Source organism: Nicotiana sylvestris, chromosome 11 (genome assembly GCF_000393655.2).
Source record: "Nicotiana sylvestris chromosome 11, ASM39365v2, whole genome shotgun sequence".
Classification (NCBI taxonomy): domain Eukaryota; kingdom Viridiplantae; phylum Streptophyta; class Magnoliopsida; order Solanales; family Solanaceae; genus Nicotiana; species Nicotiana sylvestris.
In genome coordinates this window covers 91,338,796-91,410,884 of record NC_091067.1, presented here as the reverse complement: position 1 = coordinate 91,410,884, position 72,089 = coordinate 91,338,796, and the positions used below count along the sequence as shown (strand labels likewise).

Below are 72,089 nucleotides of genomic sequence, written 5' to 3'. Positions count from 1 at the left end.
ATACCCCTTTATCTTATCAAAAGCCTCCTGACATTCATTAGTCCATTTGACCGCAGCATCGTTCTTCAACAACTTGAAAATTGGTTCACAAGTTGCCGTGAGCTGAGCAATGAACCTGCTGATATAGTTCAATTGTCCCAACAAACTCATCACCTCGGTTTTGTTTCTTGGAGGTGGCAACTCCTGAATAGCTTTGATCTTTGACGGGTCTAATTCAATACACCGCTGGCTGACTATAAATCCCAACAACTTCCCAGATGGCACCCCGAAAGCACATTTCGCAGGATTGAGCTTAAGATTGTACCTGCGAAGCCTTTGAAAGAATTTTCTCAAATCTCTGACATGGTCAGATTGCTGTCTAGACTTCACGATCACATCATCCACGTATACCTCGATTTCCTTATGTATCATATCATGGAAGATGGTTGTCATGGCCCTCATATAAGTTGCCCCAGCATTTTTCAAACCAAAGGGCATGACCCGATAACAATACATTCCCCGTGGCGTAATGAATGTCGTCTTTTCTGCATCTTCCTTGTCCATTAGAATCTGATGGTAACCCGCATAACAATCCACAAAAGAGCCAATATCATGTTTGGCACAATTGTCGATTAGTATATGGATGTTGGGCAATGGGAAATTATCTTTTGGACTTGCCTTGTTAAGGTCTCGATAATCGACGCACACCCTGGTCTTACCATCTTTCTTTGGCACAGGCACGACATTAGCTAACCAAGTGGGATATCGTGTAACCTGAATGACCCTTGCCTCAAACTGCTTGGTGATCTCTTCTTTGATCTTCACACTTATGTCCGTTTTGAACTTTCTCAACTTCTGCTTGACAGGGAGGAGTACTGGATTAGTGGGCAATTTATGAACCACCAAATCGGTGCTTAGACCCGGCATATCATCATATGACCATGCGAAAACATCTTTATACTCATGCAACACTTTAATTATCTCCTCCTTGAGTTATGGCTCCAGATGAACACTTATTTTAGTGTCACGTACATTATCTTGGTCCCCTAGATTAACTGCTTTTGTGTCATTTAGGTTAGGTTTGGGTTTTTCTTCAAAGTGACTTAATTCTTTACTAATTTCCTCATAAGCTTCATCATTGTTACAATCCACCCCATCATCACACTCGATCTCTTGTATTACTACTTCCGAGCTAGATTGGCTTTTAAAACTGGGCCGAAGATTCCTCATGCATGTCATGTCATTGATATCAGCATAAAAAGAACACGACTCCCTCCGGACTGGAAGAGGAGCAGCTTCCCAATTGTTGATGTTGACATGTGGTCCGATGTACTGTATGTCTGCTCCGTTTGACCCTTCCCCGGCCTCAACCATGTTTACTTCAGCAAATACTTTCTCAAACACCTTATCCAAATTCCCCTCCGCCTCAATCAACGAACCTGACATCTTTGCCAATGACTGTTTCTTAATACTCGGCCTGACGAAGGACCTGGACAATCGAGGAATTGGTTTAGGGAGCACCCAAGCTTTCTTCTTCAATTTACGGGCCTTTCTGACATCTGCCGTTGTTGGTTTGAACCCTAACCCGAAGGTGTCCAGATTTTTGGGCAAAGACACAGGTTGAGTAATGCCCTGCAGTTCAACCCCCAAACCCTTCCCGGTCACGAACCCGTTATTCAGCATTTCTGACACTACCATGACGGTCGCAGCTGACACCCTGGGATAGGGCATGCTTTTACCCTCATGCACCCTGCTCACCGGAACCGCGTCGAGGATCTGATACACCCATGGACCCTTATCATCTTCGGTCTCTATAAAGGGTACAATGGCATCATTCATGGCGCACGAAGGATCTTCCCCATGTAACATAATTTCTTGTCTGTCCCACTCGAATTTGATCATTTGGTGCAGTGTGGAGGGCACGGCTTTTGCTGCATGAATCCATGGTCGACCCAACAAAAGATTATAGGATACTGCAGCATCCAACACCTGAAATTCCATCGCGAACTCGACTGGTCCAATAGTCAATTCGAGTACAATATCCCCTACTGTGTTTGTTCCCCCTCCGTCGAACCCTCGAACACAAATGCTATTTTTGCGGATTCTATCCTCATCAATCTTTAACTTGTTCAATGTGGATAATGTGAAAATATTAGCGCTCGACCTGTTATCGATTAGTGCCCGAGTAACCATTGAACCTTCACATTTGACTGTCAAATACAGAGCCTTGTTGTGTTCTGTGCCTTCCATAGGCAATTCATCATCCGAAAATGCTACCCTGTTCACTTCAAAGATCTTGTTGGCAATTGTCTCTAAATGGTTCACTGAAATTTTGTCAGGCACATGAGCCTCATTCAATATCTTCATTAAAGCTCGGCAGTGCTCCTCAGAGTGAATTAATAACGACAACAACGAGATTTGGGGCGGTGTTTTTCTCAGTTGTTCGACAATGTAATAATCTTGTACTTTCATCCTTTTCAGAAACTCTTCTGCCTCTTCTTCCGTTACAGCTTTTTTAACTGGCACTGGATTTTCTTTTGCGCCCTTAGCCTTTCTCAACTCCTCGGGAGCGAAACAACGTCCCGACCGGGTTAGTCCTTGTGCTTCACAACTCTCTTCCTCAATTTCCTTTCCTTTGTATGTCACCACTACCTTGTCATATTTCTACGGTACGGCTTTGCTATCCACCATGGGTAACTGGACTACCGGTTCTACATAAGCTCCCTTCACAACTACCACGGGCGCTGATAATGACCCTGGTACCACTATCTTGACTGGCTCCTTCTTTTTCTTGGCCACAACGGTCCCTTCCCCTGAGCAGTACTCGCAGCTAACAGAATGGTCCAGGTTTCTGGGAAGGGGGTTTGGTGTTTTGGATTCAATTGGGGTCAACATCCCCAACTGTTTCAGTCTGTGGAAGAGGGCAGTGTAAGATTCTCCCAGCGGAGTAAATGTTTTTCTGTTTGGGGCTTTCTCACTTCTAAAGGCTTGGTTTGGGCGGAAGCTGGTTCCTGGTCTGTTTGGCCTGGGAGGTGGATAGGTGTTTTGTGGGAGTGGATGTGTGTTTTGGGGGTTCGGTGCACGCCATTGCGAGTGCACCGGGGGCTGAGTGTAGGTCTGGGCATGGTGAATAGAAAAGTGTGGTTCTGGTGGTGGATAATAGTGTTGCGGCGGGCCATATGGGGTATATTGGTAATTTGGGTGGTGAGATCTGGGTTGGTTGTAGTAGGGTGGAGGGTTATTGGGCCTAGACCAAGCACTAGCCTCAACTGCAGCAACTTCTTCTTTCTTCTTTTTCCCAAGCACACCACCAGTACCGCTTTGGATGGCCTGGGTGGTTGCTTTCAACGCCGAGTAGCTCAATATCTTGTTAGATTTCAATCCTTCTTCAATCATGGCTCCCATCTTTACCACTTCATTAAACGACTTTCCGACAGATGTCACTAGATGACCAAAATAGGTAGGTTCCAATGTTTGCAGGAAGTAGTCTACCATCTCACTCTCCCTCATGGGAGGATCAACCCTTGTAGCTTGTTCCCTCCAGCGAAAACCAAACTCTCTAAAACTTTCCCCAGGCTTCTTTTCTAATTTCAATAATGACAGACGATCAGGGACTATCTCGAGGTTATATTGAAAATGGCCAATGAATGCCTGGGCCAAGTCATCCCATGTATACCATCGGTCGGGGTCTTGCCTCGTGTACCATTCTAGCGCTGACCCGCTCAGGCTTTGCCCGAAATATGCTATCAACAACTCATCCTTTCCCCCGGCACCTCTAATTTTGCTACAGAAACCATGCAGATAGGCTACTGGGTCACCGTGCCCCTCATACAAGTCAAACTTCGGCATTTTAAACCCCGCAGGCAACTGTACATCAGGAAAAGGGCACAAATCTTTGTATGCGATGCTAACTTGGTTTCCTAAACCATGCATGTTCCTGAAGGATTGCTCCAGGCTTTTGACTTTGCGAATCACTTCCTCTTGTTCTGCATTCTTAACCGGTTTCTCAATTTCTCCTGGGATTTCAAAATGGGGAGAATAGGTATATGGCTCAGGCGCTTTGAAAGTGGGTTCGGGAGGGTAATATTGGGTGTCGTGAGCTTGGAATAGCGGCTCACTGGATGATCTATGTAGTGGAGCTGGGGGAGGTGCCACAAAGACGGGAACCATGGTTGGTGGAGGGTTCTGTTTAGAGGGTGGAGCTGGGGGAGCGTATGACGTAGTACCATAACCCTAGGCCTGATAAGGGAAAGATGAAGATGCATGGGGAGTGGTAGGCTCCTAAGCTTGAGCCAGGGGTGGGATGTAAGATGGGTTGGCAGGATATAGTGGTGTTGGGTGTCCCTGCGACCATGCCCGATGCATTTCAGCCATTTGTGCTTTTAATTTCCTCATCTCTTCTTTCATAGCACCCACATCTGTCACCTCAACCTCATTCGAAGGGTCTATGATGCTGATTTCCGAATCCTGCCCTGTCATTTTTACTTGATCTTTCGACCGGGTGTTGTATGGATGAGTTGCCAGAATTGCCAATCAACTATCCACCTGCCTGAAATCACACATTTAGACAATCACTTTGTTAGCGATTAGGTCTTAACAGATTTAACAACCACACATTGGCATGAATGCATTTATACAGTTATTCCTTTCTATTATGCGTTTGCTCGATTGCATGCGTCATCCCGGCATTTCATTCCTTGTTTCGTTTTTCTTCTCCTCGCCTTATCCCTCTCTTGTGTTTTTCTTTTCTCCCTCTGTTTTTTCGCTCTTTTCTTTCTTTCTCTTTTTCTTGGTTTTCTTTATATTTTCACTTTCATTCTTTTTGTTTTTCTTTTGGTTATGGTCGAATCCTATGGAGATTGCCTACGTATCGTGACCCCGCACGAATCATACCAAGCGTAGTTCGTGAAGATAAATGTAAAAATAAGGGTGGAAATAAAATGCTCAATTTCATTAATAAACAGACTCTTACAAACTTGACATCTTTTGTTTTGGAAAGAAACTAACAAACGCAAGCTGACAACAAACCAAAAACCCTAAACCTGCAAACATACTCAATTCAGAAAGGTAACAGACGTACAAAAGACTGACTCGAAATGGTAGACACTTACAGACACGGACTATGCATATTCTAGTGCTTCAAACTTAGGTATCCGCGGGGCATCGTTCGGCCTCGCCGCGGGTCTAGGATCCAAATCCCTTTCAAGCTACTCTAACTCATTCATGGTTCGCTTCACATAGATCATCACTGCTGAGATAAAAGTAGTACGGGTCATGTCTTCACAAACCCGGCATCTCCTGACAATAGCATGAGCAATGGCTCTAATCCTGTCTTTTGTTTGCTTCTTTTCTATGAGCAAGCGTCTTATCTGATCGCTGCACGTCTTTAAAGCTCGGGAGTCTTGCAAGTGCTGGTCTTGCAGCTGTTGCACTTCTGCCTCCATTTGGGCTAACAAGTTGTAACAATGTCCGCTCTCAGTTTCGAAGTCTCTAGCCTGCCTAACCGCTCTACCTTCAAGGGCAACTACTTTTCTCTTTAAATTGGCAACAATTTTCTCATGGTCCCTCTTCAACTGATTCAAGTATTGGCGACGCTCTTCGGTTCTTGTCGCCCATTGTGCTTTGAGTTCTGCCATGACATTTTCAGCTTTTCCTAGCTCATCCCGCCATTCTCTGACTTCGCTTTCCAATCTTTTTACCAATTGTTCATCGGATCGGCTCCTCGGTTGCTTATCGATGGTTATCTTCAACTGTCGGACTTGGGCTTTAAGAGCGTCATTTTCTCTGGCTAGTCTATTCTTTTCACCTTGATCCGCGGCCATCTATACACTGTTCTCGAATTTCAGACTCTCGACTTGTTGCTTTAATTTACCAATCTCAACTCGATAGTTTTGTTCCTTTGCTAACCAATCCCACTGCTCTTGGGATGACTTGGCGAAATCTTCGAGATGAGGTCTTTTAGCCGGTCTCCCATATGCCACGTCACCTCTGAACCATTCGTGATACCCTGGAGCAATTTCCCCTTTGACCCTATCAGACACACAAGTGTTTGCCATCAGATATTGACACTCACTCCAAATTTGACGAACCTCTTCCTCGGGGAATCGACCGTCAGGACTAATTTCGACCACTTGGGTACTCAAATCTTCATCTCTCGGTATTACTTGATATCTACCGAGTTGCCTCAGAACCCAATACGAAGCATAAGGTTGTATACTTTTGAGTCCCATTAACAAAAAAATGCGGTCGGGCTGCTGGCATATATATGACTTCCTCGACAGACAACCATCCAAGCACCCACTGTATCTGGCTAGCCTTGAGGTTCCGAAATAATAATGCCTAAGCCGTGACTCCTTCAGGTAGACTAGCCCATTTGATTCTCGTACAAAATTCCCCTATACAAGTTTTCTCAGCCGAACCATAACTCAATATCTGAGAGTGCGGGCACAAATGCTCAATCATCCACATCTGTAACAATAAGTTACATCCCTCAAAAAATTTGCCCCCAGCTTTGCACGCAGTGAGAGCTCTGAAGATATCAGCCACAATCATAGGTGCTAAAGTGCTTTTCCCCATGGTTTGCAAGGTACTGACGATGCCTGCTACTTTCAAATCAATATTATCATCTTTCCTTGGGAATATTACGTGACCCAAAAAAGCTATCATAAACGCCACTCGTCTATGGTCCTCCCATTTTTGTCTGTTATTTCTGCTGCACAGCTTAAAGCCTGGATTATTGAACCCGCCCACATGGCCATATCTATCATACATGAAGCGGAAACTGCAGAAACCCTTTGCAAAATCTGGATGATGAACTGTTCGGGGTATTTTCAAGGAATCCAGGAATCGGTGTATGGTAATGGCCCTAGGAGCAATCAAGTATTTAAATCTCAATGGAACTTGGTCACTTCCAATGTACCCCGCTATTTCTTCCAATGTTGGGGTGAGTTCAAAGTCTGAAAAATAAAACACATTATGTGTCGCATCCCAATGGGCAACCAATGCCATGATGATATCCCCCCGAGGCTGAATGTTTAATAAATCCGGAAGGTCTTTCAAATATTTTCTCACTTCGTCTTGCCCTTCGTTACCCAAATCATTCCACCACAATTGCAGCTCAAAAGGGATTTTGGTCATTATTTAAAAAGGCTCATTTATCATCGCGCTCATCCTGCACATTTATTAAAGCGTTTAAGCAAAAAAAAAAAGAAAACTTTTGTTTGACTCCAAAAAAAAACTATCTAGATTATCGACTCAAAATTACCCCTATATTTCACACGAAGAACTCAATTCTCAATTCTAAAAATTTTATTTTTTTTTTAGATAAAAGACCCGATATTGCGACACGGCCTTTCAATGCCTCGAGGGCGAAAATTTTAAGGCTGTGAGAGTAAAAAATCAAAATACAACCAAAGGTGGCCGTTTATGCAATGTCAGCCTTCTGGCGCCCCGTTTGGGAACATTTAGCTGTTTTTGACAAAAACGGCATCACCTGGTTTATTTGTGACAAAAATTAAAATTTCGATATTTTTTGGTTATTTTTGCAAAGGGGGAGGTTGGACCCAATGAGGGTTGCCTACGTATCTCACGCCCTGCGAGAATCAAACCATGCGTAGTTCGGGCAAATTAACCGAACTATTTTAAAACATGATTTCTATTTTTCCCTGGCAAGACAACCTATTTTCCTTTTCTATTTTTTGAAAACAAGACAAAAATGACGATTTTTCCATTTTCAACAAACAATAAAACAATCTATTTTTCCAAACTAAACTAAAAGACTTTTTTTCTATATTTTTTTTTTAGTAAAACAAAATAAAACACATTTTTTCAAAATTTCGGCAGAGTTTCGCCAGTAATTGGTCATTGATTTTTTATTTCTAAAATAATCAATTAACTCCCTAACTGATATATTTTTTCTCTCTTTTCTTTTTTTTTCGATTTTCCAACATTCCCGAGATTCAGAAACCGGTCAACATGCAGGTTCGAAACAAATATATGTACCGAGCAAGTAGAATGCATCAGGATGGTCTTTTCATTTTAGGTTGCTAGTCCTAGACGGACCCAACCCCTGTGTTGAGTCCCCTAAGTCAAATGCAATGTGATGCAAATAAGCGTTCCTACTAGGGATCCGGCATGAAGTCATGTTTATTCTATGTTCCAAACCTGGGTCGGTGTTCTAGACTGTGTACCCGAGCGGACAACTCGAATCGGGGAGGGGGAAACTTACCGGGAACCAAAAGGCCATCCGGCTTCGTAACTTATCCGACCTCTTTCTTATTTCAGGGTATGACACTAACAGAATAAGGAGTCTCAACCAGTGAGCACATCCCCGGAGGAGAAGAGAAAAGGGTGTCGGCACAGTTTATATATAGTTCAGATAATATCAAAGCGGTAACATTCGGCACATTCAGCATAAATCATGTAGGAAAATCAGATACAATTAAATACAACAATTTATCTAAGCTCGAATTCTGAACCCTGAACCAGAGATTCTGGGTTCGGTCCCCAGCAGAGTCGCCAGAGCTGTCACACCTCCTTTTTAACCTATACCCCGCAAAGGGCGTAAAGGAGTTTTTCCATTTAAAGGACAATCGGAACGGGATTTAATTATTAATTATTCCGAGTCTCCACTTGGGAGATTAATGGTGTCCCAAGTCACCGGTTGGATCCCGAACCGAGGAAATTTATGACTCTGTTAACAGTCCGCAAACCAGAAATCCGAGTAAGGAATTCTGTTAACCCGGGAGAAGGTGTTAGGCATTCCCGAGCTCCGTAGTTCTAACACGGTCGCTTAACTGTTGTATTTAATTTTATCTGATTTTGATACACGCTATCTTATGTGCTTGTTAATAATTTTGAACCGCTTTTATTATAATTATAATTTAGAAGAATTGCGACGTCGTGAAAATGCGTTTCGAACCGCGTCGCAATCAATGCACCCGTGGTTATCGACACATTTCGACTTCATCGAGATTTGGATTTGGGTCGCATCAATGCGCGCCCGAGTTTAAGAAAGTGATTTAATTAAATCATACCTAAAGATACTAACGTAGTGTTACTTTGGGGAAAAGCCATGAAGTTCGCTAAACGGCCATCCCAAATTCTAATTATTTCGATAATTATTTACTAAGGGCCCCACATTTATTTATTTTGTGTGGTAAAGCTCTTTTCTATCATTACTATTTTATAAGAATTACGATGTCGCGAAAAAGTGTTTCGAACCCCGTCGCAATCAATGCGCCCGTGATTGTCAACACATTTCGACTTCATCGAGATTTGGATTTGAGTCGCATCAATGCGCACCCGAATTTAAGAAGGTCATTTTATTAATAACGCTCCTAAATGGTCTAACGAGTTGTTATCTTTAGGGAATGTCGCGACATTCACTAAATGGCCCGTCCCGAAGTCTAAAAGTCCTTATTAATTTGCACGTTTTCAGCTTCAAGTTCATGGGATTATACTAATAGCCTCAGCGCCTATGAGATTGAGGAAGGCTGCCCAAATTCCAAGCATGCAGCTAGCTACTCTTCAAATATGAGATTCGGTATTATTTGATCCCAAATCATCTCCATTGACAAATTATATGGCATAACAAAGGACCGAGGATAGATATATGCAACATACATAGTATTTAAGCTCGGACAGGATAGTAACCAATATCAACTCAAAACACAGGTTAGAAATGAACTCTTGTGTTGATGAATCAAGTTGGAGGTTTGCAATTCAACAGTTAAACCAGTGGATCAAATAGCTAAGAGAAAAGAATATGCAATCCTGTTACTACAAGAATAAAATGGATCCTGAATTGCAGATAAACCAAAAGCCAAGACAGATACCGCTAACAATGCAGAATTGGCACTCAAAATGCACAAACTTGCTGCTCAATTAATGCACAACAAAGCAGATTTTCAGTAGATCCGCAGTTCAAACAAATAACCAAAATATTGCACGTCATCAGCTTAATCTACTGCTGAAATTGCCTTCTTCAGCAGCTCGAAAGAGCAAGACTATTACAGTAGTAACAAGACAAAGAGAGCATTTAAACCTTCAGATTCGCCACTGCCTCACCAGGAAACTATTCCAAGTATATATCAGAGAAGCAGCACAAAACAAACTATTTCAAACTCGAACCTGATGGAACTAAACCATGTGATATCAAGCAGAGTGTCGATTAATTTAATAGAATTAGATGCCAAGGAAATCTCAGTTCCAACAAATGATCTATGTCAATCAAAGAACAAGAGAAGTATCAAACCTCAACAAATGAACTAACAAATTCGAACAACTCTCACCACACACGGAAGATCAGTGATATTAAAAGAAAGGTGAGACATGACAGAAGTTAGAGTTTTCTAATTAATCAAACCGAGGCAATTAGACGGACTGAAACAGAGCAGCAGTTTCAACTAAATCAACATAGCATTCAAGACATCAGCCACACAAGTTTCACTATCGATGCCACAACTGGAAGGAAACGAAAATGCTGTCTAATCTAGACTTCAGCACTAGGCTACTACCAGTAATCTAAGAGAATGCCAACCAACAAGCAACCAAACAGCAATTTCATATTCTGCTAAACAATCTCATGAGCAGATGTTTTGCAACGAAAGGACAACAAACGATATTCACCATGTATTCTTAGAGCATACGATCGATGTTCAACACAGATTCCAATTGATGTTGAAAGAAACACAAAAACAGATATGAAAGTCAATCGATCATACTAAATGGAAATCACAGGGAAGAAGGCAGGGGAGCTAAGCTTTCATTATAGTAACCGGGAAGTATTCATGGACATACGCAGACTTCGTTTAACTCACTGCACAAGGCTATTCGACATCACTTAATTTCGAAAATGAAACTAGTACCTGAAATCAACTCTTCAATTAACAAAGTTTGGCGATTACAGTGAATTACTCGAACCAAAACCAAATGAATCAATGACGACTAAGATACCTCGGCTGGGATCCACGACGAACAACAATGACGATGAACTCAAAACAGCCTCCTCTCAATGGCATTACACATTAGAACCAAACCAATGAAGAATGAAATTCAGGGTTCGAAAAGAAAACCAACTCAAACTAAACCCTTTGATTTTTGTATATTTTGTTTAGAAATTCCAGGAAAAAAAAAAGAAAAAGAAGTCACCATTTTCTCTCTGAAAATCTATCACTCCCCAAAAATCCTCTCCGAAAAAAACCCCCCCTTCAAAGAATCAGATTCAATCCTTTTATGAAACGAACCCCGGATGAATGTAGGGCTCGGATTGAACGAAATCCATCTGATGCCTCACATTCATCCAACGTATCATCTCTAGGACCTTCTAATCGCGTCACTTCTCTCAAACTCGAGCGAGTGAAGGAAAAGAGAATATTTGGTGTGAAATCTGTTATCTGGGGTAGGAGGAGAGATAGATGAACGCGCAGGTTAGGGATTTAGGCTCACTCGCTTGGAATTTGGGGTTGGGTTTGAGTGATTTGGAGAAGAAGAACAGGGCTGCGTTGGGTTTGGGACTTAGGGCTCATCCGCTGCTTCTTCGTGCTTTTGGGATGGGTCGGGTTACGGGGATGGGTTGGCAGGCAAGGAGGGGTGATTTGGGCTGGGGTTAGAATAGTTATTGATTTTGGGCTAGGATCCGTTTGGGCTGGGGGTTTTAAGAACGGAACTTGGCCCAGATTTTGGGTCTTTTTAAGACCACCTATTTTACTCTTATTTTCTTTTCTCTTTTATTTCCTTTTTCTCATTTTTAAAATTTTTTCTAATTTTTATAAAGATGTAAAACTAACATGAAATCCTAATTATTTCAAAACAAAGACTAATTAATTCCTAAAATTGTTTTAAAACTATTTCATGACAAATTCACAATAAAAATCATTCAAATGAACTAATTTTGTGATTTTTCATGTTTTGCCTAAACAAACTAACCCTTAATTGATACTAAAATATAAAACTAAAACCTAAATGCAAAAATGCATATTTTTGTATTTTATAAAAATTAACATGTGCAAATAAAAATGCAACCATTATCAAAAATGACACCAAAATGCACAAAAAATCATTTTACTTGAATTTTTGGGAATAATTCATATATAGGGCAAAAATCACGTGCTCACAGATACCAGAGGTTATACCGATACCGCCTGCAGTCCTAGTTCAGCCCGAGGATAGAGCAATAGCTTCTAAGGATGAGCGGCGGAGGCTGGAGGGTTCAAGAAGTATAAGCCTCTTGTATTCAGTGGTTTAGCATTAGATGATGCCCTGGGATTTCTGGAGGAGTGTTACCGTATACTCCGCACAATGGGTATATCAGCATCGAGTGGGGTTTCTTTCACTGCCTTCCAGCTTTGAGGAGCAGCCCACCACTGGTGGCATACTTTTGAGTTGGACAGTCCAGCTGAGGCAGCATCTCTTACTTGGACTCAGTTTTTAGATATGTTCCTAAGAGAGTTTGTCCCTCAGAGCCTTAGGGACGCGTGGCGCGTAGAGTTTGAGCATTTGCGCCTGGGCACTATGACTGTTTCGGAGTATGTTGTCCGTTTCACTAACCTGGATAGGCATGCACCAACCTTGGTTGCTACAGTTCGTAAGAGAGTTTGCCGGTTTATTGAGGGGCTCATTCCCAGCATCAGGTCTAGCAGGGCTCATGAGTTGGAGATGGATATTTCTTATTAGCAGGTGGTGAACATTAAAAGGAAAGTGGAGGGTATGCATGCTCGAGATAGAGAGGAGAGGGAGGCCAAGATGTCTCGAGAGTCGGGCCATTATTCTAGTGCCCGCGCTCCAGCTGCAATTCGTCATGGTAGGGGTTATATGAGTCACATCATTCATTCAGCTCTTCCAGCAGCCAGTGGTATTCCAGCTCCTCCTAGACATCAGGAGTATTATTATGCACCTCAAGTATCTAATGTGCCTCCTGGGCGGGGTGCTTTCAGTGGTCAGTCCAGCAAACCTGGCCCGAGCCAGTCATAGCCACCATGCCTTCCCAAAGCTTGTTTTTAGTATGGCAACACACGCCATATGGTGAGGGATTGCCCCAGACTTAGGAGGGGTGCACCTTCACAGGCTCCTTAGCCATAGCGTGCCCCGCAGAGTTCCCAGGCTATGGTTCCAACACCAGTTGCTACCCCACCTGCTCAGCCAACTACAGGTGGAGGTCAGGGAGGTAGAGGTTGCCCTAGAGAGGGAGGCCAAGCAAGATATTATGCCCTTCATGTCCCTACTAAGGTTGTCGCCTCCGATTCTATCATCACAGGTATTGTCCTGGTTTGTCATTGAGATGCATCGGTTCTATTCGATCTACGATCCACTTATTCTTATGTGTCTTCTTACTTTGCCCCGCATTTGGGCATATCTCAAGATTCTTTTAGTTCCCCTGTTTATGTTTCTACTCCTGCAGGGGATTCTCTTGTTGTGGATCGCGTTTATCAGTCGTGTTTGGTTGCTCTTAGTGGTTTTGAGACCAGAGCCGATTTATTATTGCTCAGCGTGATAGATTTCGATGTTATCTTAGGCATGGACTGGTTGTCGCCCCATTATGCTATTATTGATTGTCACGCCACAACCGTGACGCTAGCTATGCCAGGTGTACCGTGAGTAGAGTGGAGGGGTACTTTAGATCACACTCCCAGTAGAGTTATTTCCTTCCTTAAAGCTCAGCAAATGGTTGAGAAGGGGTGTGACGCGTATCACGCCTATGTGAGAGATGTTAGTGTTGATACCCCTACAGTTGATTCAGTCCCCGTAGTACAGGACTTCCCTTATGTGTTTCCAGTTGACCTTCCAGGAATGCCGCCCAATAGAGATATTGATTTTGGCATTGATCTGTTGCCTGGAACTCAACCCATTTCCATTCCTCCGTATCATATGGCCACTCCTAAGTTGAAGTAAAGGATCAGTCACAGGAATTGCTTGATAAGGGTTTCATTCGGCCCAGTGTATCACCTTGGGGTGCTCTTATCTTGTTTGTGAAGAAAAGGGATGGTTCTATGCGTATGTGCATTGATTATCGCCAATTGAACAAAGTTACAATAAAGAACTGGTATCCTTTTCCTCGTATAAATGATTTGTTTGACTAGTTACAGGGTGCACGAGTGTTTTCTAAGATTGACTTGCATTCAGGTTACCATCAGTTGAAGATTCGAGAGCCAGATATCCCGAAGACTGCCTTCTAGACTTGGTATGGTCATTACGAGTTCCATGTTATGTCATTTGGGCTGATCAATGCCCCAGTAGCCTTCATGCATTTGATGCACAGTGTGTTCCGGCCATATCTTGACTTGTTCGTTATTGTCTTTATTGATGATATTCTGGCATACTCCTGGAGTCGGGAGGATCATGAGCAACACCTAAGGACAGTGCTTCAGACTTTGAGGGAAAAGAAGTTATATGCAAAGTTCTCAAAATGTGAGTTTTGGTTGGATTCCATGGCATTCTTGGGTCACGTTGTACTGAGTGAGGGTATACGGGTAGATCCAAAGAAAGTGGAAGCACTGCAGAGTTGGCCCAGACCATCCTCAGCTATAGAGATCCGCAGTTTCTTGGCTTGGCAGGTTATTACTGTCGATTTGTTGAGGGGTTTTTATCTATTGTAGCACCTATGACCAGGCTGACCCAGAAGGGTACTCCGTTCTAGTGGACGGAAGAGTGTGAGGCGAGCTTCTAGAAACTCAAGACAACTTAGACTACAGCCCCAAGTTTGATATTGCCTACAGGTTCGGGGTCTTATACTATCTATTGTGATGCCTCGAGGATTGGCCTTGAAGCGGTATTGATGCAGTACGGTAGGGTGATTGCCTACGCATCCATACAGTTAAAGGTACATGAGAAGAATTATCTTGTCCATGATCTCAAGTTAGCTGTTATTGTTCACGCATTGAAAATCTGGCGTTATTATTTGTACGGCGTTCCTTGTGAGATCTATACTGATCACCGGAGTTTGGCGCATCTATTCAAGCAGAAGGATCTTATTTTGCGCTAGATGAGATGGTTAGAGCTGCTGAATGACTATGATATCACTATCTTATATCACTCTAGCAAGGCCAATGTGATTGCTGATGCCTTTAGTCACCGGGCAGAGAGTTTGGGGAGTTTGGCTTATTTACTAGCAGCGGAGAGGCCCCGGGCGATGGATGTTCAGGCCTTAGCCAGTCAGTTTGTGAGATTGGATCTTTCGAAGCCCAGTCGGGTCCTAGCTTGTGTGATTTCTCGGCCTTCCTTATTTGATCATATCAAAGAACGTCAGTATGATGACCCTCACTTGTATGTCCTCAAAGACAAGGTTCTGCATGGTGATGCTAGATATGTGACTATTGGTGATGACGGGGCATTGATGATTCAGGGTCGGGTATGTGTACCCAATGTTGATGGGCTTCGGGAGTTGATTCTAAAGGAGGACCATAGTTCGCAGTATTCCATCCACCCGGGTGTCGCGAAGATATACCAGGATTTGAGGCAGCACTATTGGTGGAGGTGGATGAAGAAAGATATAGTTGGGTTTGTAGCTCGGTGCCTCAACTATCAGCAGGTAAAGTATGAGCACCAGAGACCGGGTGGGTTGTTTCAGCCAATAGAGATTCCGGAGTGGAAGTGGGAGCGGATCACCATGCACTTCGTAGTTAGACTCCCACGGTCTTTGAAAAAGTTTGATGCCATTTGGGTGATTATGGATCGGCTGACGAAGTTTGCGCACTTCATTCCTGTGTGTACTACATATTCTTCAGAGCGGTCGGCGGAGATTTATATCCGGAAGATTGTTCATCGGCATGGTATTCCAGTTTCCATCATATTAGACAAAGGTACTCAGTTCACATCACGGTTCTAGAGGGTCGTACAATATGAGTTAGGTACTTGGGTGGAGTTGAGCACAACATTTCACCCCCAGACGGACGGACAGTCCGAGTGCACTATCCAGATTCTTGAGGATATTCTCCGTACATATGTGATGGAGTTTGGAGGTTCTTGGGATCAGTTCTTGCCACTGGCAAAATTTGCCTACAACAACAGTTATTAGTCCAGCATTCAGATGTCACCATATAAGGCTTTATATGGTAGGCGGTGTAGATCTCCGGTGGGTTGGTTTGAGCCGGGTGAGGATAGATTACTGGGCACAAACTCGGTTCAGGATGCCTTGGAGAAGGTTATGGTGATTCAAGATAAACTTCGTACAGCCCCGTCTAGATAGAAGAGTTACACGGACTGGAAGGTTTGTGATGTTTCCTATATGGGGGTTTTGCTTCGGGTTTCACCTATAAAGGGCGTTATGAGATTTGGGAAGAAAGGGAAGTTGAGTCCGATGTTTATCGGTCCTTTTGAGATATTGAGACATGTTGGGGAGGTTGCTTATGAGCTTGCCTTACCTCCCAGCTTGGCAGGAGTTCATCCAGTATGTCATGTTTCAATGCTTCAGAAGTATCACGGTGATCCGTCAAACGTATTGGATTTCAGTTCAGTCCAGTTGGACAAGGATCTATCTTATGTTGAAGAGCCAGTGGCAATATTGGACAGGCAGGTCCGGAAGCTGAGATCAAAGAACATTGCATCAGTGAAGGTTCAGTGGTGGGGTCAGCCGGTCGAGGAGGAGACCTAGGAGACCGAGCAGGATATGCGCAGCCATTACCCTAATCTTTTCACTACTTCAGGTATGTCTCTATGCTCGTTCGAGGACGAACGAATGTTTTAAGAGTGGGAGGATGTAACGACCCAGCTGGTCGTTTTAAGAACAAACTCCCCGATCCCCTATTAACTGCTTTCCTCGTGTTTGTTTTTGCTATTTTGAGTTGCCGAGAGGATTCGTCTTGTGTTTCGGAGTGTTTTGGGACACTTGGTCCTTAAATGAGATCTTAAGCTTTAGAATTTGGACCGTAATCGGAGCAGTGTGAAGACGGCCTCGGAATGGAATTTCGTAGGTTCTGTTAGCTCCGTTGGGTGATTTCGGGCTTAGGGGCATGTTCGATTTGTGTTTTGGATGTCTGTAGCTTATTTAGGTATGAAATGCCGAAAGTTAAAATTTGGAAGTTTCCGGTTCGATAGTGAAATTTTGATATCGGGGTCAAAATCTAATTCCGAGAGTTGGGGTAGCTCCGTAGTGTTGAATGTGATGTGTGCGCAAAATTTCAGATCATTCGGACGAGGTTTGATAGACTTTTTAATCGAAAGTGGAATTTGGATGTTTTGGAATCCTTAGGCTTGAATCCAAGAGTGATTTGGTGTTCCCGCGTTGTTTTGAGTGTTCCGAGGGGTGGTACAAGTTTCAATAGTGTTATGTGACTTGTTTGTACTTTTGGTTAAGGTCTCGGGGGCCTCGGGATGATTCCGGATGGTTGATGGGAAGTAGAGAGTTAGAGTGTGTAGCTGAAGCTGTTGAATTACTGTCATAACCGCACCTACGGATTGGGGACCGCAGGTGCAGAACCAGAGAAGTGAATGGTCAGCCGCAGATGCGGCCAGATAAGGGAAAGTCAGAAGTCGTAGATGTGGGTGCTTTATCGCACCTACGGGACCATAGGAGCGGGTATATGGGCGCAGGTGCGGTCCCAGTGCATTAAGTGAAAAATGCATATGCGGTTGGTTAGACCGCAGAAGCGGCACCGCAAAAGTGGGAAAAAGGGCCGCAGGTGCAGAATCCCTGGGCCGGAACCTAAATAAGGTTTCCTTCGCGACTTTCAGCTTTATTTCACCATTTTCAAGTCAGATTGGGAGCTTTTTTGGGAGATTTTGAAGAGAGAATTCAAGGGAACTTCATGGAGGTAAGATTTTTGGAACCAAAACTCGTTTCTATTGTGATATTCTACTGATTAGACAAGAAATTTATGGAATTAGTGGTTAAAAAAATTGGGGGTTTAGGGTTTGAAATTGGAGACTTTGATTTAGGGATTTGAGGGGTCGTTTATGGTCGGATTTTGATGTATTTGGTATGTATGAACTAGTGAGAGTGTAAGGATTCTAGTTTTGTGAATTTTATCAGATTCCGAGACGTGGGCCCGGAGGACTTTTTGGGCGATTTTCTTAATTTTGCATGTTAGCTTCGAATTAATCAGTTAAACTAGTTACTTGAAGTTATATTTACATTATACAATTACTTTGAATAGATTTGAGCCATTTGGACTCGGGTACTCATGGCAAGAACGTGATTTCGAGTTGATTGAGCTGGTTCGAGGTAAGTGGCTTGCCTAATCTTGTGTGGGGGAACTCCCCTTAGGATTTGGTATTGTGTTATGTGAGTACCGTGTACGTGAGGTGATGAGTGCATACACGTGTTAATTGTTGAAATCCCGTTTTCATTAAGTTAATACCTATGTTTTCTAGTAATTGAGCAATATTTGCACTTGAAGCCTCTTGCTTAGTTTAGAAAAAGCATGCTTATGTGATTTAACTGTCTTACCTACTTTAATTGCCTACTTGTACTCCGTGCAGCATGTTAGAGTAGAATTTCCTTCTTAAATTCTAGAATAGGACTGTAAATTCTTCTGAGATTGTTGTGTGCTTTACTTTGGGACTACGGGACGATATCCCGAGAGATCCCTCTGCCTGTTTACTTTGGGACTACAAATCGGTATTCTGGTAGATCCCCTTGCATATTTATATTTGGGACGACAGATTGGTATTCCGGGAATTTCCCCTGCATATTTATGATTCGGACTACAGGACGATATCTTGGGAGATCCTCTGGATATTTACGTTTGGGACAATGGGACGATATCCCGGAAGATCCCCTGTTGTTATTTCTGTGTACTAAGTTAGATTATTTCTGTGATTTTATTCATTATAGACTGTTAGCATTTTAATTATGATGTCATAATCTATACTATTTTACTTGTTTTTCATCTATAATCAGTAAGGCCCGGACTTTCCTCGTCACTACTCGACCGAGGTTAGGCTCGGCACTTACTGAGTACTGCTATGGTGTACTCATGCCCTTCCTGCGCATGTTTTTCGTGTGCAAATCTAGGTTCTACGACTTAGCCATACTTCCAGTGAGATGAGCCGATCTTCAGAGACTTCGAGATATCTACCGCGTCCGCAGACCGAGGAATCCCTCTTTATTCTGCCTTCTAGCTTTAGCTCTCATATATTTACTTTTGTTTAGATATTTTGGAGTTAGAACGCTTTGTAGTTATTCCACAGCTTGTGATTTCATGAGATTTCGGGTTTTGGGAGTTGATTCAGTTTGAGAGTTTATATTTGTATATGTCGAGCTACATCTTAAACATTCTATTTATGTTTATTTCGCAGTGTTTGGCTAGTTTTTATCTTTCGTTTCTTTTTCCGCAAATCGTTAGGCTTACCTAGTCGTAGAGACTAGGTGCCATCATGACAGTTCACGGAGGGTGAATGTCACTCCCCAAACTTGGGCCTGAACATAACACGACACTCAAAGCCTGACTACATGTGACCGAGCGAACCAACTGGCTGGTTGAATCAACATGTGGTATCATAACATACTAAATGCGGAAGATAAACTAACACGTGTTGATATACTGAAAGTCTATATGTTATAAATCAAAGTGCGGAAATACTAATACAATTCTGAAATATATTTGTTGCCAACATAGCTTAATATGAAAAGCCTGCGACTTTTGTCTAGTTGTTACTCTAGTCTATGAAGCCTTTAATGAAGCACTGAAAAATACTGATTGTCTGAAAATACTGAAGACTGTAAGGTAATGATAATGCCCCGAAAGAACTGGGGATCACCAAATAGCTGGTACGAGAATCCTAGTGCTTTGAATCATCAACCTGTAAATCATTACCTGCATCGTGAGATACAGGCCCCAGGCAAAGGGACGTCAGTACATTTGAATTGCACTGGTATGTAAAGCAACTAAAAGAAAGAATTATAAATGTTGAAACTGAGAATTGATAATTGATAACTATTGAAATTGAAACTGAAATGATAACTGATAACTGATAACTGATAACTGAACTGATAACTAATAACTGAATTGATAACTGACAACTAAACTGATAACTAATAGCGGAACTGATAACTGATAATTGAACTGATAACTGATAACTGAATTGAACAAAGGAAGTAAGGATATGAATACTCCCTCTTCTGAATGATGAACAACATGTTTATCTGAATAACCTATGGCCTCGGGCCCAATAAATATGTTCACAAGCTAAGGCATCAGGACCAAGTATACGTATACATAACTATAGCCTCAGGCCCAAAAATGCATAAAGCATAAACTACGGCCTCAGGCCCAAACATGCATAAAGCATAAACTACGGCCTCAGACCCAAACATGCATAAAGCATATAAATTACGGCCTCAAGCCCAAATACAGGTGTTCAACATTCAGGAATTAAAATCAGGAACTGAGAATCATACTACAATACATGATAGTGAAATACTAAATCATGCTGAGTTACATGATATTGGAATACTGGATCACACTGAGTTACATAATACTGGAATACTGAATAGGACTAGACTGAGACATGTATTCTTGAACTGATTATGAACACTGAAACTCCAACTGTTTATGGTATACTGAGTAATCTATACTAAGACTAGGGGTAATCAAACCCAAGTCTATATTGAATACTCACTGAGCTCACAAAGTTCAGAATGAAAGTCATGAACGAGTTATGAAGCTAAAGAATAGAAGTTCTACAACTATTCAAGGAACTAGGCTAAATTATATTTCTGAGGCAATTAGTAACGTCGTAAAAGAAACGTAGTGTATGGAATCATTAACGTTCCCAAACATAGAGAGTTAGCGCCACATACCTTAACTTCCTACTCTTGAGCATAACACAACATTCGCCAACCCTTTCAACTTTAATCTATATCAATACAAGTCAAAGGGATTCCAAATTAGCAACAATAGTCATGTTTTGGTCACTTAGGAATTTTATCAAACACTTGGTGGCATAACGCTTCATAGCCCTTATTAATGGTGTCTCTACACCCAATAACCCATTCTCTTGCTCCTAGATAAATTTTAAAGTCTCAAATGGTTATAATCAATATTATTCTTTATCACTCATAAGGTAATCAACACCCATAACCAATAATAACCAATCAACAACCCAAACCTATTACCGTTCATGCTTTACTATCAAACCCATCAACTCATATCTCATGAACTAGAGTCTATAATCATTAATTCAATGATAGAATCAATTATAGGGTGAAGATATTACCTTTTTGACGTTCAATCTTCTTGAATTTGAGTTCTAGGATTTCTTCTCTGAACAATGATGTCTCAATCGAATATCTAATGATATGGAGGGTTTACCCATGTTAATAAGGTATTGGGGAATTGAAATTAACTTAGAATCACCATTAGAACTTATCTTGGGTGGTGGAGGGACTCTTAAGGAGTTAGGTTTTTGAGAGTTTTCCTTTCTAGGGCAAGTTTTTATGTTTTGGGGCTGTGGGGGACGAAATAGGGCTAAAAATGACTTCCCAAGTCGGCCACCACGTCCCAGTAGGCCTGACCGTGGTCCCGACCGTGGTAAATAGCTGGAGCACTGCCTCATGACCGCGGTCATGGTCAAACGCGACCGAACGCGGTGGTTACGTATTATTCTGTAAAATGGGCATAACTTTTTATACAAAGCTCTATTTGGGCTCCACAATATATTGTTGGAAAGATATTTTAAAGGCCTGCCACCTTTATCCTTTGAGTTTTCCCAAATTCCTTACACATTTTAACTAAACCCTACTGGAAGACGGACCTTCTGCAAACTTAATCGATTTTGTCAAATCTTATGCACCTCACTTTCCATCTTGATTTTGAAACAACTATTTTCACCCATACTCATCCCGATAGTACTTCGTATGTCTAAAATATCAAATTAATACCCATTTAACATATCCACATCTAGTCTAAATGTACAGGGTGTTACAACAAACTTGGGTTGTGACATCTGAAGACTCTACACGAACGCGGGAACACCTTCGCGAACACGTAGAAGGAAACCAAAAGCACCAGATTTTAGCAATCAAAATGTTCTGAAATGTGTCAGACATGGTTCGAATCACATCCGAGGCCCTTGAGACCTCAACCAATTATATCAATAAGTCCTAAAACATCATACGAACTTAGTCGAGCCTTCAAATCACATCAAACAACACTAAAACCACGAATTGTGCATCGATTCAAGCCTAATGAACTTTTGAACTTCTAACTTTTTCATTCGATGTTGAACCCTACCAAATCAAGTCTGATTGACCTCAATTTTCACACAAGTCACATTTGACATTTTGAACCTACTCCAACTTTCGGAATCGGAATCTGACTCCGATATCAAAAAGTCCACTCCCGATCTAACTTTCCAAAAAATTTCCAACTTTCGCCAATTAACGCCAAAATGACCTACAGGCCTCCAAATCAACATCCGCATACGCTCCTAAGACCAAAATCACCATACGGAGCTATTAGAACCATCAAAACTCCATTTTGAAGTCGTCTTCACACAAGTCAAACTACGGTCAACTCCTATGACCTAAACATCCAATTTAAGGACTATATGTCTCATTTCACTCCGGAATCAAAAAGCAAACCTCCAGAAAAGTCACATAACAGCAGTATAACACAGAGAAGAAAATAATTAGGGGATCGGGGCTAATACACTCAAAATACATCCTTCCCATCTTAAAACAAACGTTCGTCCTCGAACAAGTATAGAGAGATACCTGAAGTGGTGAAAAGATGAGGATAATGGCTATGCATATCATGTTCGGTCTCCCAAGTCGCCTACTTGACTGGCTGACCCCTCCACTGAACCTTCACTGAAGCAATATTCTTCGACCTCAACTTTTGAACCTGCATGTCCAAAATCGCCACCAGCTCCTCAACATAAGATAGATCCTTGTCCAACTGGAATAAGCTGAAGTCTAACACATGAATAAATCGTCATGATACTTTCGAAGCATGGAAACATGGAACGGTGATGAACTGCATAAAGACTAGGTGGTAGTGCAAGTCTGTAAGCCACCTCTCCAACCCTATCAAGAGTCTCAAAAGCTCCGATATACCTAGGGCTCAACTTGCCCTTCTTCTTGAACCTCATAACACCCTTTATGGGCAAAAATCAAAGTAAGACCCACTCCCCAACCATGAATGCAAAGTTGCGAGCCTTCCGATCCGCATAAATCTTTTGTCTGGATTGGACTATATAAAGTTGATCCTGAATCAATTTAGCCTTTTCTAAAGCATCCTGAACCAAATCTGTATCCAATAGACTAGCCTCACCCGGTTCAAACCAGCTCACCGATGACCGGCACCACCTACCATACAAAGCCTCATACGGTGCCATCTGAATGTTCGACTGATAACTGTTGTTGTAGGCAAACTCCACAAGCGGCAAGAACTAATCCCAAGAACTCCAAAAATCCGTCACACACATACGGAGCATATCCTCCAATATCTTAATAGTGTGCTCGGACTGTCTGTCCATTTGAGGGTGAAATGTTGTACTCAACTCCACCCGCGTGCCCAACTCATGCTATACGACTCTCTAGAACCGCGATGTATACTGCGTACCCCTATCAGAGATGATAGATATCGGCATGCCATGAAGCCTGACAATCTCGCGAATATAAACCTGAGTCAGTTGCTCTGAAGAATAAGTAGTCGCTACTGGAATGAAATGAGTTGAAGACTTGGTCAATCTCTCCATAATCACCCATATTGCATCGAACTTCCTCCGAGTCTGTGGAAGCGCAATAACAAAATCTATAGTGATTCGCTCCTGTATCTACTCTGGAATCTCTAACTTCTGAAGCAATCCACCTGTCCATTGATGCTCATGTTTCACCTACTGACAATTTAGGCACCGAGCTACATACTCCACTATATCCTTCTTTATCCGCCTCCACCAATAGTCCTACCTCAAGTCCTGATACATCTTCGCGGCACCTAGATGAATTGTGTACCGCAAACTGTGAGCCTCCTAAAAAATCAACTCATGTAAACTATCTACATTGGGCACACATAGCCTGCCCTGCATCCGTAATACACTATCATCCCCAATAGTGACCTCATTGTAATCACAGTGTTGAACCGTGTCCTTAAGGACAAGCAGATGGGGGTCATCATATTGACGCTCTCTAATACAATCATAAAGAGAAGACTAAGAAACCACACAAGCCAAAACTCGGCTCGGCTCGAAAACATCCAATCGAACAAACTAGTTGGCTAGGGCCTAAACATACAAGGCTAAAGGCCTCTATACTACCGGTAGATATGCTAATCTACCCAAACTCTCCACCTTGCGACTCAAGGCATCGACCACCACAGTTTCCCTTCCTATCTTCAGTTACATTCGAGTTGTTGCTTGTAAGGTGTGAACTACGACATATGTGCCTAGGTGGTGTATAGAGTGGATTTCCAGTTGTATAGCTTGTACCGGATGAGATGAGATTATTGGACCTGAAATTAGTGTGATTGGACCTGGTTGAGGTATGTCTAGACAAGAATGTCGTTGATAAGCTTAGATCTTGGTGTTGGTTCTAGTTAGGTGAGAGAACTCCACGATTTGTTGGTTTAGTGAGTGGTATGAGTTTCACATGGTTCTTACATCATTAGCAGTATGGTGAAGGCTTTGAGCAAGGTTGTATTCGATAGGAGGTTATTTATCGGTACCGGGTTTGATTATGGGCAGTTTTGGTGGTGGGAGATGTTGTTGTAGGCATATGAGTAATAAGTTACATTGTGTGATTTTACCTTGAGAATGTATTTATGATTTATTGTAGCTGGTTGAGGTTGACATAGTGTGTATATGTGAGAATCGGGTCTTTGGGGGAGGTTTGGATGTGAAATTTGGTTTTAAGGCTTATAGGTTATTGTTGAAGGAATAATCTCTAGTTGAGGCGATTTTGATGGGCCTATGTGGGTTGATATTACATGGGATCACCCGTGTGTATGTGTATGTTAAGTTTGTTTAGTGATTTTATGGCTTTGGAATGACTCTTGGCGCGTTCGAGGACAAACATTTGCTTAAAAAGGGAGAATGTAATGATGTGACTGGTCATTTTGTGTCTTTGAGATTCGTTATTCGTTATTCCTTTAGAATCTTTCTGTGTGTGTATTTGTGGCTATTTGACTTACGGGGATTGTTGGTTGGGCTTCGGAGAGCTCTTGGATTGATCTTGAAGTCTTGGTTCTTAGTTTGAAAGCTTAAGTTGGAAATGTTGATCAATGTTTGACCTTTGCGAGAATGACACCGGAATGGTATTTTGATGGCTCCTATAGGTTTTAATGGTTATTTTGAACTTAGGTGTATGCTCGGAATTATATATAGAGGTTCCTAAGTTGATTTGATTATTTTTATTGAAAGTTGACAATTTAAAGGTTTAGAAATTTCCTAAGTTTGACCATGGGTTAACTTTATGGATATCGGGTTCGGATATTGGTTTCGAGACTTGGAATATGTCTGTTTTATCATTTGTGACTTGTGTGTAAAGTTTGGTGTCATTCCAGGTTGGTTTGGTAGGAATCGAGAGCTTGGTTGTGTTTTTAAAAGTTCTTGAGTTTCATGTTGAATGATGAACAACATGTTTATCTGAATAAGCTACGGCCTCGGGCCCAATATATATGTTTACAAGCTACGGCCTCAGGCCCAAGTTTGACCATGGGTTAGCTTTTTGGATATCGGGTTCAAATATTGGTTTCGGGACTTGAAATAGGTCTGTTTTATCATTTGTGACTTGTGTGTAAAGTTTGGTGTCATTCCAAGTTGGTTTGGTAGGAATCGAGAGCTTCGTTGTGCTTTTAGAAGTTCTTGAGTTTCACGGCGATTTCCATGCATTTTGGTGCTCGATTTGTGGTTTTATATGTTATTTTGATTATCCGAGTGCACAAGCGAGTTCGTATGATGTTATGTACATGTGTTGATATTTGGTGTGGATCCTTGGGGGCTCGGGTGAGTTTCAGACTCATTGAGTGTTTTCAGACTATTAGTGATTGTTGGTTTTTGCACCACATTTGTGAGGTGAACATCGCAAATTCGAAGGAGGGATAAGGGTGGCAGCCTTCGCAAATGTGAAGCTAACCTCGCATTTGTGAAGGGGGACCTAGGCTGGGATAATCGCATTTGCGATTGAGCTGCCGCTTTTGCGATGGTTCTAACTTTGCATTTGTGAAGTATGTATCGCATTTGCGACATTTGCAGGGGCTGGCAGGGCTCCTTTTGGGATCCCTATATTTCATTTGCGAACCTCTGATCGCAAATGCGAAAGCTGCAGTTGTGTTATTAGTTGGGATTTCGGGACTTAGTCTCAATTTATCACATTTTGAGCTCTGGACTTGGTGGGAGGCAATCTTTTGGAGGGGATTTTTACATCTAGCTATTGGGTGAGTGATTTTGACTCAATTTTAATATTTTAACTTAATTTTTTATGTATTTTAACATAAAAATCATGAGATTTGAAAGGAATTTTTAGGGAATTTTTACTATGTTTGAAAAATAAAAATTTGAGATTTGAGAGTCGAATTGGACTCGGATTTAAAAACCAAACACATATTGGACTCGTGGGGTTATGAATAGCTAAGATCTACCCTTCGACTTGGGTTTTGACTGGGTGAGCTTGGGTTGACTTTTTTTTTTACCTTTGGGAAATTGTGTAAAAATCTTAATTTTATTGATTGAAATTGATTCTCTTGCATTGTTTTATATTATTAAGTCGATTTTGGTTATATTTGAGCCGAGCGGAGGTTAATTTTAAAGAGAAAGTTGTTTTGGAGTGTTGATTTAGGCAATTTGAGGTAAGTATCTTGCATAACTTTGTGAGGGGGAATTACTCCTTAGGATCTGGCCTAATTGCTTATTTGTGATATGTGTGATCGACGTGTACATGAGGTGACGAGTATGTATATAGTCGTATGTATGAATTATGATTGGATTTGACCCGATGTCGTTCTTGTTACCTTGATTTGCTTGAGAAGTCCTTGCTCTTCAAGTATTCACTTGGGATGATTACTTGAGTTCATGCTCCATGCTACAAATCATGTTTTAGGATTTGTATTTCCTAAATTGGCCAAGTTGGGCGTCTGTGAGATTATTGCTAAAATGAGTTAGCTGAATTCATGTTATTATGTTGAACACTCATCCACATTCCCTTATTTGGTTTGTCCTTGTGCACTCTGTTGGCAAATTATGAGTTTATATCTTGATGGCAATTGTTGACATAATGTGTTGTTATGATTATGGCACATGTGGACTTGTTGGATAGATTATTCAGGTGTTTGCACGAGGTTTCTAACGTGCTATTGCTATTGTTGATACTACACATGTGGCGAGACAAGGCGGGCTATGTATATCGGGTTTACACATGGTGAGGTGGAATATTGTTAATACGCGTGTGGCGAGACAAGGCAAATATTTATTTTATTGTTGTGCACGCGATGAGATAAGGGTGGCTATGTGGGGATGATATGTGATGGCCTGGGGGCATATTGTTGATGACAAAGGGATATTCATGTTTGTGTCTATGACTTCTTTGTGTGTGTCATGCATATTACGTGATTCGTTGTGTGTTCCCAATGTGCTACTCTATGTCTCTATTATTACTTGATGATTTGGCTGTTAAGATGGATTACCAATGTAGAATTATTATCTCATATTCTTTTGAGTTATTGGTAACATAACAGATTGAAATAAAAGAAAGTTATTATTATCCATTACTTCATTTGATTCTTGATGAATTTCTCTTGAACGTGTTATTGGTAACTAACACGGGTACGATATACATGGTGGCATGAGGTCTTTGTCGTGCGGTTATAGTATATGTTATGGCACGAGGTCTTTGTCATGCGAGTGTGACTTATATTGTGGCATGAGGTCTTTGTCGTACAAGTGAGACTTATATTGTGGCACGAGGACTTTTTCGTGCGGGGTATGGCCTATGTTGCGGGGGATGATTGATAATATGGACACGAGGTGCCTTGTGTATGATTCTATCTGATGACTTATTGTCGTAACGAGACCTTCGTTTGTTCTAAATGGTTATCGCTTAATTTGATGAGATTACAAGTATTACTTTCTGTTATTATTCCTTTATGCCGTTTTTTATATTTTGGACATGTTATTTGATTAGTGGGTGTCTTGATTTGAACCTCATAACTACTCTACCGAGGTTAACATTGATACTTATTGGGTATTTACCATGATGTAATCATACTATACTTCTGTACATTTTTGTACAAATCCAGGTGTTGGAGATAGCAGATCCAGGACGTGAGAGTTTTCTTTGATTGTGAGGATTCAAGATAGAGCTGCTTTAATCGTCGCAGTCCCTTAGAGTCCTTTCCTTACCCTTGTACTATCTCTCTATCCAAACAGTATTGTATTTGAGTTATTTCCATGTATTTAGTTAGAGTTCGTGACTCTATATACCTAGTCTTGGGGATTTATTGTAATTTTTACCATGTTGCCTTGTATCACTTTTATTTCCGCGTTTATATTAAACTTTGCTTCATAATATCATGTTTTTATTGGTTTTTACTGTTGTAAGTGATCGTCTTACCTAGTTTTAGAGACTAGGTGTTATCACGATCCTTAAGGTGGGATTTTAGGTCATGACAAAACAAACCATCCCGGTAAGTTACATAACCACCAATACAAATACGGAAAGCTTCCAAAGAAAAAATGGGGACTCAAATACACAAAATGACTGGTCAGGTCGTTACAAAAATGGGATGTTTCCTTCGAATATCGTCATTGATGATTTTTTCCTTTTTTCTTACTTATATGTATTGGTATAAGGTTATTCACATTTCTAAGTGGCACATTAAAAAAAAATCATTCAATTTTACCAGTAAAAATTTTATGGGGTGCCCTATTTGGTCAACCCCATTTAACTTATACTCACTTTATAGAAAAGGTTTAACTAATACTCAATTTTTGGGTAACTTTAGTTCTGCTTCTTTGCTACTGTTTTTTCTTTACTGTATTCGTGTCATATATATCCAGGAGCTTTGATGCTTCTTTTTTCTTCTTTGCATTCATGTCCCATATACCTAGGGGCAGTTTGGTTTTTTCTTCTTCTTCTTAGTTGCAAAACACTATTATAGGTTGTGCTTAGGAATGCTTCGTCTTTTTCTTCTTCTTCTTAGTTGCATAGATAGCCCCTTAAATTTGTCACTATCTTCCACGTAGACACTTTAACTAAGGCATTTTCCAATTAGACACTTCAACTTCACCTAATATGTGCTAATTAAACACTAATTTGACCGTCCTGAATAAAGTAAAGAGTGTGAGGTTCTAACATGCCTAATGTGGCAAATAAACGATTAAGTGAATGACACATGGCAAACAAGGAAACAAAAAGAAGGAAGACTCATTCTGGACAAAAAACCCCACCCCCTTTCGTTTTCCTCTTTCCTTTTCTCTTGATCTGAACGTGTATATTATTATTTTCTATCTGTTATAAAAAACATGGACATATACTGTGCATAAATGGTTGGAAAGAAATCTTAAAAGTGAAAGAGATCAACATTGACCCAATTAAAGATGACAAATTCAGTTCTGATTTTAGAGGACAATTAGAGAAAGTTTATTTAAGAGAAATGCGACTTGCTCTTTGATGGAAAGATTAAGACCTTTTAAACCATCACCACAGTTTCACTGTAAAGAAAAACACATTGATTCTCCAAAATTTCCAAATTCCCAAAGAAATTGTTCAAGCAAGCATTCTCTCCCCGACCCAAGAAGAAAGATTTTGACACTTTTTCCGCAGCTACTTTCGAAAATTGATCAGAGAACCTACAATTTAAAAAATTCTTCAAGTTCAAGAAATTAAAAAGAGATATTCGCAGGTGATAACCTTGTCAACGATATTCGTGGATATTTTTGAACTATTAGTTCTTAGTTACCTTTCCTTTACTAATAATATTTATTACTCTCTCCGTCTCAGTTTATGTTAATATATTTTTTTTGTCTATTCCAAAAAGAATGACTCCTTTCTAAATTTGGAAATAATTTAGGTTAAATTTACAATTCTACTCTTAATGAGAAACTTTTATAACCACACAAATACTCTGTGCCCCTTTTTGACTTGTTTAGGACCACAAATTCTAAAATTCTTTATTTTTTCTTAAATTTCGTGCCCAATCAAACATGTTTCCTAGTCAAATGGAAAAATGAGAAGGATCAGAATGAAAAGAAGTGAAAAATGGGAAAAGTTGTATAATATTGTGTGGAAGAACTGACGAAAGACTCTAGAATCACGCAGCCTTTCACGCGCTTAAAAGATGTGTAAAACACACATTGTGCCATGTCAGCAACCTGTGTTTAATTGGCACACATTAGATGAGGTTAAAATGTCTAATAGGTAAAAATCTTAGTTAAAGTGTCCAAGTTGACATAAGTGACAACTTTAAGGAGCTGTCTATGTATTTAGCCTAGTTGCAAAATGAATTTATTAGATTTTTGTTGTTTTGACAATTTGATGATTGAGGTTTGTTATTTATGATGTTTGAAAATTACTTTTTAAATTTGAGCTCATTTGGAGTTGATTTGAGCATTGAATTGTGTGTTAGATTGTTGCAATTCGAAAAATAAGTTTATGTTTCATAATGTATGATCCGATTTCCGAAGTTGCATTGAAGAGATAAAACTACTTAATATCTTGTTTTTTTTTTTTTTTGAAGTTGCATAAAAATGATAAGAACTTAAGATCCGATTTCTGAAGTTGCATTGAAAAATAGAAGAATTTAAGATCTGATTTCTAAAGTTGTATTAAAGAGATAAAACTACAGTAGAACCTCTCTAAATTAATATTATCGGGACCATAAAATATTATTATTTTGTAGAGGTATTATTTAATCGATAAGGTAATATTTATTAATTTAAAAAATATTTTCGAAATTCGATGAAAGTTAATTTTGATCACATCAAAATCATTGTATCTTACTAATTTATGTATCATATTTATTGAATTAATATAAAAAATAAATTTATTATACGTAAAGTACAATGCATGATGATGATTCATTGTAATATTTTTTTTACTAAATGATTCATTATAATGTTCATTGTTTATTTATTGTAATAAATAAATCGTTGTAATGTTCGTTGTTTCTTAATAATCAAATATTATTCATTGTATTTTTACTAAAAATATTCAATGTATGATGATGGAGTTGAAAACAATACCATACCTTTAAAACCAGTTACCTGTAAGGAAACACTTATTGCATCTAGAACTCTTTACAATTTTTTGGTGCAGTTCGAGATGACAATATCGGGACTTCTGATGCAATAGGAAAAGTTAGAGATGAGCTTCAGCTAGACTTAAATTTTAAGCAAAAACAAAAAAATACTAGAATTATATTTCACTAAATTGTCTTAGATATTTTTGTAATTTTAAAGATTATTAATTTATAATATTAATGGGACCATATATTTATATAAGGGTCTTCCGAAAATATATTATCTTATCAAAATGTGTGATTTTTTTCACCGGCCCAAGTCAGGACCGAAAAAAAATATTATTTTAAAAAGTTTATTAATTTACCGAGTATTAATTTAAAAAGATTTTATTGTACTTAAGATTTGATTTTCTGAAGTTGCATTGAAAAGATAGAACAACTTTAGATCCGACTCTAAAATTGCATCGAAGAGATATAAGAATTTCATATCTAAGTTAGTAAATATTACAAATTTATTTGTATAATATAGGTATGACTTCAATAACGGCATCAAAGGTGGGTATATGTAAACTTCCCCCGATTTATCATATAATACTAAAGTGCAAGAAATGAGATAGATTCAACTTTTACACGTGCTCATATCTCATATAAATATAAGTACAATTGTAAATCTGAACCATCTGCTTTCGCTTCAACCTATATCCACTATACTTAAATTATCCAAATCAACGCTATAATTTTATAGATAGTGCAAAACAAAAAAAGGCACAAATATAGAATTTAAAGTGTGGTATAGATGTCACATCTATATTTCCTTATCATTAATTTTACTGTATTTCCTTTTATATTAGGGTAACGAAAAAAACCTCATTGAAAACCAAAAAGTATTAAAATAAAAGGTACAAGTACGGTTACAAAACAGGAAAAGACAAAGCTAAAAGTACAAAAATATAGTGTCATGACCAACTAACTCTGCATTTTAACTCAAGTAGTTAGCATACTAGTCACGATATAAAGTATGATATCATGAGTTCGAATCTCGATAATAGTCCAAAGATCTTGTTAACTATATAAAATTATTCTCTCTCATAATTTAGGACTGTATGGCTGTATCACATCTTCTAACATTATCCCTCTGTGCTTCTTTTAGTTGATTTTGATATCACAGTATATAATTATTGATCATCAGAAGCAGCAAAAACAGTGGAAGAATAATGTTTGGAACGACATCGTATACAGAAGCAAGAGAAGATAGTTCTTACTGCATTTTTAAGAACCTCTCCCCTTTCCGGTATCCAACGTGGTGCCGTTGCTGTTGCTGCGGCGGCGGCATTTCCTATTTGCCGCCGTGAAAATTCGACGCTAATTGCCATTGTAATTAATGTAATGATGACTGTTTAATTAACTTGATCAGGCTTCGTTTAAAAGATACAGAAAGAGGGAAAAAAGGTGGGATAATTTAACAAAGCGCCGACGTCAGTATATAAAGGAAGCTCAAGCGACGCGTAAGCCGCGTAAAAGTCAGGGCCAAAATGACTTCTCTCAGAACTTTTATTTTGCTTGGTCTCTGAATAAAAGTCCTCTCTGCCTTTGTGCTTGTTTTTGGTGCGAATGAGTCTTTGATTAAACCAAAAGCTCAAAATCACCTACCTGCTTTACTTCCGAACTAACGGTGAAGCTTTAGATAATCGAACAATTTAAATATATATATATATATATATATATATATATATATATATATATATCTTATTTTATATATGTTCTTTTATAATAATTCTGTTTAGATTCTGAATATATAAATTTTATATAAGAAAAAAAAAAAGAATCAATATAATGTCCAAATTCATACAAAATTTTAATAGTTTGACTTTCGTATCCCAAACATCATTAGTCTTTTGAAATGGAGTAAGACTTCTTTGACTCAAAGAGAATGAAAGGGTTCAACATTGGAGAGTATAATTATCTAACTTTAGAAGTAAAAGTAAACATCAATTTCTTATTTTTTTTGGATATAAAAATTTACATGTAGAAAAACTATACAAAAGTACTACTACTATCTAACTTCAGAAGTAAAACTAATACGCCATGCAGCTATCTCATTCTAAAAATGAAAAGAGAACTTCCTCTAGCTAAACTATTGTATTGTCTTTCTAGAAAACAAGCCACTTACACAAAATTGAGACCTCAATATAAAGGTAAGTTTACAACTTTCTCAACACAAGTTGCACTTTTTTTGTGCACATACTTAGAAAATTTATTCATAAGAACTGTTGAAGAACAAAATGGTACCGTACCACGCTATTCAAACATAATATGAATACACGAAACACAAGACACATAAAGCCTCAGGAAGTCTGTTCAAGAGCGGCTTATAACAACTGTCAGTAACACAAAGCTCTCCGTAGTTTCAATACTTACATTGTGGAAAGGCTCAAATAACATTGTGTACACAAAATTAGAGAATGCCTACGATGTTTTTTCTTCCTCCGTGATCCATTGAGGAAAGCTCGGTCTTGATGAATCAATTCTGATAAGATGCTCATCCTCTGCGCCAGAATCATCACTCGAGTCCTCTCTTGTGTGACTTTCTTCTATTGGTTTGCTTGGAAGTTGTATACGGATATCTTTATTCTCTCCTTGTGCTTGACCATTCTTTCGCAATGTGGTAGATCCTTCGGATCTCACAGAAACAAGTCTCTGTGCACGATTTGATGGAACTTCTGGATAAGACTGACTGTGAGAGGTTTTAGCTTCACCTATTCTAGGAAAACTTCTGGCACGCCTTCTTGTGTCGCTTATCTAATAACCAAAAAGAGCAAGTTATCTTAGAGGCCAATATTGTAAAACCGGTGATTTCAACTGAATTCAACTCGAAGCTGAACAAAACAAGAAGCGTCTCTTCAAGCCCATATTGGTGGTTACAACGCCAGGGAACGGGAAGGGGAGAAGGGGCGGGATAGACGTGAGAAAGTAGGAGAAATCATAATCTTAACAAACAATATCCGCAGGTGTACTTCCACTCCACAGTTGAATATAGTAATAGCGCAAAATGGCCAGTCCCATGTACATCCATCAGTAGATGTTTAAGGGCCTTAGACTTAACAGAGTTAGAAATCATGATTGGATTGATCAGCACCAGAGCAGATGAAGTAGTGTGCTAGGCAAGGGTAACTTGGGCACGATATCTTTCCAACTTAGACACCTTGTGGACAGGGAAGACATATCGTGTCCATCTAACTAATGTACAGTTCGAATAGAACTGTTCTAAAAAGACTCAAGTCCCCCATAGCGTGAAAATCACTTGCTCTCAGGTGAACAATGTGCCTCCAGGGCCTCCAGTATACATCTAATATATTGACTACTGGGAAAGAGCATAAACATATTCAAAGAGGCAAAGTTTATTTTAAAAAATCTCATGAAAAACTTTGTGCAAAGAAGTTTGCTTTAATTGAGCCAGTATATATCCTACATATGTTAAGAAACTTAAAAGTAGACAAACATCATTTTTGCATCTGTGAACTTCATATTCTATGTGCAGTCACATCCTCGGGCTCAAACCCAGATATATTGGAGTGTACATTAAGTTGACCAACAGAGAGAACTTATCAACTTGTGATAAATACCTAAAACATTAAGAACTTTAGGATATGCTCTCCTAGGAAAACACCATATAGGTACTGGAATGTGGTTAAAATAGGTAGGCGCGGTTTTTCATCACATAGCCAGCTGGGAATGAGAAACAAGGTTTCTTTCATCATGGATTAGTGTGGGTGAAAGTTATTGCACCACATCAACACCCAATATGGTGCTGAAGTTTAGGAACTAGTTCTGTTTTTGTTATATATTTATTCCTATAAATGCTGTAACATAATATAAGTGAAAATATTCTCTTCCATTCAAATCTTCACTTTCCTTTCTATACTAGTTTCTCTATTCAAATTATTTATCAATCTGAGGCTTATTTAGTATAAGGACATGGCATGCTCCATCAAACAGTACACGGTAATCTGGCCTAATTGACACGCTGTTTCGAGTAGTTGCTCCATTACCCAAAGCCTAACATTTAAGTAAACTCTGTTACGGGACCTTGCTTCAACGCAGAGGTTTGGTGACAGACTAAGTTGCAAAATGGTCTTTAAAATCATACTCAAAGAATATCTACAAAAATTAAGTTACTACTAACCATGCTACCATAGATGCTTAGCTGCATTGCCCGGGTAGACATATTGGTTTCATGCTGACCAGTCTGTTCCACATCCTGTCTATGTTGCATAGCCTTGTAACTATTTTCTTGCCAGCTCATTAAACCACCGTGCTCTCTACTAAAAGACCTTGAGGGATGATCAATTGAGTGTGATAATAGCGAAGACGATCTTCTCTGGAGACCCCTGCCTGTTAGAAATCCCGCAATATCAAACATAATCACCCTTGCCCTTGTCTCAACTTGATACCAAGAAGGTTGATGAGAAAAACTAGCTGTATGGACACCTAATAATGAGCCAAAAAATAGAAATTAATTAGAATTCTCTGAGATGAGACTATGAATCAAGAGGATTTGTGCAAGTAACCAAAGCTCTAAGTACTATCAATTTCTGAAGCAAAATTGTTTAGTGCATATATGCAAACCATGCCAACCTTAGAGAATAAAATTGAAGCACCAAAAAAACCAAAGGAGAAAATTGTTTTTAACAAGCATGTAAGTTTCTAATCAAAGGATATAACCAAAATACCAGCATTCCCCACATTACAAAGAGAGGGGTACAGCGGAAGTGCAGTTAGAGGGGTAAGAAGCAACCTGATGCCTCTGTGTTGTGGAAGCTTTGTTGTTCCCAAGAGGAAGGCAGTAATGGTGCAGGGGCTGAAAGAAGCTCTTCATGTGAACCATGAGCTTTAACAAATCCCTCCAACAGAAAACCAATGGAATGGTGAGGCAATTCAAAACTTTCCCCCCTTATGTATACGCTCATAGTTGACCTTTCTGCAACCAGAGCTCTCATATCTTGCATTGTCGTCTTTTCAAACATTTGAGGAAGCAAGATTTTTGCAAGAACAAGTGCACTTTCCTGCAGACACCGAGATAACCTGTGTGATCCACTTCTTCAGAAAGACCTAAATTCTAGTTACTCCCTATGTTCCATTTTATGTAGCACACTCTTTCCTTATTAGTCTGTTGCGAAAAGAATGACATCTTTCTACATTGGAAAACAATTTAACTTTAAATTTCTCATTTTATCCTTAATGACATGGTTTTATAGCCACATCAATATCATGGAAGGCTTAACGCCACAAGTTTCAAAAGTCAAACACCGCTACATAAATTGTAATGGTGGGAGTAATACAAACCAGTAAAGAGAGATTTCACTTGGTTATCAATAGCTTTCGCTTTGAAATTTCAGAATGTATCTTTTAGCCTCACTATCGTATCCTGTTGGTTTACCTATTTTATTTTTAATTGGTGAAGCCATTAGCTTATGGTAAAGCCTTAATACAATATTCTGTAGGTTTTACGTATTTCTGGTTCTAGAAAGTGAGAACACAGAGTTTGTCCAATTTTTTTTTCTTAAACCAATATATTATAGAGCTCATAATGTACGCGCAAATTCTCCAGATCCATGGTACATTGAACGCGAAAACTTGACAATCTTTACCTCCTGACAGGGCACTATGTTCTGCAAGAAATAAACTATAGTTCTGTATATATGGTAAGTCTTTCCGCATTGGTCTGTAGCATTAGAGATACCTATGGATTGTCAAATACTACTTGTATTTGTAAGACATCAAATGACCCGATCTTTATTGAGCTTTAAGGATTTATTCACAGAGAAAAGGTGACCTCTTTGGAAGTGTTTGAAAAATTAGGGTGCATATCCTCAGGCAGAATGCAACAGCAGAAAGAAGAGAGCCTTTGAGTATCATTGAAAATTATTCAAGGTGATATCAGTTCCTTTTCTTTGGATAGGTAAGCAAAAAAAAACTGTAGGAAAAGGGTAACACAGAAAAGAGCAGTTCTTTCTAAAATAATTTTTTTTTTCATTTCTATCTGGTCTAAAGATGAAAAGCCTTTTCTAAAATCACTATCACTCAATTGGAGCAATTCTAGACCTTAATATAAATAATCTTTGCTTGCTGAGATGTGCTTGAGTTCTTTGTTTTCTTCAGTGCAAAAAGAATAGTGGAAGAACCGTGCATTATGTAAAAAATGTTAATGTTAGGAACCAAAAATCTCTTCTTTCTCTTTTCTATACTCAGTATATTCTTTCACTAGTTCGAGATCCCAAGTGCTATTTTCCACCATACTCATAATGACAAGAGAAAGATGAGTTAAGCATACACATATTTATGGAAGATAATATGGTTAAAAATGATGATCATTCAAAATACCTGCCAAAAGAAATCTTCTATAGCGGGATCAGATCTGAGAGCAATAAGTATCTTCTCACTATCAACAGAAAAGCAGAGAACCACCGAGTCCGTGACAATGTCACAAATGTAAGGTTTTCCCACAAGCACTTCATATAAACCTAGCGTACTCCCATGTGAGAAAGTTGGATGCAATAGAGGCTTATTCCTTGCACTCTTACTTGACCACTATCAAACAGGACATCATATTTTCAGAAATGTTTCTGGCTAAAAAGTATTATTGTAACAACGGTTACACTACTAATTACCTTCACTACTCCATTTGATATAAGCCAAACTCCAGTTGGCTTTGATCCCTCTCCATAGAGGGTCGCACCACGTAACTTCATTATCTCTTTGGTTGAACCAATTAGTCTCTCACGCACTGTGGGAGGAAGGGCTCCCAACAGAGGATTAGTACTAATCAAATCGCGAATTTTTGGAATTTTGACCAGAGGTGGATTTCTTACAAGCCTTTTCAAATCAGTCTGCAACAAATTACATGTATGAAATCAGATGTAACACGAAAGCAATGAAACAGAACTAGAGGATGAGAAGAAGATGCTCACCTGAACAGCATCGTGAAGATGTGCCATCTCTTTTTCCTCCAATATACCAATCTTCTCAAGATTATGGACATAATCAATCAAGTGATTCAACACCGCATATGTGACTTGTCTGGTTTTCACAACTCGGAGAACCTGAATATGTACTTTCTTTTAGAACAGGTAAATTACGCAAGAAGTAAATTGGACATTGTCAACAGGCTAAATTTCACTTATATGTCGCAGAAACCAGACAACTGTATTCTTGGGTTTCAAAATTAAGTGTATGAATGAATCAATCATGGAGTAATCTGGCAAAAGAATGCAGGTAGCATAAAATTTCTTGAACTATCAGACATGCATCCTTTAGTATTTTTATTCAACGTGTTTGAATCTAACAGGAAATATTGAGCTCATCGAGGGAGATTTGTCTTTGTATACCTGAGGAAATGTGACACGGACTTCTTCTAGAAACTTCTGTGCATCCTCTCCTTCTTCCTCGCTTTCCTTGATCACAAGGGAAGCAATTTCACTCTCACCTGAAGTGATAATTGCTTGCATAAGAAACTGTAACTCCAATACATATCATTCCTTTTCTTTTTCTTTTTTCCTCTTTTGGGAGGATTCCACTGCTCAGAAAGCTTCCCCATAAGAAGATATAAAAAGAATAAAGCGACGAAACTGATGCTAAAGTTAACGCTTTCGTTAGTACGCGCCAAGAAAGATTAAGCAGCTAGGTCGACCCAGCTGCTGTACTTGTGTTTGGTGTTCCATGTTCCTTCATCCACCAAATGAATTAAATTCACTGATTGCTAGTGAAAGATAATGATAAGGGACTTGGCCAAATACTTCTAATCATAACAAAACAAAGATCCTTCAGAAATTCACACTTACCGCTTTTTGTGAGGTACTGTTGCTAAGAAAGAGCTAGAGAATCTTTAAGAAAGACTTATGGTTTACGACTTATGCTTGTGGTTTTATGAGATCTTGTTTAAAATGACATTATGCTTCGTGGGGAATCAGTCTTCAATAACCTACCTCATTAATTGTGACTTTTAAAACTGAGAACATTCCCGTTTTCTTTTCTGTAGTTTCTTTCTCTTGGTAAAATCTTTTCCTTTGTTCCCTTTCTTCAGGAAGAGGATACGAGGAGAAAATAATGTAACAATAGATATTTCTCCACATGTGAAAGCTTTTTGACCTAATATGTGACCATTATCACTAATTAGTACCGGCAGCATAAAAAGACAAACTTAAGGATGCCACCTGACCTTGGAACCCTTTTCATTCCACTCTTGCCAAATATCTACAGTTTTCAACATTTCTTAGTATTATCTTCATCAAAATAATGCTTAATACACCATAACTCGCTTTAAAACTATAGAAGCATATGTTACTTGAATGCAATAGATCAACTTCAACATAATTGTGGGTAGTCACAATTAGGGGTGGCAAACAGGCGTGTCAGATCGAATATGGGCGGGTGAAAAACGGGTAATGTAAAAATAGACAAATTATCCGACCCGACCCATATTTTATACGGATAAAAAATGGGTTAACCGGCGGATAATATGGATATCCATATCATCCATGGCTTCTTGAATATGATTACCTTTGGGAGAATTCTTAGTCTCCCAAACTTGAGGAACCCCCAATCTGAGGCTTTACAAATATAAAAGTTAAACCCAATAGTTATCCATTGGTTATCCATTTTCTAAGTGGATAATATGATTCTTATCCATATTTGACCCGTTTTTAAAAAGTTCATTATCCAACCCATTTTCTAATATGGGTGGATAAACGTTTTCTTTTATCCATATTGCCACCACTAGTCACAATCTATAGAAGTCAATTCACAGATTATTGTTTAGAGAGCAAAGTGAAAAATGGAGATAACTCATATAAAAGACCTAACGAATAGTTTTCATCGATTAAACATAAAAGCAGAAAAGCCACCGTAAAAATCAAGGCAAACCTTGGAAGTTACGGTTCTTTTCCACAAAATCAAGGGGAAGCGAGCCTTTAAGCGAAATTATTTTAAGGATTAATTCTTAGTAATGTAGCTTTACAAATTGAATTGATTACGTTAGACTACTCAAGATGATGGCACTCTAATCTATAAATGCAAATGGACTTTTTGGTCAATGGAAAAGGCAAAAATGCTTAGTTATGCTAAGCCAGAATGTCTCAGATGATTTGTGGGTTGAGCCGTCAATATGGGCTTGGCCCTCTTGGTTGGGCCGGCTCAGCCCGTGATTTAGTAGGATTGTGCTAAAATTTTCTAAGCCCATTTTGAGAATGAGGATTTCTAGCCCGGCCCAAGTAGGCATGTGGCCCGTGAGGCTTGACCAAGGCTAGGCTGGGCCAGCCTATGAGCCTATTAAAAAAATATTTAATTGGACATATAAAATGTAAAAGGGAATAGTGAACTAAAAATAACAAGAAGAGTAGCTTAAACTCAAAGTCTACTAAGTCCATCATATTAAAAGATCAAGGTCTTGCATTTTAAATTTTAAACATAAATAAGTTGAATAAAAGTATGAAATAAGCAAATAATAAAATCCTAAATTTCCTAAACCCTAAAAAGAAGTAGCGCTCTTTCCTCTCTTTAAATGAGCTTGATGAAGATGATGTGTTGGTGTTGGATATGCCACAAGTTCTATGAAAGTTTTTTTGAGTAGTTTGTTTTGAGTTTTGACTTTTAATGAAAGAAATATTGTCCTCCCTTCTTTGTATTTTATTGTAATCAATTGGAAAAATGCCAAAAGTTATTAAGTTTGCAGAAGCTTTCTATCCAGCAAGATGTTTTTGTAAATATTTTTTTTTTTTTTGCATTTCTAGGTTAGAATTTAAATTAAAATATTTTTAAAAAGCGGTGGACTGGCCATTGGGGCCGTGCACGTAGAACTGGGCTGGGCTGGCCATTCTTTAGCCCATTGAAATGGTGGGCTGGCCCAGCCCAACCCATCAAATGCCAAGGCCCGCGTGGGTTGGGCTAGACTGGGCTGGCCAGCTCATATTGACAGCTCTGGCAGAAAGCAATTGTCCAACTAAAGATGAGTAGAGAAAGCTAGACATAATAAAAATCATAACACTGAAAAGAAATGTGCCAATAAGATGCTGTATATAGAAATCTTTACTAGTTACTTACCGATGAATTCATTTAGTTGCAGTCTTGCAGTTCTATGGGCCCGGAGAAATCCAGCACAGATATAGCATGCAGACTCTAATCTCTCAACACTGAAATATGTCACAAGCTTTCGAGGGACAACACTTGTCTGAAGAAACTTGTAATAATTTGGGATATTAACATAAGATCTTAAACCCTTCCAATCACACAGGGGCTCGTGAGATACTCGGTCAATTGCTTCTTCCACAGATTGCATTAGAAGATTTGCTATAGTTTGTGGGATCCTGCCCTCATTGAGCATTTCCCAGTATGCTGCTTGAACACCTGGAAACATAACTTCTCTTTAGCAATCAAATTTGAATATGCACGATTGAGATCAGACACAAACGTTAATCTCCAAGCATTCTCTCAATCTCTTCTTCCTTTCACTTACTTCCCACTTGCTATTAAAGCAGAGCTCTCGGATTCTCTCAACCTCTTCTTCCTTCCTCTTACTTCCCTCAATGATACTCTTCAATCAAATATTTTCACGTGCTTTGTCCAAGCAAAAAAAGCAATAAACCTACATAAACGAATAAATGTGTTCTCTGTGTACAATCATTGCTCAGGAGTAGAAAATACTGTTTCCCTACAAGAAAACAAAGGTGATAAAGGTTGGAACTATCTTCTCGACCTGATATTTGCTTATTAGGTGAGTATGCTAGGTCTTTCTCTGAATTATCTGTGTGAAAGTCATTCGAATCCAAAGTCTAAATTTTAATGTCTAATCATAAGAAAGGACAACTCTACGAGGATAAAGTACAAGTAGATTTTCTACTATACTGATGCACATTGCATAGAGTCACCTTCTGATAGACGCTCTACTTCATATACATTGTACTGATGGGAGGTGATTTGACGTGTTAGTGGTCACAAGACTGCAAAGTGCACAAATTATCGGGGGAAATTATCCAAAAAATTTGTCCATATATTTTGTAGCTGGGCACAAAAAGTTATAGATCACAAACAAAATATACTTTTCCCCAGAACTGAGTGTAATGTTCTCACCATTTAGCAGGCGGATCCGAATATCTTTTAAATTCATATGGTCTAGATTATCATCATTTTCAGCTGAAGTATGAGGATGGACTGGTTCACCCGCCACATCATTTAGGCTAGTAATATATCTTTTAACAGTTGGCCAGTCAGCAGGTCCTAGTTCCTCATCATCTCCAAGATCACCAAATGCTTCCAGAGCTTTATTCAACATCTCATGTTTTGTGTAGTTCAATATGCGCTTCTGCAAGGAGATAAAACTAAGTGACGAAAAAAATTTATAGATGAAAAATTGAAAAATATAAAGCTGCAAACAACATGACTTTGCTTGCTTACCTCAGCATCCATCATTTCAACATGAAACGTAAGAGTTTTAGTTTAAAAAGTCATGACTAGTTAAACTACCTTCTTTAATTATCCGTGTGATACCATCTCTCTTTTATTCATAATACCTCCGCTACTTTTCCAAACATATGAATTTCCTTATCATGACCCTTCTTTTTCCGGGAACACAAGTGACAGAGAGGAAGAGGTCTTCCATCTCTTTTGGATTCTATCACTCAACCATCTTTACTCATCTCGCCATCATTGAATTTGGTCTTTGAACAGTGTTGACTGTCAAGGGTAGTACCCATTTCTTTTTTTTTTCTTTTTCTTTTTTTTCTTTTTTTTGTGATAAGGATGTAAGGTAATATCCCTTTTCTCAGATTATGCTTAATTTCAATATCCTGTAGTGTTTCTGTTGGTCAGTTAGAGAAAAGCAGTTGTTCCATAAAAGAAATATTATGCTATGAAGGGCCAATTCGAATTTCTGAGAGGCTGACAAATCTGAGAGCAACCAATGACAAACCACATAAAGAAAGAATATAGGCAGCAAACATGTGAACTGATTATAAATGAGCAAGCATAACATAAATAGGGCTAGGTGAATAGTAACTCATCCCATTTGTCACCCATTTTATGTCGCTGGAAAATGGGTTGGATCTTATAGGGTATACCTAAACCACGCATTTTCTCCATTAACACCCATTAAAGAAATCAAAACCTTCTTACAATTTCACCTATAGTATAAGCAACCTTCAAAACAACTCTACCTTTGCTGTCGATAGCTTATCCATTCCCAGAAAATGTAAGACGAACTGTGTGGTTGAGCCGTTGATGATGAGTGTCAAAAATACAACCCCACCAGTGAAGAAAACGAACTGCAAGAGAGGGAGGCTTCTATGACTAGAAATTAATATAGCTAAATTATAATGAAGTATAGCATACTTCCATTTTGATGGATTTCTTATTAATTCAATTCCTTTCTTTACTTACCAGAGTTCCAGTATCAGAACTGATATATTGAGAGCCATCACTGACACGCTGAAAATAGCCAAGGCATAATTATAAAACTAAGGGATTAGGTAAGAGATTTTGCAGAAATTAAGGAATGAGAGGCACGGAGAGAAGAATCTGACATAGCTTACCTTGACAGACAATGAAAGAGACAACGCTACGGCACCTCGAAGTCCACCCCAGACAAGAATGCAAGCTTCTTTCAAGTCCAAACCATAGCCAAAGTATCGTAAAAATGGATACAACACACCAACTACAACGGCCCGCGAGACAAGGATAAGCACATAAAGAAGGATGAGGTAACCCCACGAATAATCTGAAACACATTAAAGGCAAAGCAAAACAAAAAAAGATGTAGTTTAACTTGAACAGAACTTAAATTTAGTGTAAAGACTGCATCAAACGAAATAGAACAGAAACTTGGCCCACATACATACATACATAGAGAGAGAGAGAGAGAGAGAGAGGGAGGGAGGGAGAGAGAACAATCATAATACTTGCGTAAACAGAGAAGCCAAAAGAGAAAATGCACAAACTAAGAATATAAGGGAAAGTAAGAAAATATTCCCAATCAAGGCACTTTTTGTTTTCTGGCAAGTCCACGTCATCCTCAACATTGAGCACAGGTCACATTGAAGAGTTGCTTACGCACAGAGAAAACTACCAACTGAAGAGCACCAACAACGTCCAAGTAATTCAGAATTATCGGAAGAGGGATAGTTTAATCATAACAAGAGAGTAAAAAGTTTCGTGTTTCTCCAAAATATAGAACAAGCATGACATTAATGATGGACGGTGTTAACCTCTTAAACAATTGCATGCTTTTTGTATTCTTTACCTTCAGATAGACTAGAAGGTTGTTTTAACTTTAACTTGTATCTTGCACTATTCTACTTGGCTTATCTGGAAGATCGTTTTTAGCATTCAAATATTGAGAGGAATAAAACACCAAATACTGATTAGTCATCTTCAATAAAAGAGATGCAGAAGGAAGTTATTTATATTCCTCTCAATTAACTTTTAAAGCCATTATGTCAGTTATACAATGTCCACCTTTTAAGCTGACAACTTTGAGAGAACGCAGAAAAGAATCTCCTCAGCTTAACATCTTGACACTAACACACCTTTTACTTCGTGGTTTTGGTATCATTGGGACAATGCACTAACTATTAAAGTCAACATGTTGTCATTTAAATTACAGACCTCCAACAGTTCTCACTTTTAAACATAAAATGCGGGTCATTAAATTAAAGACCTCAATGACTCTTACTCCCAAAAGCCTATTATCTTGTATATGTTATATGCATTTGTTGTAACAAATACCGTGGCCTGCTCTTTCACTGATTTAATGTCAGTTAACTCTTAGTTGGAAGATATCTCAAGTATCTGAGATCTGTTGAAGCCCATTAGTACCAATTCATTTTGGAAATAACAATTGCAGGCAAAATGTACAGAAAATAAATAGAGAATAAACATAACACAAGAAAATACGTAAATCGGATTGGTTACAGTAATATAAATGTTACTTCTGTATTCATAAGTCAAATGTCATTTTAGCAGTAGTACCATGGGTTTTAAAAATATTGTCACCATGAAGAATTCCTTCGGCTATGACGACTCCACTGCAGAAAAAGATAACCAAAATCAGCAACTAGGTTTTCATTTTCAGGGGATAAGTTGATAAGAACAAGAATCAGTTCCACTCAGATAAAAAAAATATAGCCAACTGCACTGTTGATGTACACAAGCACCTAAAGAAAACATCAACATAACTTCCACCAAAAATATAATTCTCAACAGTACTTTTAATTTGCTGATGGTTAAGGATGGAAAGTCCCAAACAGTGGCACCAAAGGAGCGCCTCCCCCGTGCACTAGCAAAAAGAGTGCCACCACAAACTGACTAACAAAAAGAACAGCCAGAAACCTAGAAACCACCCATCTGACAAGCTCAGCTCATCCATGGTCACATAGTGTTCCCTAACCTATGGCATATTAAGTATGCAAAAGAAAGGAATTAAACACTGACACCTGCTCATACTGAAAGGCCATTCTATTTTCTTTCTATCAAACTGCACCGAAACGATGTTTAAGGATGATATCCATAGCTTCTTGGCTCTTCCAACATATAAAGAGATTAGTGCAAGGATGATTTTGATTTCCAGTTCTTGAGATTTTGGTTTCTGTTATAAAGTGAAAATTAGTAGCATAATCATCTTTTCTGTTCATTGAGACCCTCCTTACACTCATCATATCTAAAACCTGCATTTCACCAGTTCCCACTTTAGAGGAAATAAATATGGCAAAAGAATCACACATACCATTTGGACTCCATTCTTCATTTGTCTTGCTAACTTGTTTAGAACTCCAGCTACCCTCATCCACTCTGTAATTCCACCCATCTCTGAGTTCTATCCTCTGCTTAATCTCCACATCTTTTTTCCTATTAAGGCTTGATGAGGTATGTGCAGTTCCCTTATGCGCAGACCACTATTTCTTATCAGGGAAAATACAATCTACCACATCGTCAAGTGGTCCTTACGAACTTTACTGCAACCTTCCCAAAAGAAAATGTGTTGAAGGGACACTAAAACATGCATCAGAAAAGAATGACATTAAGCAAGCTATGTGAGTTCCTAATAAGGACTTAGAAAGAGTTAACATGCAGGCTTTAGGGAAGTATTGTTTCTTCAAAATAGGCAACTTGAGAGCCGCCACATGAATCCAATCTCCCACACGCTTGAAGGCAGTCCGAAAGGGAGCCTTATAAACACTCATAAATCATATTTGTTTGGTTGCTAAAAAATGCTGTATCTGATTCTATTGTCAACAAGTTTTTCCAACTACATAAACTTGCTTGTTCCCCAATTCTATTTCCAGTAACAGGGTATTATAGAGAGGCTACTTTGTTGTTGGGCTTGTAGTGAATTATCAAAGTACAACCAACACTCCAGCCATGCGCATCTGAATAGATGATTAACGTATCAACCTTTCCTCCAAAAATAATCATTCTAAAAGTATTATTAAGTAACTTTGAAGTAGGTAAGGCTCTTGGAAAAACAGAATTCCCCACTTCAGAATTGAGCATGGTAGACAAAGAAGCCCACCTCCATGCCTTTCAAGTTTCTCTTTAGCCCGTGTTACAGGTTCCTATCCAAAGTTAGCAGTAGCAAGTCCATTTCTGTCACTTTGGTTTCGATGACCCCAAAAACACCACCTGTCCTGAAAAATCCCTTATAACCAGTTTGTCAGGGACTTGCCTATTGGTGCACATTATATTGATGCTAGATTAGAATTAATAATGCTAAAGTTGTTCATTATCTCAAATAGGGGGTTTTCTTAATATTACTCTTTCAACAAGTTTACTAGATTAGCTAATAGTAAATTGACCTATTGCTTTTATAGGATTTGGAATGAAGAAACATTTAAGGCTGGCAACCTAAATTCTTTTAAGCAACATAGCCATCTAAAGACCCCTTCCGAAAGTAGTAATGCTAACCACTACTGTTAAAAATAGCTAAAGCAACAGACTTGATAAAAAGCTGAAATACATACTTACCTTAAGATAAAAATTAATGTATTTGCAATATAGGCAACCATTTCCCTGAAACAAAGGTAAGATTTATATTAAAAAACCAAAATCTAAAGTTGTTCTAAGCAGACATGACATGCTATCATCTTACAGATGTTCAATCGTGTGGGTAGTGATATCAGAAGGTAAGACATAAATCTTATACTCAAATATATAATGCAACGCTTGTAGATGATGTTACCCGATTCAAATTAGATATTAGTAGTTTTTACACAAATTTTTCTGGAGCAGTAAACTGTGCAACTCAAAACAAGATGACAAGAAATAGAATTAGTAGATACTACAGTTGTTATATCAGAGTCTGTAGGTTTTTATAAAATTATTGCTTTTTGTCTTTGGAAGGGAAGTAGTATACAAGGTCTAGTGGCAGAAGCAAGTCTTCTTGTCAGTTGTTCAATTTCAATGTCTGTAAGAGGGTCAGTAAAATTTACCAAAAGTGATGCAAACTTTGTTGACTCTCACCCTTGAAAGCAGTTTTAGCTACAGCTGAGTAGAACCTGTCAATGCATGTCATATCAAAATAAGGTGTTTTCCAGCCGTAGAAAGAATATCTAAAGCTCAATTTTAACACTTACATCCCCAGAGTCATCACAGTCAATACACCAGAGATATCAGCCCCTTGTTGTGCCTGTTTCATGGAAGCTGTGATTGGCCTTTGTCACATGGAAAAATATGTGAACTTGAAGTAGCCACTTACAACTAGATAGAAAACACAAACGTGGAATGCACAGATGAGAAATTGGATTTGCATATGGGTCAATTGGTTTTGTGAACCTTTACAAACTTGTTTTTAGTTTTATGACCCTACCTCTTTTCTTTTTTTTTACACATGGGAAATTTACTTTTACCCGTAAGAGATCTGTCTTTTACACATAAGAGATCTAAAAAGATCATTTTCTTAATTTTAAAATTGTAAAGGGGCATGATGCTAAGTTGCTTCGACTTCGCAGTTTAGGTGCCGCACCCGTGTCGACACGACACTACACACTAGTATGGGTGTGGGTGTGGGAATCGTACCACATTTGGTCAAACAAATTTGGGTACTTTGACCGCGACGGATGGAAAAATTTGAGACAAGATAAAATTTGATTCCAAAAATCAGAACCAAAACTAGGGTAGATTTGAAGAAAATAGCATACCTTATCTGGGAAAACAATCTTTTACATATCTACAACTTGAGAATAAAAAAGAAATCCATACTTTACAAGCTACATGTAAGTATTCCACAAAATTTATCATAATTTAGAGATTTTATATTTTTATTTTTTTTTATTAGACGGATCTCCGCACCCGTATCCATACTAGGATCCGTATCCCCAATCTTATAATTTATATCTCGAAGGATCCGACTTCTAGATCCGCACTCGTGTCGGACACCCGCACCCGTGTCCGAGCAACTTAGGCATGATGTAAAAATAGCATATTGGCTAAGGGAAAATGAAAAGAGTGGCAGCAGACTTGTAAATCCACATGAAGGACAAAGTCAACAACAAATACATAGGTAGAGGTAATAGAGATGATTATAAAAATGGCACGGATTAAAAGATAAAAAATCACAATTATTAATTCACATCAAAGAGATTCAGGCTATGAAGTACTCTATACCTTCCAACTTATGTGACACGCTTTCCATTTTGAAATATCCTAAAAATGCTTAGCACCATTCTAATTATAATAGTACTATATTATGCAACTTTCACAAGTTTCAAACTCAAATTTATTTGACCTTTCATTTTTAAATTTCAATATGAAATACCCTGTAATGGAAACCTACTGCTAACTTTGATAATCTACCCAGCATCACTACAGAGAAAGATTGGTTGGAAAGAGAATTTGAGGAAGAGGAAGTATTAGTAGTAATAAAGGCCTGTGCACCTGTCAAAGCCCAGGCCCTGATGGTTACACTATGGCTTTCTTCCAAACGTCTTGGGATATCCTAAAGCAAGACATCATGGGGACTCTAATAGCCCGTTTGGCCAAGCTGCAAAAATCAGCTTATTTTGAGAAGTGCTTTTTTTCAAAAGTGCTTTTCTCAAAAGTAATTTTGGTGAGAAACAGTTTGTGTTTGGCTAATTAATTTGAAAAGCACTTCTGAGTAGCAATTAGTGTTTAGCCAAGCTTTAAAAAACTGCTTCTAAGTGTATTTTTCTCAAAAGTGTTTCTCAAAAAAGTGCTTTTGGAGAGAAGCTACTTTTGTCTGCTTCTCCAAAACTGCTTCTGCTTCTCCTCAAAAGCACTTTTTTTCCTTCCAAAAGCTTGGCCAAAAAGAAGTTTGGCCAAACAGGCTATAAATCACTTTCATCAGAACTGCTACATGGTAAGATCTTGTAATGCCTCATTCATTGCACTAGTTCCTAAAAGGAAGAGTGCTATTGAACTCAAAGAATTCAGACCTATAAGCCTCATAGGCAGCATATACAAGATAACTGCAAAGCTTTTGGCTGAGAGACTCAAGTCAGTGATTGGGAAGCTCATCTCCGAGAATCAAAATGCGTTCATCAAGCAAAAGCAAATTACTTATGCAGCTTTGATCGCTAATGAGGTATTAGATGAAAGGTTAAAAAGTGGAGTTCCACATATCTTGTGCAAACTGGATATTGACAAAGTGGAGTTCCAACGGGACCATACTAATTTCTGGTGACTTTATCGACGGTATAGCGTCTACTTTGAGTGAACATTTTGGTGGCACCATGCCTATTTCAGGAGACCGTTTTAGCAGCGTCCTACATCTTTTCAATGACCTTTCCTGAAAACACTGCATCTTTTTCTGCTGACCTTTCCTGCAAGACGTCTCTTTGTGGTGATCGTTGCGGCAGCATGCATGCCTCTTTCCTAGCTAGTATTCAGGCAATTCATCCAGCAAATGCTCTAGCGATCATTTTCTAGTAGCTGGAAATCTATTTATTTCAGAAACAATTCCCAAGAACTATTTGTAATTTCCCAGTAAGTTTGATCCCTTCTGGCGCAACCTTTGAGGCCTCACGGTTTTTTGTCCCCTTAGGCTTTAATCCAAAAAGCACCTCGACAATTAAATCCTAAACTCGCCATTTTATGGCCCCTAACTTTTCCCTCCCATCCCATTGTGGGATTTCCCTAAGGCAGGCTTTACAACAAACCTTTTTCGAGTTCAATTGTCAGCGATCCACGAGTTGTTACACTCACCCCCCCCCCCAAGGAACTCAGCGTTCTCGTTAAGGTTTGCCCATAATTGTACTACGTGCGGTACTGCTTCTGATACCACTTGTAATGACTCAAGCCCAACTTCCAAGGTACTGTCCAGTATGGCCTAACCATTGGGGCCTCATGATTTTGTCCTCTTGGGCTTTAACCCAAAAGGCACCTCATGTTGCATAAGGCAAGCTTCGCAGTGAACCCCTTTCTAGTTCAACGCTAGCAGTAAGTAGGTTGTTACAATCACTAAGTTTGTAAGGTCAAATGATCAGTTTGCAAGACATTCACCAAGTCTCTTGTTGGTCCACGAACTAGTTACCTATGTAAGGAAAACTAGGTATATATGGCATGTATGTAACACCTTGAGAGGACCTTTTGGTAGCACTCCACCTTATTGCTAGATTCAATGCAGAAGCCAAATATCCAAGCATAATGGTGGCAACTCTGAACTTATATTACTCAAACTAGAACTTCAAGAACTGAAATTCATGGACATTTGATTGAAGGAGTTAGAGTGTAGTTGCACTACATATTGAATTAGATTTAGTGTTTCACGAGAGGACCAAACTCATGAAAGATTGTAAAGTCAAATGATCAGCATGCAAGACATATTCATCAAATCCCTCCCTGGTTTGCGAACTAGTTATATATGTAAACAAAATCTAGGTATATACGACATCTATGCACTACCTTAAGGGGGAAGCTTAGATACTTAGTAAAAAATTTAGTGTATCTTAGTATATACTAGAGTCCATCGCAGGTTAAATATAAAAATAGAATGTATCTTACACCTATTGTATTAAAATTATCGTTAAACCATTGAGATATCTCCTATCTTCTCTTATTTTCTCACAATTTGGAACTTGAAAGCTAATGATAAAAAGAATCTAGACAAGTTGACAAACTTTACAGGCCAAGGTAGTAGATAAAAGATAAGGTTTCCCATCCAATTACAAATAAATGGCAGAAAGATGTGAGAAAAAGCTAGCTAGATGGAAACCATAGTACATTTCTCTGGGAGGTAGACTAGTTCATATCAACTCTGTGCTCGATGCTCTCCCGACCTACATGATGTCCTTATTCCCTTTACCTGCAAGTGTAGTATAGAGGCTGGAAACCTTGAGAAGGAATTTTCTATGGCAGGGAAACAAAGAGAGAAAAGGATTGCACTTAGTTAAATGGAAAAAGCTGACTATTAGCAAACAAGAAGAGGGACTGGGAATCAGAAATCTGGAAAGGAAAAACAAATGTCTATTGATGAAATGGTTGTGGAGGTTTACAAGGGAAGAACAAACACTACGGGGCGGGGTGATAAAGGTAACAACAACAACAAACCCAGCTTAAATCCCATATGTGAGGTCCGGGGAGGATAGTGTGCGCGCAACCTTACCCCTACCCTCTAAAGGCAGAAAGGTTGTTTCCGATAGACCCTCGGCTTAAGGAACGATAAAAATAAAGCAACAAGCAATAACAGCAGTAATATAATGCGGTAATGAAAGCGAGTGACATAACAAGTAATAAAGAACTAGGAATAAAAGAATACAAGAATAGTACTAGTACTACAGGTAAACCTAGGAGAAACTCGCAACTACCTGCCAACCCGCCACCTTAATCCTCGACCTCCACACCTTCATATCACTAGTCATGTCCTTGGTTAGGTGAAGCACTGATATGTCCTGCCTAATCATCTCTCCCCAATAATTTTTTGGCCTACCCCTGCCCTTCTTCAAGCCCGCCATGGTCAACCTCTCACACCTCCTAACCAGGGCATATAAGTCTCTCCTTTTCACATGCCCAAACCATCACAGCTTCGATTCCTGAAACTTGTCTTCCACGGATGTCACTCCCGTCTTGTCCCTAATAACTTCATTCCTAATCTTGTCTTTCCTGGTACGTCCACACATCCATCTCAACATCTTCATTTCAGCTACTTTCAACTTCTGGACATGGGACTTCTTGACGGGCCAACACTCAGCTCCATACAACATAGCCGGTCTAACCACCACCCTGCAGAATTTGCCCTTGAGTCTAGACGGCGCGTTCTTATCGCATAAAACCCCCGAAGCTAGCCTCCATCTCATCCACCCCACTCCAATGCGGTGAGTAACATCCTCGTCAATCTCTCCGTTGCCTTGGATTATAGACCCAAGATACTTGAAACTATCTCTTTTGGGAATGACTTGAGCATCAATCTTCACTTCCACTTCTTCTTCATGCCTCTCATCACTGAACTTGCACTCCAAGTATTCAGTTTTCGACCTACTCAACTTGAAACCTTTGGACTCCAGCGTCTGTCTCCAAACTTCCAACCTAGCGTTGACACCCCCTCGCGTCTCGTCAATCAGTACTATATCATCAGCAAATAACATACATTATGGCACCCTCCAGTCTCCAAGGTGATAAAGGCAAAGTATGGAAAAGAAGGCTTCTGGATGACTAGCGAGGTGAAGAATGCTTATGGAACCAGTCTGTGGAGACTGGAGATCAATCAGGAACCTGAGGCCAAGTCTTTTGTTCAAACTGAATTTCAATGTGAGGGATGGAAGAAAAATATTATACTGGGAGGACAACTGGCTGGGAAAAAGATATCTGAAGAGTTTATTCCCTGATGTTTTGCTCTGAATAAGCAACAGGGGGCTACAGTGCTGAATTATGGGGAACTCGAAGATGGAACTTAACCTTCAGAAGACTTCTTTAGGATAGGGATTTGCCTAAAATTATAGGATTTTATAACACCTTGGAACAATGCAGAGGACTACAAAAGCAGGAAGACACTCTTTCATGGCATAAGCACAGCAGTGGAAGACTGGAAGTTATACAGTAAGTTCAGCTTACAGAGATTTGAATCAGGTGTCTCAAATCAGCTTATGGCCTTGGAAACACATTTCTAAAGTTAAGAGGCATCCTTTAGTTGGTTGGTAGCTAAAGAAGCAGTACTTACTCAGGAAAATCTTAGGAAAAGAAGATTAACAATTGGTTCTAGATGATTTTATGTGGACAAGAGAGACAATTAGCCATCTGTTTCTACACTGTAGAATGACCAGGCAGTTGTGGGAATTGTTCATCAACCTCAGGGGTATCAAGTAGACAATGCCAGGAAGAACCTCTGAATTTTTTTCTAGCTAGAATAAGGGAGGAACTCTACCTGTAACAAAGACAGAGAAAATTTTCCTAGCTGCATTACCAATTGGTTCTAGATGCTATTTATGTGGATAAGAGAGACAATTGGCCGTCTGTTTCTACACTGTAGGATGACCAGGCAGTTAGGGGAATTGTTCATCAACATCAGGGGTATCAGGTGGACAATGCCAGGAAGAACCTCTGAACTTTTTTCTAGCAAGAATACAGGGAGGAACTCTACCTCTAACAAAGACATGGAAATTTTCCCAGCTGGTATTTGGGGGACAGCATGGAAGGAGAGGAATGCAAGGTGCTTTGAAGATACAAGTAGCCCTCCACAGAAGATCAAAATGAATTGTATTCTCCTTTTCAGCTTTTAGTGTAAATTAGAAAATATTGATGACCAGGATTCAATCATAGAAGTCTTAGGCTCCTTGTAAGAAGAACAAGGATTGTTTAGCTTTTGGTTTTTGTCTTCACCCTTCATGATGTACATTCTGACTCCCAGCACAAAACTTTGTGCCGATGAATTAACCATTATATTGGAATTGTTACCTTTTCAAAACAAAAAAAGAAAGTGTTTCACGTATGCAAGATCGGAAGGGTACATACTGTGAAGTAAGCAACATAGCTCACGGTAAGAGTCAGGGTGATCTCAATCACCGTGTCATTGAAAATGAATCCCAGCCATAAAACAGAAGCTATTCCAAAAGCAAGACCAACGCCTACTCTGGACCACAAAAACAAAATTTATCAGAAGACTTCCACTAGTAGATAACCAATATTGAATGCAAATATACATACGCCCCAAGGGAAACTTGTACTAAAAATTTGATGACGGCTCCCCAGTTAAATGCCCAACCAGTTACCATCCTTAAAAGTAGCTGATACACAACAATTGCCGTCCTGAAGGAAAAGGAGGAGTTACCACAATGAAGAATAAGCAAAATATTATTGGAAAACTCTCCAAGGAAAAGGGAAGGAAAGAGGATACAATTATCATGAAATTCAACTTATCCCCTCGCTATGGAAAATAAGCAAATTTTCATCTCTTAACATAAGCAACATACAACATATTTCTATAAATTACCCATCATTCATCAAGGACTCTCCTTCAATTATGGTACCCAATTTCTTGCTGGCACCGAGCTCCTTCAGAAGGGCTACAACAGCCACAGGATCAGTAGCACTTAGAAGTCCACCAAGCAACAACGATGTTTGCCAGCTCCAGTTATAAGGAAAAGCAAGCTACATTCGTCACTAATTTCAGATGCTTCCGCCGAAAAAACTATTAAACTCTGGAAAATAAGAATTCAGCTGACCTTGAGGGCAGATCCAAGACAAAAGGTGGAAATAAGCACGCCAGGCCCAGCAAGTAGTATCATCTGTACTGCACACCTCTGCATTTGGAGAAATGACTGGTTTAGTTCACTAATACAGGTTAAAGCCAATTGACAAATTCAATGATCAGAGGTGGAAACCAGAAAAATAATGTGACAGCAGGCAAATAGTGTTAAGCCAAATGCCATAATATGATTAATGATAGAGGAAAAAAAGGATCACTTCTAAGTGGGAAACATACTAGAACAAAGAGATTAACATGGAAGTGTATCGAGAAAAGCTTCTCCAATTACAGTAAAAATGTGAGGAATTAAGGTCAATATATTTGAGATATCTAAGGAAAGCGAAAAAAATATGCATTTTTAAGCCAATTTGTCAGTTTGAGTTATTCAGATTATCTCTTTAGGTGGCACCAAGTAGATGCAAAGAGTACAAGAGTGCAACATTGAGATTTGGCTCCAGTATAAGTGATTAAGCTAAATCTAGGGAGCTAACGAAATCAAAAATTTGGTCTAAGTTATTTACAGGGGTAAATTTTGATCAACTAAATAGGTTTACAAGACATTTAACCTTCAAGGAGTGATGTGGACATGCCATCAAAACATCTCTTGTTCCTCCCTGTCCGTAAACACCAAAAGATAAAAGATGGGATCATGTTATTCAAATTATTTAAATCCTTTTGCAATGATCATATTTTGATGGGAGAGTTAACATAGGTTGTTTTATACAGCAGTGGTTAGGCCTGCCATGTTATATGGAACTGAATGTTGGCCGGTAAAGAACTCACACACCCAGAAGATGAAAGTAGCAGAGATGAGGATGTTGAGGTGGATGTGCGGGCATACAAGGATGGATAAGATTAGGAATGAAGATATTCGAGAGAAGGTGGGTGTGGCCCCCATGGAGGACAAGATGCGGGAAGTAAGACTCAGATGGTTCGGGCACATTCAGAGGAGGAGCACTGATGCACCGGTGAGGAGGTGTGAGCGACTGGCTGTAGTGGGCACGCGGAGAGGTAGAGGGCGACCTAAGAAGTATTGGGGAGAGGTGATCAGACAGGACATGGCGCGACTTAGGATTACTGAGGACATGGCCCTTGACAGGGAATTATGGAGGTCGAGCATTAAGGTTGTAGGTTAGGGGAAAGTTGTGAATATTTCTACAGCACAATAGAGTGAGACTAGCTAGTTAGGAGTTAGACTAAGAATATCATTGGTCGTCTATTGATGCAGGGGTTTACCTGCTAGTTTTACTATACCAGTCATTTATTTCGTATTTCGTATTCTGTATTTCATATATCTTATATTGCTGTTATTGTATTATGCATTTTTTATGGTACTAATATATCGGCTCCTGTTGCTTTTTTTTAGCCGAGGGTCTCCTGGAAACAGCCTCTCTACCCTTCGGGGTAGAGGTAAGGTCTGCGTACATATTACCCTCCCCAGACCCCACTTGTGGGATTATACTGGGTCGTTGTTGTTGTTGTTGTTGTTGTTGTAGTTAACATAGGCTGTTTGTGCTAAGTTTATGGTTTCTGAGCTCTCGAGGTTTTCATATATTGCCAATATAGAATATCTTTGCTCCTCTCCACACCGCCAATCACCTAACTTCTTTCATCAACTTCCTTCATCTGAAACCCTCCAACTCCTCATCTTCCTTTTCCGGCATCTTCAAACACCTCAAAGCCTCACAGCCTCGCATCGGAGTCCCAAATCTCCACAGTTTCCTTTATATTTATACACAAACTTCACAGATACAAACTATTATCTTTCAGCTCCCAGCAATAATCCTTTCCTCAGGATTCATAGATTAAGCATAAGTTTTGCGTTAGTCATGTGGTAACTTAACCCAAGTAGAGAGAAACATGAAACATGGTCAATTTAAAACTAGTGGTGAACTCTCAGAAGATGGAATATATTGTCTAACGGAGAAAAGTCACTTGAGGTAATAGGAAAAAGATGATTTGGGTCCAACAGATTGAGATGTGCAAGTCCTACATTAAAATAATCAGGGGGTAGACAATTCCTCTTTTCTCTTTACCTGTTAAAGTTTACTAAGGGACTCTGCAGGACTAGGCAAGATTCGCTGGAAATAGAAAAAATGGAACATTATCAAGACTGTCATGTCTGTCAAGAGTTACAATGAATATGGCAGGTTCATTAGAATCTACCATCCAAGGGAACATAGAAGTATAACTATTGTCCGAGAAATCAGTCAAAACTCTGGTGGGCAGGAAATAGCCAACAAAATTTTGGAACTCAGACAGAAAGGAACAATCTCACCACACGGTAGCAGGATAAACTATGAAGTGGAAAACTTTGCTGAGGTTATAGCTACAGAGAGAGGAAAGAAACTAAACTAGCAGTTTAACGTGTGCCAGATGCAAAAAACCCTTGCATCGAAAGTGGAAGAGGCATCATGGATTCACAGATAAAAATTTCATCAAAAAGCTTGGTGTGAAGATCGGGTACTTTGATAGCTGAACATCCAAGAAAGTTGAATGTTGGATTCGATAAAATACGAAATAACAGTAGGAGTCAGCACAAAAGAGACTAACGCATTAAACTTCTTATTTGAATTTTCATAAGATCTGAAGCAGAGAAAATTATGAATAGTGAACAGTAATATAGTATTGTAAGGGGCACAAACTCTACGTATGGAGTCACCAACTGCAGCATTCCACGGCTTGACAATGAAATTAAACAAAATCTGGATCTATTCCATCTTTCATTGGATAATGTACTCAAGGCAATAGAGAAGTGTGTGAAGGTTTTCTAGAACTAAATGATGACAGAAGAAGATGGCATAGATCTCTATTGGGCCAGAATATGCACTCGCCGATCCAAAGACGATCCCAGCAGAAACCAACATCAAGTCTGGGAATCTAATATACAAGATCCCGTGGGAAACATCCTCTAGATTCCTCTTGGAACAAAACAGAGGAGCACATCTGTATGGTGGAGTCATTGAGAAAGCTCAGAGGAAGCTGTCAAACTGGAAAAAGAATTATCTCACTCTTGGGCAGACTAGTTTTAATTCATAGCATTTTAGACATCTTCCGACCTACCACATGTCCTTTATACCACTTAATCAATTTCTCTGAAACTGAAAAAGCTTAAAGGGGACTTTCCATGGGATGGTAATGCAGAAGGCAAAGTATTCCACGTGGTTAACTGAGCAAGAGTGCAAACGGAAGATGGTCATTTAGTTACAACGGTTAAATCTACACAACAGAAGTCTTCTGTACAAATGGAATTGGGAATTAACGCTGAACAGAATGCCATGGGGAAGTCAGTAGTCACAGTAAAGTTTGAGCTCCTCCCCAAGGTGGTCTAACTCAGTCACTGCTTCATATGGAATTTGCTTATGGAAGTACATTAGGGAGCTTTTGGAAGAACTCTATTCTGGTTACAGCATCCAACTTAGGCTACGGAAGGAAAATAAAGTTTTGGCAGGATGGATGGTTAGGCATATCCTCCTACAAGATGAATTTCAAGATATGCTCCATATGATGCAGAATACTGTGAGACATGGAAGCCCAATGCACGACGGAAAAGGGATGGGAATAAAAGCTTAGAAGAATTCTAAAAGATTGACAGATAGGCAGCATCACAGGATTAATAGAGAAGCTGGACAAGTACGGCCATTTGTCTGATAAACCAGATTGTTTGTGCTGGAAAGCATACCAAAAAGTGGCTCTCACAATCAAATCGTGTTATCCATCCTTAGTTTCATCAGGGAGAGCCAGAATGGGTTCTCATGGAAGCACCTGTGGAAGATCAACACCCCATTAAAAGCATCCTTCATGTGGGCAGCTTTACACAGTGGCTGGCTTACACAAGCAAACCTCCAGAAAAGAGAAATTGTCCTATGCAATAGATGATACACCTGTGAGCAGTGAATCTGAAGACATAGACCATCTCTTCCTCGCCATCAGGTGATATTGGTGTTGCCTAGGTGCTTAAAGAATTACTGGCCTATTGGTTTGGAAAGAGAGTGAAAAAGCAACACAGGGACATTTGGATCACCACCCCAGCATGTATGTTATGGGTATTAGGAGAGAAAGAAACTGCAGATGTTCTGAGAGCAAGGAGGATGAATTTCATATACTTAAAATTAGGTGTTTGTATCTACTAGCATTTTGGACCAAATTGAAAGATTATACAATTTATATACTTTTTTGAGTTCCTGTCTTCTTTCCAGGAACATAGGGAAAATGCAAACCATTTTTGTAAATTGCAGCCTTTTCTGTGCATGACAGCATTCCCTCAATGCTACATTTTATTCAATAAAATTATTACTCATCAGAAAATACATTGCCCTCGTTAGGCTATACAATAAGTTCAATGCCAGCAGATCAATACTTGGTCAGCATTTAAAGATAAAAGCAGCAAGATATAAGGTTGTAAAACATGAAGAAGACATAATGCATGACATTTTATTTTATAGGTGATAAATAGCATAAATTATGCCATAAACGATCATATGAAAAAAACAATAATACAAGCAAGGACGTAGAAGTCAAAAGAATGCACAATCATAATAACATACAGATGTACATACATAGAGGAGAAAAATCAATACTGGAGCGCCCGTAGTTTCCGCATTCTACGAGCAGTAGAAGAAAGAAAGGCTAGTGGCAATGTACCTTTATCTGGTGAACTTCCATTGAGAAAGCACTCTCAAAAAGAAGAGCAGGAAGGAAAACCGCCAACAGAAGATCAGGATCAATGTTTGCCCCTGTGCAGATGCCAAATGTTTCATGGTTTACCAGGAACAGAATATTTGAGAGCAGAATAATTAACCGATGGTATACTGGGGAATGGGGGGTTCTAGTTGCTATTGGACAGAGAGAAATTCGATTTGAACTTAATGGATACTTGTGCGAAGTATATAAAGAACTGAACTTACAGATACGAATACCATCTCCAATCCTTCCCAACCCATGATGCGTTCCATATTCTGCAGGGTAATTTGCTATGTCTATATCAGCACTCAAAATATAAAGATTTTTTACTTCAAATTTTGTTGGCACCCGAAGCAGAGGTGCATAATATTAAGGTCAATAACATCAGTGTCATTTACATCTCGAGCTGGCAGCTGATGCTCCAAAAGATGTCCAAAAAACAGATTCCAGAAAGAGAAAAAAGAAAACACATACACTTAAGCAACTAGAAATCGAAGCTACAATTTCAAACATTTCAAATTTTCTTCTCTCCTCCTCCAGCTATCTCTTAGTTATGGTTAATTTTGCAGATCTAATAAATAAATAAAAGTATCCCTACTGTAGTAGCTTAAACTTTTAGATGAGAGATTTTACTTGATTCAAACTGCTATGGTCTTGAATTTGGTCTCACTACCACCATCAACTTAAATGCTTTCACTTGCTTGGCCCAAGAAGAAATCAAATCGGTATGTTACTGAATTAAAAATGAATAAGTCCCCTCTCTAACAATTTAAGTTGTTAAATGACGCCGTTATCTCATTCATCATTTACTTTTTCGCACAAGCTGAAGCTAATTAGGTGGATGCAGCTTAGAAGACATTGAATGTTAAATGGGGAAATTCCTTGGTTTTGCTCAGTTTTCGATCATATGATCACCACTGTACTGATGATCATTCAGGAAGTGAAAATATAAAAATAAATAGATAAATACACAATCAAAAATAAACAGGAAAAACGAACCTAAAGAGCCAATGCCAATGCCAAGAACAAGCAAAGCGACAGAGTATGGAACTCTGGTACCCCTCAACACGTGTCTGCAAGCGATTCCCAGTAGCAAACTGATCCCTACAAATATCACTGCGTTTGTAGGATCCGAACCTGAACTTTCTGAACTACTTGTTGACTCCTCCAGCACTCTAAACGGCGTCGTTAATACTATCGACTCCATTGCAATTTCTTTAACAATAGCAGTTCATGTAGTCGAAAATCAATGGCAGTTGACTTAGAATGTGATTTTCCAAAATTACGTTTTAACTTCAAATGAGCTCAAACCCTTCATTTCTATATAATAGTGGTGATGATGATCAATTGGAGTATTAAACTATACCCCTCCAAAATAATAAGCATTTTTCCAGATTTCTGAATTAATTTTTTTATATATTATTTTTGGAGTAAATACTGTTTGGAATATGTGTTACAAATATTTATGCATGTGAGATAGTAAAGATTAATATGATCCATTTTATTGCTAATTAATGTTAAAAGGATAATTTTTTAATATATGTAAAAACATTCAAAAAAAAAAATCATGGACGGGAGGTAGTACTATGTTGTGACGCAGAGGGAAAAGAGAAGATTTAAGACGCAATCATACAAGTTGATTTCTTTTGTCGTGTACGATGATTCAATTCTTTTTATTTTAGTAGTTTTAATTTTTAATAGAATAATCACTGCTGTCTTGGATTATTAGCGCCTGTTTGTTGAATTATTCTGCCTAATTTAAAAGAATCTTAAAAAGAACGGAAAAGGATTAAAACTGCCCCTAGATTATTGGAGTATGTACAGTAATACTCTCCATTTACCTATTTTGTAAAATTTACCTTTACCATTTTTTTTTCGGCTTAAGACTAACAGCCTTGTTTGGTTTTAAAAAAAAAATTTAATTAATTTTCACGTGTCATCATCTCATTGGTCTAACTTAAAACTCACCTAAATTAAAATAAACTCACCCGTATTCTAAGACCCATAAACAAAAATACGTTATCCCAGTTTATCTCTCTTCCTCTCCTTCTTCCGTTTCTTTATCCTCTTTCTTTTCAAAAATATTACAACATCCATAAATCTAATACACCCATTTATTTCCTAAGCAAACAAAACTTATTTTATAGTTAATCACCTTCCTCTTCCCAATTTCTTCCTTTATTAAATGTACACATCAATACTTCTATTTTTTTCCTATCACAGAAATATCATTCATCATCAATTTTTCTTACTACACTTCATTGCTTCATACAGTAAGCTCAATCAAGTGTTTATTACAGTCACATTCTCCAATAAATCGTATTCTCTCATATTCTCAAACATAGTATCTCAAATATTCCTCTTGATTTTATTGTCTCTTTTTTAAAATTGGCGGTGTTGATATATCTTGAAGAGCTCATCCTCGTACTATAGCTTAATTTATGGGCATGATCGGATGTTCAGACTATGGTGAGCCAATGTAGAAGACAAAGGTCGCCGAGCAGAGACTAAATAAAACTCTGGTATAATTGAAATTGGATGTGAAGTTGTCAGGAAATATACACCGAAAAACATTGCAAATGCTCAATGACCGTTACTAGTGACTCTCTGTTAGTGTTCATATATTCGGGTGAAAGTTGTATGACATAAAATGTTGGTGACTAAAAATTCTGGTTGTCTAAAAATAGAAACGTTAGTGGTTGTTGTAGTAATTATTCAAATAGAGTGCAAGTTAAAAAAAAAAGTATGAGAAGAAGAAGAATATAAACGCACAGACACTAGAGGGGGTGGAGGGGCGGGGGGAAGACTGATAAGGTGATGCATTTTTTTGAGAAGAGGACGACGCTTTGAGAAGGAGAAGAGCAAAGAAAAATAAGTCTTTTGGATATGGGGTTTACATACGGGTGGGTATATTTTAATTTTGGGTGACTTTTAAGTTAGTCTAATGGGATGGGGACACGTAGAAATTAATTAGAGCTTTTTTTAATCTAATAGGACTGTTAGTCGTAAGGGCAGTCTTGAGCCGAAAAGAAAATTGTAAGAATAATTTTTAGAAAATAGATGAACGAAGAATATTATTGTACCAACTCTAATAGTTTAGGAGTAGTTTTGGCTCTAACATGGTCGGAGCAAGAGACTCGGATCTCTATGACTTACTATACCCTGTGGCTTTTTGGGTTTTATAATAGAAATTAGCTATGTTTAGGATTCTAAACTAGAATAGAAGAACAATGTGGTTTTCTTCTTAACTCTTTTGATAAGGAATAAGTGTCGTTTTTGTTATAATTTTGCCAATAATAGTTTTGTTACAATTTTGTCAATGATAATTGTTGAAGACATAACTGAGTTTGTTGTTGTTATTATTATATAATTATTATTGAAGACTTCAATAAATAAAATCTCCTCTTTAATAACTTAAGTTTTTGAATTAAATAATTCACGTAGTTCATTTGTAAAAAAATATTTTGCAATTTGTAGAAATTTTACTTTAGCTTTGTAATTGCTAAGTTTTATTTTCAGCTTTGGAATCAACAGACAATATTTTAAATTCAGAAATAAATAAATTTCACTTCCACTAGTGCATGCAACTATGTCAAATAAAGTTAAGTGTAATAATTTATTATTTTTATATTTTAATCAAGTAGAACTTGACTTAAAAACTTTAATATAATGTAGAACTTGGAGTTCTTTTAGCACCTCTTTCTCTTGTTGGTCGCTTTTTTGTATCGTTTTCACTGTTAAGGCTTAAGGTTATATATTGAAATTTATTTCCTTATATAGCAAATTAACGATTAAATGAAGTCAAATTACCTTAAATGACCAATCTCTATTCCCATTCCCGAATTGTGGATAGCCTTTGTATTTGTCACTTCGACAATTGCTTTTTACAATTTTGACTTTGCAATCTTCCACCTTAAAAGAGACTGGTCTTATAATTAAAACGGTTCAAAGGTGTTTTTAATATAGTACTAGTCTTAGAGTACGCGCGATGCACGTGTACTCATGTGTTGAATAAACACTTCTTAAAACGGACATAAATATTATTTTAAAAATATGTCTTGCGAGTAAGATATTAGGATTCACAATGTCAGTTTACATTTTTCATCGTCAGTATGTTTGTACTTTAACTAAATATTTTCAAAGGTTTAATTCTAGTCTTTTATTAATTGTAGGTAAATATTAACTCATTAATAATATTCTACTTGATATTGTTGGAATTGAAAATATGAAGGGTGCGGCATCTTTATTAATGAAGGATTGGGGAGATTGGCAGAATAAACGTGGAAAAGATTTTGTGATTTAGTTGCTAATTTTGGGCCGTTGGTGATTTTTCGTTCTTTTTAATAATTTATATATATGGTAAAAGTTTATTTAATTTTAAAGTCTTAAATATTATAACTTCATACTTATTTCAAAAAAGGAATAATTTAATAAGAATGATTTTAGTTTTTTTCAAAGTCCTAAATATTAAGAAATAATCAAATGATTATTTTATCTAGTGTGAACTCTATTTTAAAAAAGTAAAAACACGAATGATATTTCGCTAAAAGTAGGGTGCCCACTTTGCATGTGTTCCCCTTGTCAATAAGTAAATAACTTCTTTAAAAATTACATAAATAATATTAAACAATGTTTTGATTTAAAATAAAAAATAAAATAAAATGTATAACTTTCTATATATATTGATCTTATATTCAACGCAATGAAAGTCCTTATACTTTTATAAGAATATCTTACGATAATTATTGTTATTTTATGCATTGGTAATGATCAAATAATTAAAATTAATTATTTTTATCATGACGAGGTTGGCCTGAAAAAAATTGATATGTGAAAATAAAAATGTTAAAAATAATTTTTATATATATATATTAAGAAACTTTCAGTTATTAAAATATTTTCAAAAAGAAAAAAAAATTGACGACAACTCATTTAGAATCAATTTTTCTTCTATTATTTTATCATCATTGTTTTAAGTTTGCATACATTAATAAAAAATAATAATTGATTGTATGTTGTTTTATAATTAGTGAATAGATTCTACACATTGAGAATAATGATGTTTGGAAGTCGAAATAATTATTGAGTGTAGTTTCAACTATTATACAAAAGTTCAATAGATAAAATTTAGTTGATTTCAAAATTATAGATATTAAAAAATTAACATGAAAGATATTATAAATGTGTTACACACTTCAAATAAGTAAATAATTTATTTAATATTTAAAATATTAGAATTTTGTATATAGTTATAACAAAGAGTTGTTTAATAACTAAAATTTTAGTTGATTTAAAAGTTTTAAATATTAAATTATAAATTTATCCAGTGGCTAAGTTAAGAGTATTTTACTTTGTTTTTCAACTGCACTAAATTGTATACTATTTATTTTTCATTATTTTTTTGTATAGTTGTCAAGTATTGTGAGCACGTGATTTTAGCCTTACGAAAACTACTCCAAAATAAATCAAAAAAATAAAATAAATTTCTTTTACTGTGTAATTTTTGAATTTGCATGGTGTTAAATACTTGTGTTATGTCCGTAAGTGTTTACTTTGTCATAATAAAATAAAAAATAAAATAAAATACATATTGCATGCATATAGGATTTAATTATGCATTTAAAAGATAATTTAAATAAAATCACAAAAAATATGCAATAGTTCTATTTTAAATATTCCACTGTGTGATTGATGTCTTGTCTATGTGTTAAGTAATTGTTATAGAGTAATTAATATATTTTTGTGAAGTTAAAATTGTTTTATAATTAAAATTAGAAATTTAAATTAGAAAAATGAAATGGTTGAAAAAGAAATAAAAAAAATATAAAAAATAATCGGACCTGGATTTAAATCCAGGCCCAAACCAAATTACCCCCTTTAGCCCAGGTCCAGTCCAAACCAGACGAACCAAAACGACAGCGTTTGGTCGTGGCTTCTCAGGAACCGTTGGATCAAATCCAACCAACGGTTAAGATCTCATCCCCTTACCCGTAACCCGTAACCCGACCCATTGACCCGATTCAGTCCGACCCCAACGATAAACCAAACGACGTCGTTTGATTAAGTGAGATGATCCTGACCGTGAATCTTACTTGATCGGACGGACAAGATCAATCCACCCCTCCCCTATATAAGATCCAGACCCCTACCCCGGCCCCCCTAACTAAACCCCCCTCTCTACTGTTCATCATCACCTTCCTCAGACCCCCCTAACCCTAGCCACCCTAGGATCCCACCGCCTGAAACCCGGCGGCATCAACGCCGCCGGTCACCAAAATAACACCCTAGAATCCCCTGAACATCCTCTACACAGATCCAACCTTAGTTTCCTTCGAATCAGACCCCAACTCTTCGAATATTAAATCGAAGGTGGGTCTGAAAACTCCAACCTTTCCAATGGCTTCCAAAATAACACCATAGTACCCCCTAGCATGCCTTGTTATGGATCTGAAGTTTGTTTGGCTCGAATCAGTTCCGAGCTTCTCGAATCTTCTTTTGAAGATTCGGACCAAACAAGAACAAACTCAGATCCGTTTTAAGCTGACACCAAATGACCCCTAGGCTACCCTTACCCTTGTATCATATTTGGTTCTCCTCGAATCTGACCAGAAATGGTTAAGTCCCAAATCGAACTTTCAAGAACCCTAAAAATACCAAACTTTTGGATTCTGTTCAGATTGAATAAAGATTGAGGTTTAATCGACCTTAGTCGAAGTATTTTCAGTGGAAAATACTTCGACTAAGGTCTGTTTGATTTCAAACAAAGTCCAAATCCAAGTCGAGTTGAGTTCAGTTGAATTTAAAGGTTCAGAGGTAATTTCTGTTTCTTATGTGCATTCTATGTGTATTCTATGTTCGTTTCATTAGTTTGTTTAATTTTTCATAATTTTCTAGTCAAATTTTGTTATATTGTCCCCTACCCGTCAACTTGATTCTAAATGTGAATTGTTTCTGTTGATTGTGATTATGTACAATGTGTGTAATCGACTCGATTAAGTTCGTCGATTAGTTGTATTATGAATCTTGCTTTTGGAAATGTTGACTGAGATAGCCTGTTTTGAATAGATTATTTTGCTATAACCAGTTAATTAGTTATTGTTAAGCAGTTAGTTCTTGTTTAATAAACCAGTAAATTCAAATGAATGTTGTATATGTGTTGATTTATGAGCATTGAGTTTCAGGGCATTGTCAGTATATTGACAATGCTCCTGTATTTGTTTATTTTTTGGTTCAGTTTTGAATCTCAGTCGAAATGATCCTGCATATTCTGTGTAATGTTAGTGGGTAGTATTCAGGTTCAGTATTCAATTGAGAATCATCTATCTTAATTCAACTCTTGTGCATAAATGTGATGTACTGTCTTTAATACTAGGACTGGTTATAACTGTTAAAGCAGACTTTAAAATTTGTTTTGCAACATTCTGATTTTAGTTTAAGGGCTGTAATTACAGAAGGATTTCAGGTTTATTTTAGAATGAAACAGTAGGGTAATGTGATAGTGTGCTTTCAATAATATGATAGTGGCTATAATTTAAGTAATAATGGGGAACAAGGGATAATGGGGCTGCTGAAAAACAGGATAAATAGCACTTAGTTTTAAATTATTCAAAAGTAGTTTTAATGGAAAAACTTTCTGATTTTTAAAGGAGAAAAGGGTCCATCCAGCACTAAACTGTATAGGACCAGCCCTGTATAAATACAGGGAGCTGGACAGACTGAAAGGATCAGTTTTTTTTAGAGAGGGAATTGGGACTGATTTAGGGAGTTTTTCAGACAGAGAGAGATTTTAAGAGCTTTAGAGAGGAAGAAAAAATCTAAAGAAAATCAGTTTTTCAGAGAGGGAATTGGGACTGATTTAGGGCAGTTTTCAGAAAAGAGGAGTTTTTTTCAGAGAAGAGTTTGAAAGAGAAATAAAAATCAGATTTTAAGAGAGTTCAGGAAAGAGAAAAACAGAAAGAAAGAAAGAGATAGAAATAGAATCAGAAACGGAAATTTGAAAAGAAAAAGAAACAAAAAGGAACACTCACACAGTGAAGCTGAAACAGATACCAGAAAAGAAAAGAAAAATCTGAAACCTTGTTGTTCTTTTTGGAATCTGTCCGGGTCTGGGTATGGATACTATTTGGTTTTAAAAATCTGAAATTCTTTAAGAAGCGTTGCTCTTGTGAATCTGGGTTTCTCGGGTCTTATTACTCAAATCTGTGGAAATACTGATATTCTGCCAGTATTTTGTTACTGCTGCAACTGCTGAAACTTACTTTTTCTACCTTCATTTCCAGGTACTTATCTTTTAGATTCTATGTTGGAAAGAGATTCAGCGTGACGAATCAATGAAGCTTGAATTATAATTCTATTTTTATTTTGTCTAAGTTCGTTATTTTAAAGGTTCAGTCTTGTTTTTGCGTTTGGTTAATATAGTAGTATGTTTGACATGATAATTAGTAGTTGATTATTCTCTTTTAAAACTCATATAAGTGCTGTAATAATATTATTTATATTAGAATTTCTCATTAGTGTAGTTATATGTGAGTTGTCAAAACAGGGAGTATGGCATGAAAATGGGCCATTGATTACATCCCATAATACCTTTAGCTAAATGTAAAGTAAAATGGAAGTATTAAGAAGTTACATTAGTAGTATATCTAAAAAAAATATATGATTTTGCTTAGATTGATATAAGCTATTATATGGCATGATGACAGGTATATTTATAATCATATGAGTAAGGTGAGTTGGTATAGCTCGTTATAGTGTTAAGAATATTATGAATATTTAGACGCGCAATTATGTTGTATGTAATACAATTTTATTGAATCAATTTGAATAATAACTTCTTTCTCATTAATTTGATTATTTAGCGTTATAAATAAACTAAGCAATTATAATTTTGGATTAAAAACAAGTATGTGAGAATAAGATGATATGTATAAGAACAAATTGCAACAATTTATGTCAATGGTAATTAGAAATAGAATTTGCACTAAGTAAATAATGAAAATTCTTGGAAAATATTTCCTCCCTTTATGAATCATTCATTTTCAGTTTCATATGCAATTTATTTTGTGGCATATATATATATATATATATATATATATATATATATATATATATATATATATATATATATATATATATGTCATATTTGTTAATATTAATCATATTTTTATTCTGTTCTTTGAATTTGAATAGTTGGAATGAATATAATTTATACTAAGAAATTATAATCGACAGGCAACCTTTAATAGATTGTAAATTCTTTTCAAAGAATTTATAGGCCTCTAAAATGGGAGTTTCTCATGATTTTCACATAAAAAATATATGAATATAATAAACAATTTGTGGAAAATCCCTAATATCATTACAAATATTTTGCGCAATTAGGGATACGTTCGCGTACCCTGATTATATTTTTAAAAGCAAATTCGGATTATGCGTACGCGCAATTTCGAGCGAATATTTAAGAAAAGGATTTTTCCAAAGGCGTTAAATCAATTTCATAAAAAACCGAGATGTGCGGTTCACTATTTAAGAAAAACAATTTTTTCTGATTCGACACAAATTTCGAAAAAATGATTGTTTAATAACTATATTATCAAAAGTTATCGTGTACACGTACGCGTGACACAATTCCGCATTTTTAAATTTATAACACGAATATACGTATGCGTAATTCGATTCAAAGAAGGGTCCTTAATCACAATAAGTATAAGCGGTAGTAAAATTACGTAATAAAAATATATTTAATAAAAATCGAGATAATTAAGCCAATAATAAAAACAGTTAAGCGACCGTGCTAGAACCACGAAATTCGGAAATGCCTAACACCTTCTTCCGGATTAACAGAATTCCTTACTCGGGATTTCTGGTTCGCAGAATAATAAACAAAGTCATATTCTCCTCGATTCAGGGATTAAAATTGGTGACTTGGGACGCCTTAAAATTCCCAGGTGGCGACTCTTAAATAATTAAATAAATCTCGTTTCGACTGTCCTTTAATTGGAGAAAACTCCCTCACGCGCCCACGCGGGCGCGGTAAAAAGGAGGTGCGACAGCTCTGGCGACTCTGCTGGGGAACGAACCCAGAATCTCTGGTTCAGGGTTTAAAGAATTCGAGCTTAAAATATCTGTGTTAATTGGCTTTATTTACTATATGATTTTCAACTGTTTATATGCTAATATGCTAAATGTTGTTTTTTACCGCTTTAATATTATTTGAATTGTGAATATATACAACTGCTACGAAACCCCCTTCTTTCTGAGTCTTCTGAATTTATGGTGTACACGTGCGCGTGACCCACCTTTCTGTTAAAGTCATACCAAATAAGACGGAGTTGGGACAAGTAACTAGGCCGGGCAGACTTTCGTGCTCCCGGTACGTTGCCCCCGCTTCGGCTCAAACTGTCCATTTGGGTAAGCCAGGTTTAGAACAATCAACCTAAGGTTTTACACTTAGAATAACTCAGCCATGTACCGGATCCCTAGTAGGAACGTCTATTTGCATCATACATATTTGGCCTTGGAGACTCAACACAGGGGTTGGGTCTGTCTAGGACAGGTGAACCCGAAATAAAAAGACCATCATGATGCATCCTACTTGCTATTTGTGCATTCATTAGCCTCGAACATGCTTGTTGACCAGCTTAAATGAAATCATGGTGAGAAGAGAGGAATAAAATGGGTTGTTGTTTTTTTTTTAAAAAAAAAAATTCAAAAAAGAAAAATAGTTTTAAATCTTGAAATAAAGGTATTTAATAAATAAAAAAAAATTCGAAAATGATTTTTTTTTAGTATAAATTTTCAAAATGAATTTTGACTTTATTAAAATTAAATTTCAGATACAAAATGAGCACCACACAAAGCCCCTCGTCCACGAGTACAGAAGAATTTCTATTTCAACTTCAAATGTGGTGGTATGATTTAGGCGAAGACGGTCAAAAATGGGTCGTCAAGCATTTGGGAAATCTCACGGACATTATGAAAGTCAAACCCCGTGATGATCTGATTGCGGCACTAGTAACTTTTTGGGACCCTGTTCACAATGTCTTTCGTTTCTCTGACTTCGAGCTTACTCCTACATTAGAGGAGATAGCTGGATATGCTGGTTTTGACGGAAGTCTAAGAAATCAAAGCTTGATATTCACAAAGGCTCCTTCGGTACATCGATTCTTCGGTCTTCTGAACATCAGCAGTCAAATCAGGAAAAACAATGTCATCAATGGATGTTGTTCCTTCAACTTTTTGTATTCAAGGTTCGGAAAGTCAGATGGGTTCGAAATTCATGAGAAAGGCCTTACCAATAAGCAAAACAAAGACACTTGGCAGATTCACCGTCGCTTTGCTTTCATGGTGGCTTTTCTAGGAGTCATGGTCTTTCCAAACAAAGAGCGAACAATTGATATTCGCACCGCAAAAATTGTGCAAATCCTCACCACCAAAGAAAATCACACCTTTGTCCCCATCATTCTATCAGACATTTATCGAGCTTTGACTTTATGTAAATCAGGAGCAAAGGTCTTCGAAGGATGCAAAATTTTGTTGCAAATGTGGGTGATGGAGCATCTCCAACAACAGCCCAAGATCATACAGTATGGGTCAAACAATGATAATTGCATCGAGAGCTATGAGGAAAGAACAAAAAATTATCAGGCTCCAGAAGGGATAGAAGCATGGGTATCTCATCTAAAGGCTTTAACGGCAAATCAAATTGAATGGACTCTGGGATGGCTCCCGATGAGGGAAGTAATACACATGTCAGCCTCAAATAGTTATCTACTACTATTGGGATTGAGAAGCATTCAGCCGTATGCACCACTGAGAGTCCTAAGGCAATTAGGGAGATATCAAATAGTTCCTGATGATGAAGATTTGAGTGTGCAAGTAATCGAATTACACCCAGAAGCCACTATTCCCGAGGCTCTACTTCAGCAGATGTGGAATGGATGCCGATACTTGAAAAGTGATACTCAAGTCCCAGACGCTACAAAGGGTGAGATAAATCCTGGATATGCAAGGTGGTTTGAAAAACGGTCTCGCGTGGATGATGTACCAGAGCCTGAGCTAAGAAGGCCAACAAAAAGACCCCATGTTCAAAACTTCAATGATAAAATCCAAGAACGGTTGATCTGGGGAGAAAAGGAAAAAGGGTACAAAGCAACTATCCATGCCCTAAAAGAAAATCTAAGAAGCCTCAGTTTGGAGAAAGATTTGCAAGAACAAGAAGCCGAAGGCGAGAAAAAGAGTCTAGCTTGTGAGAATGAAAATCTTCATGCTCGATTCCAAAAAATGAAAAGAGTTTCTGAAACGCCAAAGAGGAGCTGGAAGGATCAAAAAACCATCGCCAATCTCTTTGAAAAAATGCAAGATTATGATTCCATTCTTGCGGAAAACGAAAGGGCATTGAGCAAAGCAAAAGAAAGGATCCAACAATTAAACGAAGAAGCCAGACCTAACAAGGAACGCCAAGATAGGCAATCCGAAAAAGACAAGGCACAATTCAAGAAGGAAAAAGACTATTGGATGCGATCAGAAGACCAGCTTCGTGCACAACTAGAAGAGGCAAGAAGATGCAACAGAGAACATCAACAAGCAGACCTCGACAGGGAAAGATCGCAAGCAAGATTAGAGCAGGCCAGACTCCGAGCTCT

At 38.1% G+C, this 72,089-nt stretch overlaps 1 protein-coding gene across 2 annotated transcripts; it reads right to left on the bottom strand.

Annotated features, from left to right (window-relative positions):
- Positions 1–33,278: 33,278 nt before the first annotated feature.
- LOC104235909 (sodium/hydrogen exchanger 8) lies at positions 33,279–60,832 on the bottom strand. 2 transcript variants are annotated; one of them, XM_009789738.2, is made up of 23 exons: positions 60,445–60,832; positions 59,670–59,720; positions 59,407–59,498; positions 54,740–54,817; positions 54,508–54,665; positions 54,222–54,323; positions 54,030–54,147; positions 47,702–47,754; positions 47,558–47,623; positions 47,094–47,138; positions 45,102–45,157; positions 43,667–43,851; positions 43,515–43,562; positions 43,292–43,399; positions 42,210–42,441; positions 41,184–41,486; positions 38,474–38,571; positions 38,057–38,188; positions 37,757–37,975; positions 37,470–37,676; positions 35,884–36,151; positions 35,272–35,576; positions 33,279–33,887 (listed from the first exon to the last, which is right to left on the bottom strand). In XM_009789738.2, exons 1-23 carry the CDS (start codon positions 60,650–60,652, stop codon positions 33,555–33,557), a joined length of 3,465 nt encoding a protein of 1,154 aa, XP_009788040.1. In that variant the 5' UTR covers positions 60,653–60,832; the 3' UTR covers positions 33,279–33,554. The 2 variants fall into 2 exon arrangements, with proteins under 2 accessions (XP_009788040.1, XP_070018469.1); XM_070162368.1 differs by lacking the exons at positions 54,508–54,665; positions 59,407–59,498; positions 59,670–59,720; positions 60,445–60,832 and having other exon boundaries at positions 54,740–54,812.
- Between the last annotated feature and the right edge of the window lie 11,257 nt (positions 60,833–72,089).

Bases quoted from the DNA above. Each gene is read 5' to 3' on its own strand.
- LOC104235909 (XM_009789738.2), bottom strand. From the start codon at position 60,652: ATGGAGTCGATAGTATTAACGACGCCGTTTAGAGTGCTGGAGGAGTCA. The intron at 59,721-60,444 runs GTTCGTTTTTCC...ATTACCCTGCAG, and splicing joins CATTGGCATTGGCTCTTTAG to AATATGGAACGCATCATGGG. The intron at 38,572-41,183 runs GTAAGTAACTAG...TTATCACTTCAG, and splicing joins GCAACTAAATGAATTCATCG to GTGAGAGTGAAATTGCTTCC.